Below are 72,089 nucleotides of genomic sequence, written 5' to 3' on the forward strand. Positions count from 1 at the left end.
CCAATACGAAGACCACAATATCTGTCACAGGTGGGGCAGATAGTCATTGAGGGAAGGTGGGTGGGACTGGTTTGCTGCACGCTCTTTCTGCTGCCTGCGCTTGATGTCTGCATGCTCTCGACGATGAAACTCGGTGCTCAGCGCCATCCTGGATGCGCTTCCTCCACTTAGGGCGGTCTTTGGCCAGGGTCTCCCAGGTGTCAGTGGGGATGTTGCACTTTGTCAGGGAGGCTTTGAGGATATCCTTGTAATGTTTCCGCTGCCCACCTTTGGCTTGTTTGCCATGAAGCGGAGCAGGCTCGAGGGGCTAGATGGCCTACTCCTGTTCCTAATCCTTATGAAGGAGTTCCGAGTAGAGCGCTTGCTTTCGGAGTCTTATGTCAGGCTTGCGAACTATGTGGCCTGCCCAGCGGAGCTGATTAAGTGTGGTCAGTGCTTCGATGCTGGGGATATTGGCCTGATTGAAGATGCTAATGTTGGTGCATCTGTCCTCCCAGGGAATTTGTGGGATTTGTAGGATCTTGCGGAAACATCATTGGTGGTATTTATCCAGTGAATTGAGGTGTCTGCTGTACATGGTCCATGTTTCTGAGCCATACAGGAGGGCGGGTATTACTACAGCCCTGTAGATTATGAGCTTGGTGGCAGTTTTGAGGGCTTGGTCTTCCAACACTCTTTTCCTCAGGCGGCCGAAAGCTGAACTGGCGCATTGGAGGTGGTGTTGGGTCTCGTCGTCAATGCATGCTCTTGTTGATAGGAGGCTCACGAGATATGGAAAGTGGTCCTCGTTGTCCAGGGCCGCGCCGTGGATCTTGATGACTGGGGGACAGTGCTGTGCGGTAAGAACAGTCTGGTGGAGGATCTTTGTCTTGCTGATGTTTAGCGTAAGGCCCATGCTTTCGTACGCATAAACAGGATGCACTCCTGGCCCATTTCCTATCTTCCACCCTCCATAAATTTAAGTTCATCAAAAACTCTGCTGTCCATGTCCTAACACGCAACAGGTTCTGTTCACCCATGAACCCTGTGCAATCTTGGTGTTGTATTTGACCTCAAGATTATCTCCCGGTTGAGCAACGCCTCAACTTAAAAATTCTTATCCTTGTTTACAAATCCCTCCATGCCCTCACCCCTACCTATCCCTGTAACCTCCTTCAGCCCTTCAACCTCCAAGATATCTGCGCTTCTCCAAATCTAGCCTCTTGTACATCCCCAATTTTAATCGCTCCACCATTTGCGGCCGTGCCTTCAACTGCCCAGGCCTTAAGCGCTGGAATTCTCTCCTTATACGTCTCCATCTCTCTACCTCTCCTTTCTCCTTTAAGACACTCCTTAAAACTATCTCTTTGACCAAACTTCTGTTCATCTGCCCTAATATCTCTTCGTGGCTCGGTGTCGAATTTTGTTTGATAAAGCTTTGTGAATTGCCTCGGGACATTTTACTATGCTAAAGGCGCTATATAAATGCAAGTTGATGTTCTCACCCGATATCAACGGCTGTGCTAATTGCTGACCCATTTGTCCCAATGATTGCTCTGACTCCAGTGAGCAAGTTACTCACATGCAGCCAAATGCGTCTCTTTTAAACTCAGAAGTGGGCACATTGGATCTGGGTTGTGGTCGCACTTAAATTTTCACTACCCTGCGACCTATCCCACCCGTTCTTGGAGATTAAAATTTCCCACTTTGAATCAGCTTCCCAGTGTAGAATATGTCTCATTTTCATTGCATTGATATGGAATGATGATTGGATGGGTTCTATAATGAGCTGGCAATCTGCTTAACCAGATAATTGCCCAGACTGTGAAGATGAAAAGTTGCCCCAATGTGCCTGCCAGAATTTATTTTTCCTTGCATTTTGTGTCTGAAGTTTTCAAAGCTCTTCTTCAATATTTGCTGTAAGTGCAATCTTAGGTGTCTAAAATTACAATAAAAATAAAACAATATCTCATTGGACACCCGAAGCCTTATTGGAGGGCCCTTGAAAATGAGTGGGAGGTGTCTTAAATTATTTAAGTCAAGGGTCTGCACCATTTGTAAGACACAATGCTATATTCAGGTACCAAAGGGTAGAGCGGCCATGCATATTCAAAAAATGGCCACAGTAAAGTGGTGCCACTGATTTTTGTGGGGCCAGAAAGAGCACAAATATTCCTCTAGGCCCCAAAGAAATAATCCAGTCACTCAATGCTTCCCATGATTTCTTTAAGGCCATACTTCCACTCACCAGATTTCCCATTTTCAAAGTACCAATACAGGGTACTGATGAAAATCAGCCCCAATGTTTCCGCTCCTCAGTTGCCGTTCATATGGTTATAATGGTTTTTACAAAATGTTATCAACATGAAATGTTAACTCTGTTGTTTACTAATGCTGTTAGGGGTGTTTGCTAGTGCTGTTCGGGAGGAGTTAAACTAATATGGCAGGGGGATGAAAACCTATGCAGGGAGACAGAGGGAAATAAAATGGAGTCAGAAGCAAAAGATAGAAAGGAGAATAGTAAAAGTGGAAGGCAGAGAAACCCAAGGCAAAAAACAAAAAGGGCCACATTACAGCAAAATTATAAAGGGGCAAAGTGTGTTTAAAATCAAGCCTGAAGGCTCTGTGCCTCAATGCGAGGAGTAATCGGAATAAGGTGGATGAATTAACTGGGCAGATAGCAGTTAACGGATACGATGGCATCACGGAGACATGGCTCCAGGGGGACCAAGGCTGGGAACTCAACATCCAAGGGTATTCAGCATTTAGGAAGGACAGACAGAAAGGAAAAGGAGGCGGGGTGGCGTTGCTGGTTAACGATGAAATCAATGCAATTGTAAGGAAGGACATTAGCCTGGATGATGTGGAATCGGTATGGGTGGAGCTGCGGAATTCCACAGGGCAGAAAACGCTAGTGGGAGATGTGTATAGACCACCAAATGGTAGTAGTGAGGTTGGGGACAGCATCAAACAAGAAATAAGGGATGTGTGCAATAAAGGTACAGCAGTAATCATGGGCGTCTTTAATCTACACATTGATTGGGCTAACCTAACTGGTAGCAATGCGGTGGAGGAGGATTTCCTGGAATGTATTAGAGATGGTTTTCTGGACCAATATGTCGAGAAACCAACCAGGGAGCTGGCCATCCTAGACTGGGTGATGTGTAATGAGAAGGGACTAATTAGCAATCTTGTTGTGCGAGGCCCCTTGGGGGAAAAGTGACCATAATATGGTAGAATTCCTTATTAAGCTGGAGAGTGACAAAGTTAATTCGGAAACTAGGGTCCTGAACTTAAGGAAAGGTAACTTCGACAGTATGAGGCGTGAATTGGCTAGAATAGACTGGCAAACGATACTCAAAGGGTTGACTGTGGATAAGCAATGGCAAACATTTAAAGATCACATGGATGAACTTCAGCAAATGTACATCTCTGTCTGGAGTAAAAATAAAATTGGGAAGGTGGCTCAACCATGGCTAACAAAGGAACTTAAGGATAGTGTTAAAGCCAAGGAAGAGGCATATAAATTGGCTAGAAAAAGCAACAAACTTGAGGACGGGGAGAAATTTAGAATTCAACAGAGGAGAACAAAGGGTTTAATTAAGAGGGGGAAAATAGAGTACGTGAGGAAGCTTGCAGGGAATATAAAAACTGACTGCAAAAGCTTCTATAAATATGTGAAGAGAAAAATTAGTAAAGACAAACATAGGTACCTTGCAGTCGGATTCAGGTGAAATTATAATGGGGAACAAAGAAATGGCAGACCAATTGAACCAATACTTTGGTTCTGTCTTCACGAAGGAAGATACGAATAACCTTCCGAAAGTACTAGGGGACAGTGGGTCTAGTGAGAAGGAGGAACTGAAGGATATCCTTATTAGGCGGGAAATTGTGTTAGGGAAATTGATGGGATTGAAGGCTGATAAATCCCCGGGGCCTGATAGTCTGCATCCCAGAGTACTTAAGGAGGTGGCCCTAGAAATAGTGGATGCATTGGTGATTATTTTCCAACAGTCTATCGACTCTGGATCAGTTCCTATGGACTGGAGGGTAGCTAATGTAACACCACTTTTTAAAAAAGGAGGGAGAGAGAAAACGGGTAATTATAGACCGGTTAGCCTGACATCAGTAGTGGGGAAAATGTTGGAATCAATCATGAAGGATGAAATAGCAGCGCATTTGGAAAGCAGTGACAGGATCGGACCAAGTCAGCATGGATTTATGAAAGGGAAATCATGCTTGACGAATCTTCTGGAATTTTTTGAGAAGGTAACTAGCAGAGTGGACAAGGGAGAACCAGTGGATGTGGTGTATTTGGACTTTCAAAAGGCTTTTGACAAGGTCCCGCACAAGAGATTGTTTTGCAAAAGCAAAGCACATGGTATTGGGGGTAATATACTGACATGGATAGAGAACTGGTTGGCAGACAGGAAGCAGAGAGTCGGGATAAACGGGTCCTTTTCAGAATGGCAGGCAGTGACTAGTGCAGTGCCGCAGGGCTCAGTGCTGGGACCCCAGCTCTTTACAATATACATTAACGATTTAGATGAAGGAATTGAGTGTAATATCTCCAAGTTTGCAGATGACACTAAACTGTGTGGCAGTGTGAGCTGTGAGGAGGATGCTAAGAGGCTGCAGGATTACTTGGATAGGTTAGGTGAGTGGGCAAATGCATGGCAGATGCAGTATAATGTGGATAAATGTGAGGTTATCCACTTTGGGGGCAAAAACGCGAAGACAGAATATTATCTGAATGGCGGCAGATTAGGAAAAGGGGAGGTGCAACGAGACCTGGGTGTCATGGTCTATCAGTCACTGAAAATGGGCATGCAGGTACAGCAGGCGGTAAAAAAGGCAAATGGTATGTTGGCCTTCATCGCTCGGGGATTTGAGTATAGGAGCAGGAAGGTCTTACTGCAGTTGTACAGGGCCTTGGTGAGGCCACACCTGGAATATTGTGTTCAGGTTTGGTCTCCTAATCTGAGGAAGGATGTTCTTGCTATTGAGGGAGTGCAGTGAAGGTTCACCAGACTGATTCCAGGAATGGCTGGACTGTCATATGAGGAGAGACTGGATCAACTGGGCCTTTATTCACTGGAGTTTAGAAGGATGAGCGGGGATCTCATAGAAACATATAAGATTCTGACAGGACTGCACAGGTTAGATGCGGGAAGAATGTTCCCGATGTTGGGGAAGTCCAGAACCAGGTGATATAGCCTTAGGATAAGGAGTAGTCCATTTAGCACTGAGATGAGGAGAAACTTCTTCACTCAGAGTTGTTAACCTATGGAATTCCCTGCCACAGAGAGTTGTTGATGCCAGTTCATTGGCTATATTTAAGAGGGAGTTAGATTTGGCCCTTACGGCTAAAGGGATCAAGGGGTATGGAGAGAAAGCAGGAAAGGGGTACTGAAGGCATGATCAGCCATGATCTTATTGAATGGCGGTGCATGCTCGAAGGGCCGAATGGCCTACTCCTGCACCTATTTTTTATGTTTCTATGTTTTCTATGTAACACTCTCCCATAGATGCTGCCTGACCTGCTGAGTATTTCCAGCATTTTCTGTATTTATTTCAGATTTCCGGCATTCGCAGTCTTTTGCTTTTGTACTGGTTATAACAAATGCTCCAGCGTACTCGATTGTGGAATAGGGGATGTAGAGCTGATAAAAGCAAAAGGAATAGTCAAGTGTTCTGACAACTCAAGGTCACCTTGCCAAGTATAATGAATAAAGAAAAGTTTATTATATGGTTTACATGAAGACAGGATAAAAATAAACACTGTCAACTGATGACAATTTAAAAGCCTAAATACTACAGCTTTTGACCTGCTAAAATTGTTGGAAGAATGCAGCCCTTGATTACTCAGAGGTAGTAATTTGTCTGCTGGCTGTCATTTGAAAAGTAAGGGGAGAATTTTAACTCTTTGCGCCTGGCAGAAATGAGGCAGTAGCGCCAGTCAAATTGAAGTGGTTGACTGACCACCCGTTGCTGCTCCAGCGCCATTTTAACTCGGCTTTCTGCCGGGCAGCCCAACCATCTGCCTGAATCAGATGGGAGCCTCATTAATTTAGGCAAATCATGGTCCTATAATGCGTGTAGGACTCCGATGCAGTTTTGAGGGCTTATTTGGTGGCGTGTGCGCTCAGTAATATCTCGTGGTCAAGAAGAGGAAGAGGCCCTAAAAAGGTACTGTTATGTATTTAAACATTACCAATGTGTAAGACTTGCGACCAGGGGCCGCACCTGTGGGAGACCCAAGGGTTGCCTGCACACCCTGGCCAAGCAGGTATAAAAGGCAGTCGACCATGCTGCCTCCTCTCTCTGGAATTATAATAAAGAGACCAAGGTCACAACAGTTTGAGCTTAAGATATACAGTCTTGTGGAGTTATTCTGTATGTAACAATTGGCGACGAGTAAAAGATCACAAACTTTCACGCAGTTATGGCTGCCGTTGGTATTCTTGAGAGATTTGTTGATGGTGATGATTGGGAAGCCTTCATTGAGCATCTTGACCAGTAATTTGTGGCCAACGAGCTGGAAAAGGAAGAAACCGCGATCAAGCGCAGGGCGATTCTCCTCACCGTTTGCGGGTCCATGATATATGGCCTCATCAAAAATCTGCTTGCACCGATGAAACCAACGGACAAGGCATCTGAAGAGTTGTGCACGTTGGTTCGGGAACATCTCAAGCTGAAGGAGAGCATCTTGATGGCCAAGTGTCGCTTTTATATGCACCACCGCTCCGAGGGCCAGGACGTGGGGAGCTATGTCGCCGACCTAAGACGCCTTGCGGGACCGTGCATATTTGCTGGATTTTTGGGGGATGTGTTGCGGGACTTTTTTGTGCTTGGAATCGGCCACGAGGTCATTCTTCGCAAACTGCTATCTATCGAATCCGTAGATCTGCACAAGGCCATCATGCTAGCCCAGGCTCTTATATCCACGAAGGATAACACTAAACAGATATCATTGCATCATCGGAACTCACCGGCAAGTACTGTGCATAAAATAACGCCTTCAGCAGGCAGAACTGTACATGGCAGGGCCTACATGCCCACAGAGGCCAGACCTAGGATGACTCAGAGTCTGCCGTGGAGTGTGAATGCGAATCCATTAACACTATGTTGGCGCTGCGGGGGTAATCATCGAGCCCATCAATGTCGATTCAAGTATGACGTGTGCAAGAGCTGTGTAACAATGGGGCACTTCCAGCAAATGTGCAGACGTGCTGCGACTCACCACGTGGCAAAGTCGGTAGAAGATGACCGATCCGGTGTGGATCATGCTGAACGAGTAAGCGAGGTAACTCAACCCGAGGCTGAAGAAGAAGTGTATAGGGTACACACCTTCACCACCAAAAGCCCTCCGATAATGTTAAAAGTCAAATTAAATGGCATTCCAGTTTCCATGGAATTGAACATGGGGGTGAGTCAGTCAATTATGAGTCAGAAGGCTTTTGAGAAACTGTGGGGCAACAAGGCACAAAGGCCAAAACTAAGTTCGATCCACACTAAGCTGCGCACTTACACCAAGGAGATCATACCAGGCATTGGCAGTGTGGCATTGAAAGTATCGTACGATAGAGCTGTGCATGATTTACCACTATGGATTGTACCAAGTGATGGCCCAACGTTGTTCGGCAGAAGCTGGCTAGGAAAGATCCGATGGAACTGGGCGACATCAAAGCACTGTCTTCGGAGGATGAAGCGTCGTGCGCCCAAATTCTAAACAAATTCCCATCATTATTCGAGCCAGGCGTCGGCAACTTCACAGGTGCCAAATTGCAGATCCATCTAGTCCCTGATGCACGACCCATTCATCAAGACTCGAGCGGTTCCAATTATGAGGCGAGAGAAAGTCAAGATCGAGCTGGACAGACTTCAAAGAGAGGGAATCATATTGGCAGTCAAGTTCAACCAGTGGGCCAGTCCAATTGTACCGGTGTTGAAGAGCGATAGGACGTTCAGAATCTGCAGGGACTTTCAGATAATGATCAACCGAGTCTCGTTACAGGACCAGTACCCACTACCCAAAGTGGATGACCTGTTTGATACGCTAGCGGGGGGAGGTCGTTCACCAAGCTGGATCTAACATCTGCTTACATGAACGAGTAAGCGAGGTAACTCAACCCGAGGCTGAAGAAGAAGTGTATAGGGTACACACCTTCACCACCAAAAGCCCTCCGATAATGTTAAAAGTCAAATTAAATGGCATTCCAGTTTCCATGGAATTGAACATGGGGGTGAGTCAGTCAATTATGAGTCAGAAGGCTTTTGAGAAACTGTGGGGCAACAAGGCACAAAGGCCAAAACTAAGTTCGATCCACACTAAGCTGCGCACTTACACCAAGGAGATCATACCAGGCATTGGCAGTGTGGCATTGAAAGTATCGTACGATAGAGCTGTGCATGATTTACCACTATGGATTGTACCAAGTGATGGCCCAACGTTGTTCGGCAGAAGCTGGCTAGGAAAGATCCGATGGAACTGGGCGACATCAAAGCACTGTCTTCGGAGGATGAAGCGTCGTGCGCCCAAATTCTAAACAAATTCAGGAGCTGGCTGAACCTTTGGAAAAATTGACGTGCATCAACATGCACAGAGGACTGTTCATATACCACAGATGCCCCTTTTGGATTCTTTTGGCGGTGGCTATCTTTCAGAGGAACAGGGAGAGTCTGCTGGAATCGGTTCTGTGCACCGTGATGTTCCAAGACGACATCTTGATCACAGGCCGCAACACCACCGAACACTTGCACAACCTGGAAGAGGTTCTCAAGTGACTGGACAGAGTGAGACTCAGGTTGAAATGCTCCAAGTGTGTTTTCCTAGCGCCAGAATTCGAATTTCTAGGAAGAAAGATTGCGGCGGACGGCATCTGACCCATCGACTCCAAGACGGAGGCCATCAAGAATGCACCCAGAACACAGAATGTGATGGAGCTGCGTTCATTCGTGGGACTCCTCAACCATTTTGGTAACTTTCTACCGGGGTTGAGTACTTTGCTGGAACCAGTGCATTTATTGCTACACAAGGGTTTGGAGTAAAGCTCCAGAGACAGCCTTTAACAAGGCCAGAACCCTGCTATGCTCTAACAAGTTACTTATATTGTATGACACGTGTAAACGTTTAGTACTAGCTTGTGATGCATCTTCGTATGGGGTCGGTTGCGTGTTACAGCAAGCCAATGGGTCAGGCAAACTGTGACATAGAAACATAGAAACAAAGGAAATAGGTGCAGGGGTAGGCCATTCAGTCCTTCGAGCCTGCACCACCATTCAATATGATCGTGGCTGATCATACAACTTCAGTGCCCCATTCCTGCTTTCTCTCCATACCCCTTGATCCCTTTAGTCGTAAGGGCCACATCTAACTCCCTTTTGAATATATCAAACAAATTGGCCTCAACAACTTTCTGTGGTAGATAATTGCACAGGTTCACAATTCTGAGTGAAGCAGTTTCGCCTCATCTTAGTCCTAAATGGCTTACCCCTTATTCTTAGACTGTGACCCCTGGTTCTGGAACTCCCCAGCAATGGGGACATTCTTCCTGCCTCTAACCTGTCCAATCTCATCAGAATTTTATAAGTTTCTATGAGATCCCCTCTCATTCTTCTAAACTCTAGTGGATACAAGCCCAGTTGATCCAGCCTCTCCTCATATGTCAGTCCTGCCATCCCGGAAATCAATCTGGTGAACCTTCGCTGTACTCCCTCAATAGCAAGAATGTCCTTCCTCAGATTAGGAGACCAAAACTGAACACAATATTCCAGGTGTGGCCTCACCAAGGCTCTGTACAGTTGCAGTAAGACCTCCCTGCTCCGACACTCAAATCCTCTCGCTATGAAGGCCAACATGCCATTTGCCGTCTTCACCGCCTGCTGTACCTGCATGCCAAACTTCAATGACTGATGTACCATGACACCCAGGTCTCGTTGCACCTCCCCTTTTCCTAATCTGTCACCATTCAGATAATATTCTGTCTGCCTGTTTTTGCCACCAAAGTGGATAACCTCACATTTATCCACATTATACTGCATCTGCCATACATTTGCCCACTCACCTAACCTGTCCAAGTCACCCTGCAGCCTCTTAGCATCCTCCTCACATCTCACACCGCCACCCAGCTTAGTGTCATCTGCAAACTTGGAGATATTACACTCAATTCCTTCATCTAAATCATTAATGTATATTGTAAATAGCTGGGGTCCCAGCACTGAGCCCTGCGGCACCCCACTGGTCACTGCTTGCAATTCTGAAAAGGACCAGTTTATTCCGACTCTCTACTTCTTGTTGCCAACCAGTTCTCTATCCACGTCAGTATATTATCCCCAATACCATGTGCTTTGATTTTGCACACTAACCTCTTGTGTGGGACCTTGTCAAAAGCCTTTTGAAAGTCCAAATACACCACATCCACTGGTTCTCCCTTGTCCACTCTACTAGTTACATCCTCAACAAATTCTAGGAGATTTGTCAAGCATGATTTCTCTTTCATAAATCCATGCTGACTAGGACTAATCCTGTCACTGATTTCTAAATGTGCTGCTATTTCATTTTCAATAATTGATTCCAACATTTTCCCCACCACCGATGGCAGGCTAAGTGGTCTATAATTTCCTGTTTTCTCTCTCCCTCCTTTTTTAAAAAGTGGTGTTACATTAGCTACCCTCCAGTCCATATAACTGGTCCAGAGTCAATAGAATATTGGAAAATGATCACCAATGCATCCACTATTTCTAGGACCACTTCCTTAAGTACTCTGGCATGCAGCCTATCAGGCCCTGGGGATTTATCGGCCTTCAATTCCATCAATTTCCGTAACACAATTTCCTGACTGACAAGGATTTCCTTCAGTTCCTCCTTTTCACTAGCCCCTCGAACCCCTAGTATTTCCGGAAGGTTATTTGTGTCTTTCTTTGTGAGGACAGAACCAAAGTATTTGTTCATTTGGTCTGTCATTTCTTTGTTCCCCATTATAAATTCACCTGATTCTGACTGCAGAGGACCTATGTTGGTCTTCACTAATCTTTTTCTCTTCACATATCAAAAGAAGCTTTTGTAGTCAGTTTTTAAGTTCCCTGCAAGCTTCCTCTCATACTCTAGTTTCCTAATTAAACCCTTTGTCCTCCTCTGCTGAATTCTAAATTTCTCCCAGTCCTCGGATTTGCTGCTTTTAACATTATCCCTAATTTCCCTTGTTAGCTGCAGTTGAGCTACCTTCCCCATTTTATTTTTACTCCAGACAGAGATGTACAATTGTTGAAGTTCATCCATGTAATCTATAAATGTCTGCCATTGCCTATCCACTGTCAACCCTTTTAAGTGTCATTTTCCAGTCTATCCTAGCCAATTCACGTCTCATACCATCGAAGTTACCTTTCCTTAAATTCAGGACCCTAGTCTCTGAAATAACACTGTCACTCTCCATCTTAATAAAGAATTCTACCATAGTATGGTCACTCTTCCTCAGTGGGGCCTCGCACAACAAGATTGCTAATTAGTCCTCTCTCATTACACAACACCCAGACTAGGATGGCCTGCTCTCTAGTTGGTTCCTCGACATATTGGTCTAGAAAGCCATCCATAATACACTCCAGGAAATCCTCCTCCACTGCATTGCTACCAGCTTGATTAGCCCAATCTATATGTAGATTAAAGTCTCCCATAATAACTGCTATACCTTTTTATTGCTCGCATCCCTAATTTCCTGTTTGATGCCATTCCCAACCTCACATCCCAAACCTCATACTGTTTGGTGGTCTGTCCACAACTCCCACTAGTGTTTTCTGCCCTTTGGTATTCTGCAGCTCTACTCATACAGATTCCACATCATCCAAGCTAATGTCCTTTCTTACTACAGGTTGCATATGCATCCAGAAACTTATCTAAGGCTGAAAGAGCCTACAGTATAGTTGAAAAAGAAGCATTAGTATGTGCATGGTTTAAGAAAATGCTCCTATACTTATTTGGGCTCCGGTTTGAGCTTAAAACCGACCACAAGCCGCTCATTTAGTTGTTCTCAGAAAGCAAAGGTATCAACACCAATGCTTCATCCCGCATCCAAAGATGGGCACTAACATTAAATGCGTATGATTATGTAAACCACCACAGACCAGGCACGGAGAACTGTGCGGATGCCTTCAGTCGGCTACCATTGCCCACCACCGAGGTGGAAATGGCACAACCTGCAGACTTGCTCCTTGTAATGGATGCTTTTGAGAACGAGGGGTCACCCATCATGGCTCACCAGATCAGGACCTGGACTAGCCAGGACCCCATGCTATCACTAGTAAAAAGCTGTGTCCTCTTTGGGAGCTAGTCGGCAGTCCCAGGGGAAATGCAAGACAAAATTAAGCCGTTCCACCGACGCAAAGACGAAATGTCCATCCATTCGGACTGCCTTCTATGGCGGAATCGTGTAATTTGGCCAAAAAAAGGCAGGGAAACGTTTATATGCAACCTTCACAGTACCCATCCAGGCATAGTCATGATGAAGGCTATTGCCAGGTTGCACGTTGAGTGACCCGGCATTGACGCAGAATTGGAGTCATGCATACACCAATGCAACACTTGCTCACAGTTGAGCAATGCACCAAGGGAGGCCCCACTGCGTCTGTGGTCATGGCCCTCCAAACCGTGGTCAAGGGTCCATATAGATTTCACGGGGAGAGGGGAGAGGATGAGGGGGGAGGGAGGGGGGAGAGGAGAGAGGGGAGGAAGGGGAAGGGCTGAACAGGAGAGAGGCGGGGAGGCTGAATGGGCCCCGCCGACGATGTGGAAGCCGGTTTGCCGCTGAGGACTTCGGGCGGGGCCCGCCCCCAACAAGATGCCTCTTGCTGGGGGCGGGCCCGCCGCCGATGAGGTAAGAGGTGTCAGGCCACTCAGCCCGGGATAGCAGCAATGTCCCTTCGGCCTGGGATAGGGTCGTCGCCGGGAGGGCCAGGAGCTACTGCGCACGTGCGCAGCTGCCGGCACTGTTTTTGGCGCAGGGGTGTAGCTCCGCCCCCAGCAGCTCCTGCTGTGCCACGCCGAGCTGGAAACGGGCCTACCGCTATCGGAGAATCGCGAGGTAAGTATTCGCCGCGATTTCTGTTCTACAAATTAAGCGGGCCTCTCCGATGTGCGCCGTTCTAGCGAGGGTCTGAAACTTGAGCCCTTACAGTTGTGTGGAGTTATTCTGAATGTAACAGGTACGGCTAAAATGATTGCCAAATGGCACAAACAAAAGCAGCTGTGACAAAGATAAAGTGCTTTGATTTTTTTTTTAAACAAATCCATAACCACTCCCCTGTTGAAATTTGTATTTGGAATGAATTTTGTATTTTGTTTAAAATCATAAGATTTTATCATGATATTATATTAACGGCTCATGAGAGAAATATAGGAAAGATATATTTCCAACAAAGCCACGCTAAAGCTTCAGCAACATATGAGTGTAATTCAAAACAATTCCCAACTAAATTGGAAATCAATCTCGAATAATATAGAAATATTAATCAAAGGGCAACTTTTGCATCATATAATTCAGTTTCTATTTGGTTAAAGGCTACTGCATCATTCATTAGCTAAAATCAATGGATTTTTAGACTGGGTCCTACTTCTTGCTTTTGATATGAAATTAAATCATTTTAATCATTCATTGTCATTGGCTGACAATCGATAGTTTTGGTCTTTTCAGACCCATATAGCTTGTAACATTGTGAAAAATTATACTCTGACATTAACAGAAAAAAATATCATACAAATAATGAGATGAATTCTGTTGTGTCGGAAGTGTGGGAAAATAATTTTACTCTATCTTATATGGAGCAACTGCATTTTGCCTTAATACAAAAAAGTTTGCCCTGTATTTGGCCCTTTCATTTGCTGTTCTGCATATCTTATTTGGTGCATAGCAAAGGTATAAACAGAGACAATATTAATATAATTTGGTTTGTGCATTAACAGTATTCATGTGCTAATTTACAATTTAATTTTCTTAATGTTAATGTATGCCACCTTGACCACGTTGCTGTATAAAATATTTCAACAAAATATATAAACCAACTTTTGATATCGCAAAAATATTCAGCCTTTAATTTCCCATTGGTTTGAGAATGGCTGCTGTGCCTTGCAAACAAGGCTACTTTCTTTGCAGCCCTTCTTCACAAATACAATACCCTTGTGTGAAAGCATAGTGGAGATGAAGGTAAATTAACAGTTATTCAACATTAGTTAATTGCTATTATTTAATAGAGCTTGCAAAACAATTCCTCAAGACATATCAAGGCATCAGTAACTACATGAACACATGTATCAGAAATAAAATTCAGTTTGGTAATATTTTTTTAAATTACTCTTAGAAATTCAGCACTAAATCCATCTTAGATATTTTGTTCCAAAATCATTGATAAAAGCTTGATAATTACCAGTTGGAGAAGCTAAGGTAAAGCTGTTGTGTATTCTTTTATCTCTTGCCATTTGAATTTCACCGCCCCCTCCCCTCCCACCTTTCCCGGCCACATGAAAACACACGGGTATTGGTAATCCAATAGCTGAAGTCCTAAAAATTACCACCCAGGTTGTGAAGAAAGAAAATTGCCCCATTGTTTGATTGAAATACCTCCCTTTACCTGAAGTATTACCCGGGTCTGTACCTAGTCGTAGGGATGCCAACAAGTAAGTTAAAAAAAATAATGTATTTATTTAATTATTTTTGTGGGGCCAGGACAATTGAATACAGATTGACAAAACCTCAAATTGTCCCTGAAAAAATTGCTACAAGAACAATGTGACTTGAAACACAAGTTATCAACAGGTCAACAATCTACATTATAATAAGAATTATTGATAATGACTGAGCTTTCCTTGCACAACAGGATCCTTCAATTATCTATCTTACATGTTACATTAGAAGAACAGTATATAGTATATATATTTTTTTAAGATTTGTTTTTTATTTCAATGCAGGGGAGTGGGACTAACTGAGAGTCGGCATAGGCTCGACGGGCCAAAGGGCCTTTGTCCGTGCTGTAATCATTTTATGATTCTATGAATTAGTTTGGACCAAAACATGTTTTTCAGAAAATTATCATTGTTTCCAAATTCAGGTTGTTAAATTAATGTTTGAATCTGTTAATTATCCCACCTGTTCTCCTTTATTTCCATACCTATATGTGCAGATGTTCTTTCCATTCACTGGATCTCTCGGGGGTTCTACACATATGTTCTCAAATCTGCCACCTCCACCTACAGCAACGGGGCCGTTCATAGGCAATTCTGTTTACTATGTCTTAGCCATCCAAAAATTCAACATCTTGGCCTCACCATAGGCTATTTAAAACAATTAAGCATATTTTTAACTGGACATCGGGTGGAATTGGTTGGTAGGTAGTTTTGTCTGTATTCAGCTCGAAGCAGCTGGGGATTCACTGCTTTCGGAAAGTACTTAGTGGCTATAGATATAGAGTAATTACTCGCCTCAGCTGAGAGGTTTATACAGGTACTCCCTATAAGCTGGCAAATGAAAGATGTAATTTGTTCAGTTACTCTAAAGAATACTGAAGTTTTCAAACATTGACAAAAACAATATTTTAATGATTTATGTAAACTAAATTTGCTCGTGCAGATCTGAATTGGTCTCAGACTATAAGTTGGATGTCCTTGTTTAATCAATGCAAAGATGCATTGTTTTTTAGTTCATCTATTTTTATTGTGATAACAGAAAATAATTTTACCAATAAAAGGTGAGATTTTCCTTCTAAAGTTATGCTGGCCAATTCGGCATGTAATTTTCACCTCAACATAAAAATACTTTTTATTTTTGTTCACAATTTGACGTGAAGATGTCTTCAAAGAGACAGAAAATATATACTTTGGAGTGTCATATCTAACCATAGATTCAAGTGGATGGCTCAAATTCCAAATGGCCACCACAGAAAGAATGAAAAGCGTCCAAATACAGAGCCTATTGCTTATAGCTGGGGTAATCATTTGTCACAGTACGTTATTTATTATCACTCTGCTTTACTAAAAACAGCACTTACATTGCATTTAATGCAAAAATAGAGTACTTGGCCAGGAAATTGTGCTATATGCAATAAGTATCGACCTTTGTGGGGATCTGTTGTATCAGGCTGCACTTATGGCACACTAATCCTTGCTAGAAAGAAAGTATTTGCATTTATGTACCACCTTATCATATCCTCAGAACACACATGCAATGAATTGAAATGTAGTCACTTTTTTTATTTAGGCAGATGCAGCAGCCAACACAGCAAGATCCCACAAACAGTAAATAACATGAAAAACCAATTACTCATTTTGGTGGTAGTAATTGAGGATTGAAGGTTGTCCAGGGCAGTTCCCTGCTCTTTTTCAAATTGTGCAATGGGATTTTAATGTCCAGCTGAAAAGGAAGATAGGCCATCAGTTTAATGTCTCATCTGAAAGACAGCAGCCTAGAAATTTGGTAGCCACTGAAAACAGGTGCGGGGATCGTGATGCGATAGGAACCCGCGCCCATTGGGAGGACTGTAGGCAGCACGTATATTTTGTGCTGCCTGTTGCTTTGCATGATTGTAGCATTCAGCCAAGCTTAAAGGGAAGGTGCCTTCTTCCTGCAACAGGTGGTGGAAGTTACTGTCAGAAAAGGAAGAGTGAGTAATGGCTCACAGGACAGAGAGTGGCTTCCAAGATTCTCTGATGCAGCACTGGAGGTGTTGGTCCAGGAGGTCAATTCCAGGAAGAGGTGGTCTTTCCGCAGGGGGACGGGAGGCCTTATTCGCAAAAGATATGAGTGCAGTGGGAGTAGAAAGCCACTGTGGTAAATGCCAGCAGTATAGTCGCACAGACCTGGACTCAGTGCAGGAAGAAGTTTAGTGACCTCACACGAATGATCAAGGTCAGTGAATTCAACTTCAAATACCATAGCTCACCATCTGCACCACCCACCACACTGTTCAATGCACCATACCCCCATCACTCACTTACCAACAATCTCTACCAAACATGACTCATATCTCACATTCATAGCTTCACCTCACCTGCACACATTTATGACTGTTGCAAGACTCACGCCTACATCTCACAGCTTGAACACACTGCTAGCTATTCAATCATGACCGGCCCATCACCCAAACACATTGCACCACACTCACTGACACTCGTTCCTTTCATTTGCAGGAAAAAGTGGCGAATAACATACGACAGCAGATGCTAACTGGTGGGGAACAGGCTCCTTGAAGGTGATGGTGCTGGCCATTCATGGCAGGGGCATGGCTGAGTCTACGGCCAGTGGCGGGACTGAAGGAATACAAGATTCTGGTCCCCTCATACGTTATCCTCCTTCTCCTTCATTCCACTTTATCCCACAATCACCTGATTTACAATCTGCGTATGGTGTAAGCATGCCACTCTTGCTTTACCACCGCCCCCCGCCCCCCCCCGCACCACAACATTACCCTTGTGCCTTTCTCATTTCAGACACCCAAGAAATGGAGCCTGTCCAGCCAATGGTTGACTAAGAAGAGGAAGAGCAGAGTCAAGAAGAAGAAGAACAAACACTGTCACTTGATTTCACACACCCACTTCACAGGATAGATTAAAGGCGGGATTTGTACATGGAGAGACAACGGGCATGAGTGGCCTGCAGCAGGGCAGAGGGAAAGGTTAGCTCAGGTTCCAGCTCCTCGGAGGACACAGAAGTTCTGCTGCACAGAATGCAGACAAAGACCTCTGAGGGGTGGCCGACAGAACAACACTGATGGCTATGCACATCGAAATGCTTTATGCATTGACAGGCCTGCCAGAACATCTGAATGCAATGACAAGAAGCATGAAGGAGTCCATGTGCATCATAATGCACATGATGAACATTCACTGGCTGCTGACATCAGTCACCATATGAGTGACTGTGGTATGCCATGTGGCTGTATGAGATGTGATTCTGTCACCATGTTGCTGGGAGATCTCCCTTTCTCCATCTCCCACCATCAGCAGCTCTGCAACTGCAGAGATCTCTAAGGTCTCCTCCTCTGCTGGATTCAATGGAAAGAAGACTGGAGGGCCACCTCCGATTCTCTGCCTCCCCCTGTTGTTCTGGGCTCTCTTCTGCAAGGAGGGAAAGAAGTGAAATTTAAATGCGAGTGATGGAATGAGTGTAAGGAATGGATGGGCTACATTTTTGAGGATGTTTCCAGTAGAGTGGACAAGGGAGAACCAGTTGATGTCGTGTATTTGGACTTTCAGAAGGCTTTCAACAAGGTCCCACACAAGAGATTAATGTGCAAAGTTAAAGCACATGGGATTGGGGTTAGTTTGCTGACATGGATTGAGAACTGGTTGGCAGACAGGAAGCAAAGAGAAGGAGTAAATGGGGACTTTTCAGAATGGCAGGCAGTGACTAGTGGGGTACCGCAAGTTTCTGTGCTGGGGCCCCAGCTGTTTACACTGTACATTAATGATTTAGGCGAGGGGATTAAATGTAGTATTTCCAAATTTGCGGATGACACTAAGTTGGGTGGCAGTGTGAGCTGGGAGGAGGATGCTATGAGGCTGCAGAGTGACTTGGATAGGTTAGGTGAGTGGGCAAATGCATGGCAGATGAAGTATAATGTGGATAAATGTGAGGTTATCCACTTTGATGGTTAAAAACAGAGAGACAGACCCTATTATCTGAATGGTGACAGATTAGGAAAAGGGAGGTGCAACGAGACCTGGGTTCCATGGTACATCAGTCATTGAAGGTTGGCATGCAGGTACAGCAGGCAGTTAAGAAAGCAAATGGCATGTTGGCCTTCATAGCAAGGGGATTTGAGTACAGGGGCGGAGAGGTGTTATTACAGTTGTACAGGGCCTTGGTGAGGCCACACCTGGAGTATTGTGTACAGTTTTGGTCTCCTAACTTAAGGAAGGACATTCTTGCTATTGAGGGAGTGCAGCGAAGGTTCAACAGACTGATTCCCGGGATGGCGGGGCTGACCTATCAAGAAAGACTCGATCAACTGGGCTTGTATTCACTGGAGTTTAGAAGAATGAAAGGGGATCTCATAGAAATGTTTAAAATTCTGACGGGTTTAGACAGGTTAAATGCAGGAAGAATGTTCCCAATGTTGGGGAAGTCCAGAACCAGGGGTCACAGTCTAAGGATAAGGGGTAAGCCATTTAGGACCGAGATGAGGAGAAACTTCTTCACCCAGAGAGTGGTGAACCTGTGGAATTCTCTACCACAGAAAGTTGTTGAGACCAATTCACTAAATATATTCAAAAAGGAGTTAGAAGCAGTCCTTACTACCAGGGGGATCAAGGGGTATGGCGAGAAAGCAGGAATGGGGTACTGAAGTCGCATATTGAGCCATAAACTCATTGAATGGTGGTGCAGGCTCAAAGGGCCGAATGGCCTACTCCTGCACCTATTTTCTATGTTTCTATTTGTAGAGAGTGACTATGAGGGAGTGACGTGACATTGCCAAATGGCAGCTTCTGTGGCATTACTTGCTGAGATTGCATTAGGATGAGGATGATGGTGAGTGTCAGTGGTGGCTAGTTAGATGGGACTATGAGTATGTACATTGACAGAGAGGGATGGGTGCACCAGCAAGATAGGTTGGTGTGAGGAATGATGTGCAGGAGTATGCTTGGGAAGGCAGAATGATAGGGTTGTGGTAATACGTATATTAGGATGTAGGTGAGTGTGGAATTGCACTCACCTTTCCTGACCTCATGAGATCATTGAATTGGCACTGGATCATGTCCTTCTGACCACATCCCTGCTGCTGACCTCCTCTGTTATCCCCAACCATGCCTTTTTTGTGTCTTTGGGAGGTCTTTTGCGTCTATTGCCAGGGAAGAGAACCTCCCTGTGTGGTCCAACTGCCTGCACCAGAACACCAAGCCAGGCATCGTTGAATGTTGGTGTGGCCCTCTGCCTTTGTGTCTCCATGATCCACATTTTTATCAGTTTTATGACACTACTCAGACCTTTGGATGCCAACTTATTCACTCCTACATCAACCTTTAAATGACATATGTGCAAGACTGCTTTAAATAGCCACACTGGAAATGAGTCATCGATGATTTCATCAGACCTGCTCCATTTAATTGGGCCAGGAAACACGCATGACTGGTTCAATTCAGGCCATTAAGTAAAAATTGCAGCGCAGATCGCGCTGGTCACATCTTCGGTTTCCCGACCTGTTCTGCGGCCTGCATGCACCCAACCCAACGCCAAGATAAAGGGGTCAAGTTTCGGCCTGAGTTGCTCCTGTTTTTTTGGAGCAACTGGTTTAGAATGGAGTATCTTAGAAATTGCAATTCTCGGCATTTAGTTTGCTCCAGTTCTAGTCAGTTAGAATAGTTTCACTTTGGAACAGGATTTTTTTTTCAAAAGTGGGCGTGTCCAGCCATTTACGCCTGTTTTGAAAGATTAGGCAGTGAAAACTTACTCCAAACTAACTTAGAATGGAGTAAGTGCAGATTTTTGTACGCTCAGAAAAACCTTGCCTACACTTTACAAATCAAGCGTAGGTTACAAATCAGGTGTAGGGAACGAGGGCGGGGGAAGGGCGGGGGGGGTGGGGAAAGAAGTAATTAAATTCTATAAGCATTCAACAGTCTTACTTATACAAATAAAGAGCTATCCTGAATAAAAAATTATAAACAAAGCAAAGACAAAATATTCAACGTTCCTACCTGTGTGAAGCAGCAGCAGCCTTCGAGCTGTGGTGCTTCAGGCAGGCCTTCTATGTAGGAGATAGGGGTGATGTCAGTGACTCGACGGCAGCCCAACAGCGGTAGCAAGCAGCCTTCGAGCTGCGAAGGGGACTGAGGCCATTCGGCCATGCGATAGGGGCGGCGGCAGTGGCTCGATGACAGGAAGAAGCAGCAAACAAACAGCCTTCGAGCTGCGAAGGGGACTTAGGCCTTTCGGCCACGGGATAGGGGTATCGTCAGTAGCTGGACGGCAGCCGAAGACACAGCAAGCAAGCAGCTTCAAATCAACACTTTTCTTCAAGTCCCTTTAAAAATGGCCGAGTGAAAATGTTTCTGCGCTACTGCACGTGCGCGCGCGCTCCAACGTGCACGCGCAAGGCTGCCGGCACGACGTTGTCTCATTTAAATTAACCCCGCCCCTCACCACTTCTAGAATCGGCGTGACTCTCTTGCTCCGCCCCCCGCTGTTCTGTGTGCGCCGCACCAAGCTCCAAAGGACCTGCAGGGAGCCGGAGAATCTGAAGGTATTTTTTTGACGCACTTTCGGGCGCGAAAAATGGGTGTCCAGGTCGGGGCTGTGCCGTTCTAGGTGCGGCCCGAAACTTCACCCCAATGATTCTGGCCATTGTTTTTATGAATTAAATTATGTTTTTGATATCTCGATATTTTCCAAATGCTGTTTTGTGTTGCAAATTGATTGGTACTAAAAGATTTTACAATGTATTACAACATTGTGGCTATGATGACATTAGTTCTTTAATGTATTTTGGAGGGTTTTGTTACACTGCGTACTAATTCTTCTATTTACGTTTGCTCGTGCTATCTTAAGTTACACTTCTTTGCATTGCATCCTTATATCAACCGATCTTATTCAAAATTCTTGTAAGATCATATAAGATAGTTGTAGTATGTTACAGGATTCTGTAGGAGAAGCTGTGAACTCTATAGAGGTAGTTGTATCATCAAGGGTCTTTTGGAAGAACGTCAAAATTCTGTAAGATTTTGATTCAGTGGCTCTGTGAATTGATTCAAAAAAGAAATTGAGTACAATTGCACCTCCTGTTAGTGCACCCAGGGACGCTAATGGAGCGTAAATAACTTTGTGACCGGGCGCGATGCCGTGAACAACTCCCGCTAAATTTGGAGGGAGGTTAAAGGTGGCGCTATGGCATTGCGCTCTGCTCTGTGCACCTGGTGATGCTGACGTCATCACCATGCATAGCGCCTTGTTAACCCCCCGGCCCGTAATTGGGTTGTTCCCTCTGAAGCAGCGCGAGGCGATAACAGTGACTGATTCAGGGAACACGTACCAGGCAGCTGGGCGATACTGGAGCTAAAATTAAAAAGGTGTCCGGCTGCTTTTAAAAAAAAAAAGTGCAGTTTTCGTTGCCATTCCAGTCATGGTTTGTTGGCTGGGTCGCTGCCACGATCGCTCAGCTTGGCACTCTGTTTGAGCACCAGGCTGATCGCACAGCACCCCTGCTCCCCAGTGGTCCAGGTAGGTGGGTTCCTCTTATGCATAGTGTAAAGTCCTGTCCCCTCAGTACAGATTCACACGAGGCATGTAGTGAAGTCAAGGTCACTCTGGACCTGCACATTTATTTCACAGCTCTGGAATGCTGCACTTGCCCGAGACCTGTCCTTATATACCTGTCTCTTGCAAGTGCACCCCTGGTGGTAAGGTATGCTGGTGGTTACAGGTCATATCTTATTACAGTCATGTATAGCATGTTAGGATACAGTTATATATAATAATGTAAAATACATGACATCACCCTCCCCCAAGGTCTTATTGTCTTTATAGGTTCAGTCTCTCAGGTGGTCTACGCTCTCGAGTGGAGCGTTTGAGTTGTGGTTCAGTTGTTTGCCTTCGTATCTGTTTTTCTTTAGGTGTGGTTGCTGGTATCTCGCCTGTGCTGTCTGTTTCGATTGGTGTAATTGTTGTTGACTCGCTTGAGCTGTCTGTTGGGATTGCCCTTTCCTCAGATTGTTCCCTCTGTCTGTCCACCAGGTGTGGTGCGAGTTCCACATTGTAGTCTGCCTCTGGTTCCGCAGTGATGTTGCTAAATCTGCTTTTGACTTGGTCTACATGCCTCCAGTAGGTTTGATCATTGTCCATTTCTACTACCAGTAGCCTGTTTCTTTCCTTGCCTATTACAGTCTCTACAAGCCATTTGGGACCCCTGCCATAGTTTAGTACAAACACTTTGTCCCCTATCTCATTCCATCTCCCACTCGAATTTCTGTCATGGTACTCAGTCAGCTTACGGCACTTTGCCTCAACGATTTCGTGCATGTCTGGGAGGATTAATGAGAGCCTTGTTTTTAAAGTCCTTTTCATCAACAGTTGCGCGGGGGTGATCCCAGTCAGTGAGTGCGGACGAGATTTGTATGACAGCAGCAGTCGCGGCAGGCGACCCTGCAGCATGGGACCTTGGATTTTAAGCATGCCTTGTTTAATGATTTGCACTGCTCTCTCCGCCTGGTCGTTGGAAGCCAGCTTGAACGGTGCCGTCTTGACATGATTTATGCCGTGGTCAATAATAAAGTCTTGGAATTCTGCGCTGGTGAAGCACGGACCATTGTCACTGACCAATATGTCAGGGATTCCGTGCGTTGCAAACATGGTTGCGAGGCTCTCCACAGTGGTGGAGGTTGTGCTCGAGTTTAAAATGGTGCATTCGATCCACTTTGAAAATGCATCTACAACTACGAGGAACATTTTGCCCATGAATGGGCCCGCGTAGTCTACGTGCACCTGTGACCACGGTTTGGTAGACCAGGGCCAGGGGCTCAGTGGAGCCTCCCTGGGGGCATTGCTGAGTTGGGCACAAATGGTGCACCTTCGGACGCAGAGCTCCAAGTCCGCGTCAATACCAGGCCACCAGACGTGGGATCTGGCTATGGCCTTCATGAGAACAATCCCCGGGTACTCGCGGTGGAACTCCCGGACAAATGCCTCTGTGCCTCGCAGAGGCATGACTTCTCGGCTGCCCCACATCAGGCAGTCTGCTTGTATTGATAGCTCATGCATGCGCCTGTGAAAGAGTTTTAATTCCTCGGGGCAGGTATCGCAAGCCTCTGCCCAGTCACCGGTTAGGACACATCTTTTTACTAAGGATAACGTGGGGTCGCTGGCTGTCCAGGCTCTGATTTGGCGAGCCGTCATGGGCGAACCTGTGGACTCAAAGGCATTGATTGCCATGACTATCTCACAGTCCTGTTTGTCAGACTCTTCCGTGGTGGCCAGGGGTAGCCTGCTGAGCGCATCGGCACAGTTGTCTGTGTCTGGTCTGTGCCTTATGGTATAGTCATAGGGCGCCAGCATGAGTGCCCACCGTTAAATTCGCGCCGAGGCATTGGTGTTTATTGCCTTGCTCTCGGATAGGAGGGACATGAGGGGCTTGTGGTCGGTTTCTAACGCGAACTTGGCCCCGAAAAGGTATTGGTGCATCTTTTTGACACCGTACATGCATGCAAGCGCCTCCTTCTCTATCATTCTGTACCCGCGCTCCGCCCGCGAAAGTGACCTGGAGGCATAAGCTATGAGTTGTAATTTGCCCGCACTATTGACATGTTGCAAAATGCACCCGACCCCATACGCTGACGCATCGCATGTGAGAACTAGCTTTTTACCTGGGTCAAAGAAAGTCAAAACACTGTTGGAACATAGAAGGTTGCGTGCCTTATTGAAGGCGCGTTCCTAGGAGTCCCTCCAAAACCAATCGCACCCCTTCCTGAGTAGCACGTGGAGAGGCTCCAGCAGCGTGCTTAAGTTCTGCATAAAGTTCCCAAAGTAATTGAGTAGCCCGAGAAAGGCGCGCAGTTCTGAGACATTCCGGGGCCTGGGTGCCAGGCGAATTGCTTCTGTTTCGGACTCGATTGGGCGGATCCCATCAGCGGCAATCCTTCTGCCCAAAAATTCAAGCTCAGGTGCGAGAAACAGGCACTTGGATTTCTTGACTCGTAGGCCTACCCGATCCAACCGCTTTAATACTTCCTCCAAATTACGGAGATGGGAGTCGGTGGCCCTGCCCGTGATAAGTATGTCGTCTTGAAATACAACCGTCCCCGGGATGGACTTGAGCAGACTCTCCATGTTGCGCTGGAATATGGCAGCTGCCGACCTGATGCCGAATGGGCATCGATTGTACATGAAAAGGCCTCGATGTGTGTTGATGGTGGTGAGTAGCTTGGATTCCACGGTCATATATGCAGATGTGAGGTCTAGTTTTGAGAAAAGTTTACCTTCAGCCAATGTGGCAAATAAGTCCTCCGCTCTGGTCCTGTAGGGAGACTCTGTTTATGGTAGAGTTGTAGTCCCCATAGATTCGTACGGATCCATCACGCTTCATGACTGGGATGATGGGACTTGCCCAGTTGCTAAATTCCACAGGTGATATAATGCCTTCCCGCAGAAGCCTGTCGAGTTCGTGTTCAATCTTTTCCCTCATCACATAGGGTACAGCTGTGGCCTTGTGATGGACTGGTCTAGCATCCTGTGTGATGTAGATTTTGACTTTGGCCCCTTTGAAAGTGCTCACACCTGGCTGAAATAAATGTTCAAATCGCTTTATAACTGTTGAGCAGGAGATCCGTTCCTCGAATGACATGGCATGGACATCATCCCATTTCCAGTTTAGTTTTGCCAGCCAGCTTCTCCCCAGCAGTGCTGGGGGGTCTCTGGGGACAATCCACAGGGGAAGTCGGTTCACTGTCCCTATGTGTGTGACAGAGAGCATGGCACTGCCGAGGACTGGTACAATTTCTTTGGTATAGGTCCTTAGTTTGGTGTCGACCCTTGTGAGTTTTGGTCTGTCTCTTTTATGCGGCCACAGTTGTTCAAATTGTTGAGTGCCCATGAGAGATTGACTCGCTCCCGTATCCAGCTCCATGTTGACAGGTATCCCGTTGTGTCGGACCCTCATCATTATAGGAGGCGTCCTGTTGTAGGAGCAGCGGCCATTGATCGTGTTGACCCGCTGTACATCGGTGTCCCGGGTACTGTCCCCACCGTCTTCTGGTCCGCTTTCCGACCCATCCGATTCGTATACCAGCCGAGCTGCCATTTTTTTGCACATGCGGGCCAAATGCCCTGTATATTCACAGTTCATGCAAACAGCCTGCTGAAATCGACATCCCCTTGACGAGTGCCCACCCCCACACCTTCAGCACAGACCTGTTCCATTGTTCAAAGTGTTTCCAAAGAATGAGCTGCGTCTGGCTGATCTCTCTTGAGCTTCTCTCAAGTTTGTAGTTGATTGCTCGCATTATGGGTTGATGAGGTGTGAACGGCCGTTCCTGTGGCCCTTGATGGCTTCTGACACCACTGCCTGCTGTTAAGAGCCTGTTCTCCCAGTTTTGTCTGTGTGTGGGGGTAGCAGCTTGTTTAGTGCTGTGAACTTCTTGTTCCGATATTTCGTTCGTTGTCGTACCTGCATTGTAAATCAACCTCATTTCTTCTTCCCCTACCAAGAATGTCTGGCAACCAGTGCTGCTGCCTCTAAGGTCAGGTTCTTGGTCTCTATGAGCTTTTGGAATATGCCTGCGTGGCCTATTCCTTCAATGAAAAAGTCTCTCAGCATTTCGCTCCTCAGTTCATCGGAGAACTCACATAAACTAGCCAACCTCCGAAGTTCCGCCACGAAGTCGGGTATGCTCTGGCCCACACAGCGTCTGTAGTTGTAGAACCTGTGTCTGGCCATGTGTAGGCTGCTCGCTGGCTTCAGGTGGTCTCTTACCAGTGTGCTCAATTCTTCAAACGACTTGCTTGCTGGTTTCTCGGGTGCCAACAGATCCTTCATTAAAGCGTATGTTTTCGAGCCATAGCTGGTCAAGAAATGGGCTCTTCTCTTATCTGCCTTATCGTTGCCTAACCAGTCTTTGGTTACAAAGCTTTGCTGGAGCCTTTCTATAAAGTCCTCCCAATTGTCTCCCGCATTGTACTTTTCATCTGATCCGTTGTTCGCCATTCTGTGGATTCTGTAATCCTGTAACTCGTCACCACTGTAAAATCCTGTCCCCTCAGTACAGATTCACACGAGGCATGTAGTGAAGTCAGGGTCGCTCTGGACCTGCACCTTTATTTCACAGCTCTGGAATGCTGCACTTGTCTGAGACCTGCCCTTATATACCTGTCTCTTGCAAGTGCACCCCTGGTGGTCAGCTATGCTGATGGTTACAGGTCATATCTTATTACAGTCATGTATAGCATGTTAGGATACAGTTATATATAATAATGTAAGTTACATGACACATAGTATGCAGCTTGGGCCCTTCCCTTTAATTGAGGGAAGAACCCCTCGTACGTAGCAGGCCACATGGCCCAGTATGTAGCGCTGCTGAGGCATGTGCCGCATTTCTGCCCCAGGAAGGAAGTTGAATACTTCACTCCACTTCCTACCGGGGGCAGTAAGGCAAATTTCACCAGCAGGGTGGGAGTTCCGCACCTAGATCAAAATGTCCCACCTTCCAGATGTTATCGCCCACAAACGTGACGATACCCAATTTCTAGGTCAAAGACTTCGGGTGGAGTTCCCAAATACAGTGACCACCTGATAATTCAGGAGATGGTACCAACCCAAGGTAGGGGAGTAAATTTCCTCCAATTCCTCCGTCTCTACCATTACAGTACAACTTTGGAGGAAGCTCAGTGGAAACCCGATTTACGTGCATAAACCTGCATAAAGGTTGACAGTTCAAACCCCACTCCAGTGAATTGAGCAAACAATCTAGGCTGACACTGATGGGGTACTGCACTGTTGGAGGTGCCATCTTTCAGATGAGACAATAAACCTAGTCTACAATTTCATGTAGACGTAAAAGATCCCATGACACTATTCGAAAAAGAGCAGGGGAGCTCTCCCCAGTGTCCTGGCCAATATCTATCCATCAACCAACATCACTAAAAAACAGATTATTTGGTTACTATCACATTGCTATTTGTGAATCTTTGCTGTATGTAAATTGGCTGATGCATTTCCCACATTACAACAGTGACTGCATTTCAAAAAGTACTTAATTGGCTGTAAAGCAATTTGGGACATCTTGAGGTCATGAAAGGTGCTATATAAATGCAGGCCCTTCTTCATCAACAGAGTTTTCACTGAAGTTACAGTGGCAGAATGGGAGAAGCCACAAGGAAATTCCCCCCCGCCCAAGATCGTTGCCTAAGGAAGGGAAAGGAAAATTGAAGGCAGTCCACCCACATCACTCTTGTGCATCACCTAGTGATTATTCAAAAGCAGCATTGGCAGAATACCAAGAAAACATAATCTGCCGATTTGCTTGGCTGGGCAATGGTGCATTGCACAAGGGTGAAAAACAATGTTGTAATATAGGATAACATTTTAAAATAAATTAAATCATACAAGATTTTGTTTGATAATGATGGTCTTCAATGTATACAACTATTTTTTATGGAAAAAGGTAGACCTCAGGCTCTACAATATTCCTGCTAACTCTAATATTAATTGGAAAGTATACATTCCACAACAGAGAGATAAAATAAGAGCCGTTAATTGGAAAAGGTTGCTTACCTAATTTACTTTTCCATATCAGTTCTTTCCAGACAAAGCTTGAGCAACTCCACCCGGTCTTTGTGAAAACAGGTAAGGAATATGCAGTGATGCTGTATTAAAATATAACAGGAAAAAATTAATTCAGATCACTATTGAATAACCATCAATTTTGAGGTGAAACCTTATTAAACACATAAACATGAATCATTAATTGAAATTGGTAACGGTAAAATTCACCATTGAATTTATGAATTAATATCAGATGGTTTTATACTAATGGCACTTTCCTCACCTTGGATTTTATTACAATTGCTTTATAATATTTACAGGTATGTTATTTTCCTATAACATAAATCATGAGGTATAATATCACTTTAATGCAAATTATGTGAGTCAATCAAGTGAATCTGCTGTTCACCACTGTTAATCACATAAACAACCTTCAGCAGTACATACAATTAAGAGGCCATGAATGAAGCTCAAAATAGAGAAGATGAGTAAACAATTTAACTACTGCACCCAAAGGGTGGCAGGTAAATTGAATATCCTACCCAGTGAGGCTGTAGGGATAGAGAGCATTGGCAAATTTCAAGGGAACATCAACTGATATTTAGCAAAGAAAGCAACTTAAGTGTATGAGAGATATAATGAGTAATTTTAACCCACCCAAAATGGATGGGTTTTGGTCAGATGGCTCCCAGGAGGCAGGTTGGTCATTGAAACCTTTTAATGAGGCTGCGTGGCTCCAATTTAACAGGATTTCTATTTTTAACCACAGTTGGCTGGGTTTCCGGTGCCTCTGGAAACCGGCAGGTAAAACGAGGCAAGAAGAGCAGGATCCGGCAGCCTTTACAGCACTGCCAGGAGGAGCAAATATGCTTTCCCCTGGCCTAACAAGCTAACTTATAAACATCCTCCCCCACCTCCATGATTTCCCCCCACCCCCCAACACAACCATGTTCATCATCAAACCCCCCTGGAATCACTGGCTCCTCGAGCCTGCTCCGCCATTTAATAACATCACAGCTGATCTGATCCTGGGCTCAGCTCCACCTCCCTGCCTGCTCCCTGTAACCCTTCATTCCCTTATTGCTCAAAAATCTATCTCCCCTTAAATATATTCAATGATCCAGCCTCCACAGCTCTCTAGGACAGAGAATTCCATAGATTTACAACCCTCTGAGAGAAGAAATTCCTCCTCATCTCAGTTTTAAATGGGCGGCCCCTTATTCTGAGACTATGTCCCCTAGTTTTAGTTTCCCCTATGAGTGGAAATATCCTCTCATTATCTTAGATCACCTCTCATTCTTCTGAACACTAATCTACTCAACCTATCTTCATAAGTCAACCCACTCATCTCCGGAATCAACCTAGTGAACCTTTGCTGAACAGCCTCCAATGCAAGTATATCTTTCCTTAACTAGGGAGACCAAAACTGTACGCAGTACTCCAGATGTGGCCTCACCAATACCCTGTACAGTTGTAGCAGGACTTCTCTGCTTATATACTGTATCACCGTTGCAATAAAGGCCAACAGTTCCATTTGCCTTCCTGATTACTTGCTGTACCTGCATACTAACTTTTTGTGTTTCATACACAAGGATCCCCAGGTCCCTCTGTACTGCAGCACTTTGCAATTTTTCTCCATTTAAATTATAATTTGTGCTTCTATTTTTTCTGCCAAAGTGGATAACCTCACATTTTCCCACATTATACTCCATCTGCCAAATCTTTGCCCACTCACTTAGCCTGTCTATATTCTTTGCAGATTTTTTGTGTCCTCTTCACAATTTGCTTTCCCACACATCTTTGTATCATCAGCAAACTTGGCTACATTACACTCAGTCTCCGCAAGATCCTGCAAATCCCCTGGGAGGACAGATGCACCAACATCAGTCCAGGCTAACATCCCCAGCATTGAAGCACTGACCACACTCAATCAGCTTCGCTGGGCCGGCTACATAGTTCGCATGCCAGACACGAGACTCCCTAAGCAAATGCTCTATGCGGAGATCCTTCACGGCAATCGAGCCAAAGGTGGGCAGCGGAAACATTCCAAGGACACCCTCAAAGCCTCCCTGATAAAATGCGACATCACCACTGACACCTGGGAGTCCTTGGCCGAAGACTGCACTAGGTGGAGAAAGTGCATCCGGGAGGGCGTTAAGCTCTTCAAATCTCAACGCCGAGAGTGTGAAGAGATCAAGCGCAGGCAGCGGAAGGAGCATGTGGCAAACCAGTCCCCACCCACCCCTTCCCTCGATGAATGTCTGTCCCACCTGTGACAGAGTCTGTGGCTCTTGTATTGGACTGTTCAGCCACCAAAGAACTCACTTTAGGAGTGGAAGCAAGTCTTCCTCGATTCCGAGGGACTGCCTATGATGATCATCATCCAAGTTATTAATATAGATTGTAAATAGTTGAGGACCCAGCACCGATCCCTGCGGCACCCCTCTAGTCACTGTTTGCCAACTGGAAAATGACCCATTTATCCCGACTCTCTGTTTTCTGTTAGTTAGACAATCCTCTATCCATGCTATTCTTTCAGATGTCATAGTAAAACATAGGATTTAAGAGAAAGCATCAGGTTACTCGATATATTTGACAACATGGCTGCTCGTTGAATTAGTCAATGGAAAGCAACAACATTTGAGCCTGAAATTCCAACTTTGTAACTGGAATCTCACAATATGGCTTGTGAAAACAAATAAAATATATCATATGTGCTCTATGATGGAAGGTTGGAGCACTGACCTTCACCAATAATTAAATGTGACAGTCCTGAAAATATCAAGCAAGTGCCCTGTTTACAAGGCTACTTAGAACATAAGAACATAAGAACATAAGAAATAGGAGCAGGAGTAAGCCATTTGGCTCCTCAAGCCTACTCCGCCATTTAATAAGATCATGGCTGATTTGATCTTGGCTCAGCTTCTCTTCCCTGGCCTCTCCCATAACCCTTCATTCCCTTATCGTTCAAAAATCTGTCTAGCTCCACCTTAAATATATTCAATGACCCAGCCTCCACAACTCTCTAGGGCAGAGAATTCCACAGATTTATGACCCTCTGAGAGAAGAAATTCCTCCTCATCTCAGTTCTAAATGGGTGACCCCTTATTCTTAAACTATGCCCCCTAGTTCTAGATTCCCCCACGAGTTGAAACATCCTCTCTGCATCTACCTTGTCGAGCTCCCTCAGTATCTTATATCTTTCAATAAGATCACCTCTCATTCTTCTAAACTCCAATAAGTATATGCTCACTTACTGGCTTACAAAAGACAAGGCCAATTTGTAAATGTTCCAACTCCACTATGTGATTTTATTGAAAATAATACGTATGGCTTTGAAAGAGATGCACATGTTTAATTTGGGTTATATCAAAACATCCAATACATATCTATTAAAGTGTTATTTGACAAAAACAAATGTCAAACCTCTGCTGGTATAGATACAGCATGACTATCACTATAAAATGGGATTATAGAATCATAAAATCATAGAAATTTACAGCACGGAATGAGGTCATTTCGGCCCATTATGTCCACACCGGCCGACCAAGAGTTATCCAGCTTAATCCCACTTTCCAGCTCTTGGTCCGTAGCACTTTAAGTGCACATCCAAGTATTTTTAAAACATGGTGAAGGTTTCTGCCTCTACCACCCTTTCAGATAGTGAGTTCCAGACCCCTACTACCCTCTGGCTGAAGACATTTCCCCTCATATCTCCTCTAAACCTCCCCCAATTACTTTAAATCTATGTTCCCTGGTTGTTGACTCATCTGCCAAGAGAAACAGGTCCTTCCTATCCACTCTATCCAGGCCCCTCAATGTTATGCACCTCAATCAGGTTTTCCCTCAGCCCCCTGTGTTCCAATGAAAACAGACTCAGCATCTCCAATCGTTCCTCATAGCCAAAATTCTCCAGTCCAGGCAACATTCTTGTAAATCTCCTCTGCACCTTTTCCAGTGCAATCACATCTTTCCTGTAATGTCCTGATAGGACAACCCTATCATCCCAGAAATCCATCTAGTGAACCTTCATTGCACCTCCTCTCAGGCAAGTATATTCCTCCTTAGATAAGGAGACCAAAACACTACACAAATACAGATCATTCTGCCTATTGCTACCTTCACAGCAATTATATTATTAATAGTTACCATAGCTTAGGGCATCAGTAAAGGAATTTTATTATGTATATTTGTTCTGGGGATGTGGATGAAGCTGGCAAAGCCCATCCTTAGTTGGCCTGAGAAGGTGATGATCTTCTCCATGAACCACTGCAGTCCTTACATAGAAACATAGAAATATAGAAAATACATGCAGAAGTAGGCAATTCGGCCCTTCGAGCCTGCACCACCATTCAATAAGATCATGGCTGATCATTCCCTCAGTACCCCTTTCCTGCTTTTTCTCCATACCCCTTGATCCCTTTAGCCGTAAGGTTCATAACTAACTCCCTCTTGAATATGTCCAATGAACTGGCATCAACAACTATCTGCGGCACGGAATTCCACATGTTAATAACTCTCTGAGTGAAGAAGTTTCTCCTCATGTCAGTCCTAAATGGCCTATCACTTATCCTAAGACTGTGTCCCCTGGTTCTGGACTTCCCCAACATCAGGAACATTCTTCCCGCATCTAACCTGTCCAGTCCCGTCAGAATGTTATACATTTATATGAGATCCCCTCTCATCCTTCTAAACTCCTGTGTATTAAGGCCCAGTTGATCCAGTCTCTCATCATATGTCAGTCCAGCCATTCCTGGAATCAGTCTGGTGAACCTTCTCTGCACTGCCTCAATAGCAAGAACGTCCTTCCTCAGATTAGGAGACCAAAACTGAACACAATATTCCAGATCCTGTACAACTGCAGTAAGACCTTCCTACTCCTATACTCAAATGCCCTAGCTATGAAGGCCAACATACCATTTGCCTTCTTCACCGCCTGCTGTACCTGCATACCAACTTTCAATGACTGATGAACCATGACACCCGGGTCTCGTGGTACCTCCCCTTTTCTGCCGCCATTCAGATAATATTCTGCCTTTGTGTTTTTGCCCCCAAAGTGGATAACCACATTTTATCCACATTATACTGCATCTGCCATGCATTTGCCCACTCACCTAACCTGTCCAAGTCACCCTGCAGCTTCTTAGCATCCTCCTCATGGCTCACATCGCCACCCAGTTTAGTGTCATCTGCAAACTTGGAGATATTACACTCAATTCCTTCATCTAAATCATTAATGTATGTTGTAAAGAGCTGGGGTCCCAGCACGGAGCCCTGTAGCACTCCATTAGGCACGGCCTGCCATTCCGAAAAGGACACATATATCCCGACTCTCTGCTTCCTGTCTGCCAATCAGTTCTCTATCCACGTCAGTACATTACCCCCAATACCATGTGCTTTGATTTTGCACACTAATCTCTTGTGTGGGACCTTGTCAAAAGCCTTTTGAAAGTCCAAATACACCACATCCACTGGTTCTCTCTTGTCCACTCTGCTAGTTACATCCTCAAAAAATTCCAGAAGATTCATCAAGCATGATTTCTCTTTCATAAATCCATGCTGAGTTGGACCGATCCTGTCACTGCTTTCCAAATGCGCTGCTATTTCATCCTTAATGATTGATTCCAACATTTTCCCCACTAACCTGTCCGGCTAACCTGTCTATAATTACCCGTTTTCTCTCTCCCTCCTTTTTTACAAAGTGGTGTTACATTAGCTATCCTCCAGTCCATAGGAACTGATCCAGAGTTGATAGACTGTTGGAAAATGGTCACCAATGCATCCACTATTTCGAGGGCCACTTCCTTAAGTACTCTTGGATGCAGACTATCAGGCCCCAGGAATTTATCGGCCTTCAATTCCATCAATTTCCCTATCACAATTTCCCGCCTAATAAGGATATCCTTCAGTTCCTCCTTCTCACTAGACCCTCGGTCCCCTAGTACATCCGGAATGTTATTTGTGTCTTCCTTCGTGAAGACAGAACCAAAGTATTTGTTCAATTGGTCTGCCATTTCTTTGTTCCCCATTATAAATTCACCTGAATCTGACTGCAAGGGACCTATGTTTGTCTTCACTAATCTTTTCTCTTCACATATCTAAAGAAGCTTTTGCAGTCACTTTTTATGTTCCCGGCAAGCTTCTTCTTGTACTCTATTTTCCCACTCTTAATCAAACCCTTAATCCTCCTCTATTGAATTCTAAATTTCTCACAGTCCTCAGGCTTGCTGCTTTTTCTGGCTAATTTATATGCCTCTTCCTTGGATTTAACACTATCCTTAATTTCGCTTGTTAGCCACGGTTGAGCCACCTTCCCCGTTTTATTTTTACTCCAGATAGGGATGTACAATTTTTGAAGTGCATCCATGTGCTCTTTAAATGTTTGCCATTGCCTATCCACCGTCAACCCTTTAAGTATCATTTGCCAGTCTATTCTAGCCAATTCACGCCTCATACCGACGAAGATACCTTTCCTTAAGTTCAGGACCCTAGTTTCTGAATTAACTGTGTCACTCTCCATCTTAATAAAGAATTCTACCATATTTTGGTCACTCTTCCCCAAGGGGCCTCGCACAACAAGATTGCCAATTAGTCCCTTCTCATTACACATCACCCAGTCTAGGATGATCAGCCCTCTAGTTGGTTCCTTGACATATTGGTCTGGAAAACCATCCATAATACACTCCAGGAAATCCTCCTCCACCGCATTGCTACCAGTTTGGTTAGCCCAATCAATATGTAGCTGAAAGTCGCCCATGATAACCTTTCTTGCACACATCCCTTATTCCTTGTTTGATGCTGTCTCCAACCTCACTACTACTGTTTGGTGGTCTGTACACAACTCCCACTAGCGTTTTCTGCCCTTTGGTATTCCGCAGCTCCACCCATACCGATTCCACATTATCCAAGCTAATGTCCCTCCTTACTATTGAATTAATTTACTTTTCAACCAGCAATCCCGGCTCCTTTTCCTTTCTGCCTATCCTTCCTAAATGTTGAATACCACTGGATGTTGAGTTCCCAGCCTTGGTCCCTCTGGAGTTATGTCTCCGTGATGCCAATTACATCATATCCGTTAACTGCTATCTGCATAGTTAATTCGTCCACCTTATTCCGAATACTCCTCGCATTGAGGCACAGAACCTTTTTAACACACTTTAGAATTTTGCTGTAATATGGCCCTTTTTGTTTTTTGCCTTGGGTTTCTCTGCCCTCCACTTTTACTATTCCCTTTTCTATCTTTTGCTTCTGCCTCCATTTTATTTCCCTCTGTCTCCCTGCATAGGTTCCCATCCCCCTGCCATATTAGTTTAACTCCTCCCCAACAGCACCAGCAAACACTTCCCCTGGGACATTGGTTCCGGTTCTGCCCAGGTGCAGACCGTCCGCTTTGTACTGGTCCCACCTCCCTCAGAACCGGTTCCAATGTCCCAGGAATTTGAATCCCTCCCTTCTGCATCACTCAAGCCACTTATTCATCTGAGCTATCCTGCGATTTCTACTCTGACTAGCACGTGGCACTGGTAGCAATCCTGAGATTACTACTTTTGAGGTCCTACTTTTTAATTTAGCTCCTAGCTCCCTAAAGTCTTCTTGTAGGACCTCATCCTGTTTTTTACCTATATCATTGGTACCTATATGCACCACAACAACTGGCTGTCCACCCTTTTTTTCAGAATGTCCTGCACCCGCTCCGAGACATCCTTGACCCTTGCACTAGGGAGACAACATACCATCCTGGAGTCTCGGTTGCGGCCGCAGAAATGCTTATCTATTCCCCTGACAAAAGAATCCCCTATCACTATAGCTCTCCTACTCTTTTTCCTGCCCTCCTGTGCAGCAGAGCCACCGATGGTGCCATGAACTTGGCTGCTGCTGCTCTCCCCTGATGAGTCATCCCCCTCAACAGTACCCAAAGTGGTACTGCTGTTACAGTAACCTGCTGGAAATGTCCCTCACTGTTAAGCTGGTTGAAAGAGGCAGAACATTAGCATTTTAAAATATACTGCTCATTAAAGTTGAAGTTTCATGGTATATGGCTCCTATCATTATTAAACGAATGTATCCTTTGACTTCCCATGAGCAATGCCACAGGGGGATGACCGCAGGGGACCCCTGCACTACCTTCCTTGCACTGCTCTTCCTGTTGGTCACCCATTCCCTATCTGGCTGTGTACCCTTTACCTGCGGTAAGACCAACACGCTAAACGTGCTATTCACATCATTCTCAGCATCATGGATGCTCCAGAGTGAATCCACCCGCAGCTCCAGTGCCACAATGCAGTCCATCAGGAGCTGTAGGCTTGTGTGAATAGTGTTTCCATATTGATGATGGGGAGGGATTCCAGGATTCTGACCGAGCACTGAGTAAGGAACATCAATATACATCTGTCAGGATGGGATAGGACTCTTGTCCTTCTTGGTGGTAGAGATTGCAAATGCTGTTCAAGTAACTTGGTGAATGGCTACAGTGCATTCTGTAGATGGCAAATTCGACAACCACAGCATGGTGGAGGAAGGTGTTCATATTGAATGTTGGAACTGCTGTCAGCAGATGTTGGCCTTGCTGGGCCTATGAAGGATGCTTTCAGCAGAATTGCCAGGAAAAGAAAGACTTGCAATTATATATGGTGCCTTTCACCACCTCAGGACGTCCTAAAGTGCATAACAGTTAATAAAGTACTTTAGAAGTGTAGTCACTGTCGGAATGTAGGAAACATTGCAGCCAATTTGCAAACAGCAAGCTCCCACAAACAGTAATATGATATTGGCCAGATAATCTGTTTTTAGTGATGTTAATTGAGGGATAAATATTGGCCAGGACACCAGGGATAATTCCCCGGCTGTTCTTTAAAATAGTGCTATGGGATATTTAACGTCCACCTGAGAGAGCAGACAGGATCTCCGTTTCAACATCTCACACAAAAGACAGCACCTCCAACAGTGCAGCATTCCCTTGGTACCATATTGGAGTGCCAGGCTAGATTTTTGTGCTCAAGTTTCTGGAGCAGGACTTGAATCCACAACCTTTTGACTCAGAGGTGAGAGTGCTACCAACTGAGTCACGACTGACAATACCTGTATAGTGTGCTCAGACACACCCTCACAGAGCTGGACGGACATGTGGGAAAGACAGATAAAGCACCCATGCCACACTGGATCAGGAATTCTTGGACAGTTTAAATGGGGCAGAAATCCACCAGAATTTTGTCTCCCCCTCTCCAAATGATGCAGAATTTCTAGGTTCTCATGCTTAGTGCTTCAATTGAAGATTCTGCTAATGGAGTCATGAACTTTTAGCCAAATGAATTGCCACTGGTAGCTAATATAACCTTTCAATGCAGACATCTATCACATATAATAAGTGTTATTTACAGTGCTTTGGTGAAAGAAGCAGTAGCTCTTGTTTCCATAGTTTTAAAGTAAATGATTTTCTTTTGTAAATTTAGTATAAATTGATCCAAAGTTATTTTCCACTCTACTGTCATATCAGCTCAACCATAATGACATACAACCTATTGTCTTTTGTACTCTCCTCTTTGCAGAACACTTGCTTTACTTGTACCCATCTGATGAGTCACTCCACTTGACAAGTTTAGATTAAGTGGTTACCTTTTCTATATTTTATGTATAAAATAGCAATTGACTTTACAATCCAATTCATTCTTATCTCATCCTGGAATATTTCCTGCAACCCTTGCTTCTTTCTCTCACATTGTCCTTCAAGCTTGGAAATAGGCTAATTTTATCAGATCTTTGTTGAATGTGATGTTGGCCGCTGTTAAGTCATTTATTTCTCGTCCAATTCCAAGTGCAAAATCACAAATTACTGCTTCTTTTCCCGCAGCACTATAATTAATGCCTATTATATGTGATAGATGTCTGCATTGAAAGGCTATAATAGCGTAGATTCGAATATACTCATCGACTGAGCTTCCTCAGCGCTCTGGGGTAGAGAATTCCAAAGATTCTGAAATTCCTCCTCATCTCAGTCCTAAATGGCCAACTCCTTATCTTGAGACTATGACCCCTAGTTCTGGACTATCCAGCCAAGGGAAACAGCCACCTTGCATCTAACCTGTCAAGCCATCTAAGAATTTTATATGTTTCAATAAGATCATCTCTCCTTCTTTTAAACTCCAGAAAATATAAGCCCATTCTGCTCAATTTCTGCTCAAAGGACAACCCTCTCATCCCAGAAATCCATCTAGTGAACCTTCGTTGCACCCCCTCTAAAGCAAGTATATCCTTCCTTAGGTAAGGAGACAAAAACAGTGCACAATTATGGAGGACACTTCCGGCTTTTGGTGTCAAATGACCACAATATCAGTAGTGCACCTACTGGTACCTATTAATGCAGCGGTTGTTTCTTTGGCGAGCTTTGGACGCTGTAGCTTGCCAGCCTCTGAAGAGATGAATCAGCCATCGACTGCATCATGCAGCATGCTAGCAGGTAAGGACAGTTGTGGCTGGGGGGGTGGGGGGGGGAGGGGGTAGAAGCGGCAGGGGATAGTTGTTAGTCAGAATTTGGTAGGCTGGAGATTTTTTGTGAGGCCCGGAGGAACACTCCTGTTCCTTGTGGCCCAACAACAGTCTTTAAAAAGAAACTTGCCTTTTGGGAGAGACCTCCAGTGGTCCTTTTAAGGACCGTCAGTTATGCCTCTCGATGCTTGGGCAGCAAATTAAAGGCATGCCTAGAAGTGGATTCAGGCAAGGAAATGGTTGTGCAAGGTTATTAGCCCATTTATTAGCCAAGAAGTGTCTCCCACCCCCTGCCCAAGACTTTACATTGTTTATTTTTCAATTTGTGACTTAAGTTTAATATCAGTTGTAGGCAAAGGGTGAATTTTCTGGACTGTTGCGCTCCGTTTTTCACTTCGGAGGGGCAGCAATGGCGGTGGTGAGGGCTTCTGAGCGGGCGGTCAGCCTCCAGCACCCCGTGGGGGTTTTTGGGGCCAGTTTTGCAGTGGGGCGGAGCAGTACCACCCGGAAGAGCTGCAACGCCCTGGTTGCAACACCGGCCTGCTTTTTGAGTCCCGCCCGACCCGTATGCCTCGCAATGCGCTTTGCTATGACCACTTGTAAATACGGGCGGTTCCTCAGGTAAGTGTGCGGGATTTTTCTTTAAATTTTTTTAGCGATTTATGTTGTGATGGTGTGTGCTATGTATTGGGAATGTTTTTGTGCGTTTTTTTCAGGTTTTATTTTCTCCCCAGGCCTCTCTTGGAGCGCTCGCTCCTGGGCCGGCTCTTTAGCTGGGGATTTTCCCATGCTAACGCCCTAAGAGAGGTATACAATACCTCCCTTCGTGCTGAGCCCCAGGCTCAGGGCCCAGCTGCCCAATTTTGACGACTGAGGCGCAAAATGTTCCAGGGCGCAAACTTTACCGCCCCGTCACGATTAACGCCCCAAAATCATCAAAGCCGGAAATACAGCCCAAATTACTTGGATTTTTAAGCAGCTTAGTCAAAGTTCCACATTGGCAATTTAAGAACTATGGTTAGGAATTACAGAATATGAGGTAAAATGACTTTGTAAATGATTTTGCAAGAAATTCTTGAAAATTTCAGGTGATACCAAAATAGGGGGCAGTCAAATAATGAGAAACAATGTAACCAAATTCACAAGGATGTAGATTTGTTTAGATAATTGGGTCAGATCCAGGTCAATGTGGATAAGTGTAAGTTAATTAGCATGAACCAAGAGAATGATAGCACAGGTGTCAACCAACATCCCTCCCTCAGCCAACACCACCAAAAGCATTTTGGGGTTGAAATTGCCCCTTTCTATAAGGCCTTCGGCTGCCTGAAAGCGGCGGTCATGGGTCAGTGCGGAATGGCCGCTGAGTCTTCACGGAGGGGCAGCCATTTTTGAAATTGCCCTTCCTCAGTTATGGAGCAGTGTAGGCGAACGCTCCGCCCATTTTCCCACTGCGGCGTGCACGTGCAGACCCCTTACCGACTGGCAGCAACCCCGTCCCGAAATTGTCCCTTTCCTGGAATTGCCCTGTGGGAGCTGCCCCACTGCTGGTCAGTGCCACTGAAAGCTTTTGCTGTCGGTACACTCACTGTGGCACGGCCACCCTTAAAGGGGACATGGCACTGCCAGCGACGCCATGTTTCCATATTTAAGAAAAGATATACTTGCTTTGGAGGCAGTTCAGAGAAGGTTCACTAGGTTGATTTCGGTGATGAGGGGATTGACTTATGAGGAAAGGTTGAGTAGGTTGGGCCTATAAAGATAGAAATAGACAGTTTCTTAAACAATAAGAGGATAAGGGCTTATGGAGAGTGGGCAGGGAAGTGGAGCTGAGTCCATGATCAGATCAGTCATGATCTTATTGAATGGCAGAGCAGGCTCAAGGGGCCATAAAGCCTACGCCCGCTCCTATTTCTTATGTTCTTATACTCATTGGAATTCAGAAGAATGAGAGGTGATCTTATCGAAATGTATAAGATTATGAGGGGGCTTGACAAGGTGAATGCAGAGAGGATGTTTCCACTGATAGGGGAGACTAGAACTGGGGGGCATAATCTTAGAATAAGAGGCCGCTCATTTAAAACGGATGAGGAAGAATTTCTTCTCTCAGTAGGTTGTAAATCTGTAAAATTTGCTGCCTCAGACAGCTGTAGAAGCTGGGTCATTGAATAAATTTAAGACAAAGATAGACAGTTTCTTAACCGAAAATGGAATAAGGGGTTATGGGGAGCGGGCAGGGAAGTGGACCTGAGTCCATGATCGGATCAGCCATGATCGTATTAAATGTTGCAGCAGGCTCGAGGGGCCGCATGGCCTACTCCTGCTCCTATTTCTTATGTTCTTATGTTCTTTATGTTATTTTTTTTTTGTCGGCTGCTAGGCCGCTGGCTCGGCTGAAACCTTCCCTGGTGACCCAGTGTTTGCCACTAAAATGGCTGCAGAGTTCGTAGCGGCCCTCCCCTTTAACTGATGGGGAGGGACGGTGTGACGCGCCAGCGCAATGACATTATCAGTGCGGCGTTGATGCCTCGCAGCGTCGGTCACTCTGCCCCGTCCCCACTTCTGCCCCCATGATGAGACCACTTCTGCCCCGCTCCCAAAAATAGCACAAAGTGCTGAATTTCTCCAGTTTGGACATCGGAAACGTTAAGTGCGACTCATTTCGGGCAATGGGCAATTTCAGACCTTTTATCTGTTCGTTCATTTGCTAATTGTAAGATCATGCTGTGTACAGATTAGTTCCCGTGTTTGCCTAAATAACAGCAGTGACTATACTTTAGAAATAACTCATTGGCTGTAGAGAGCTGTGGGACCTCACCCACTGCGAGTGCATATTTGGATACCATGAACACATTCCCTACCATTTTCTGCCAATTAAAATTAGTGGCTGGAAAATCAGGGCAAGCGGGCCTGCAATTCCCTTGCATACACTGCCTCGTGAGCAAGGATCCATACCAGGAGTAAAGATGAAAAATTCCCTTTTGCGACAATTTTTTTGTAGTGTCGGCATATTGAGCTCAAGTTTCGGCCTGAAATTCCTCCTAGTTTTTTGGAGCAACTAGTTTAGAATAGAGCATCTTAGAAATTGCAGTTCTCGGCATTTAGTTTGCTCCAGTTCTAGTCAGTTAGAATAGTTTCATTTTAGAACAGATTTTTTTTTTCAAAAGTGGGCGTATCCAGCAACTTACGCCTGTTTTGCAAGTTTAGGCAGCGAAAACTTACTCCAAACTAACTTAGAATGGAGTAGTGTAGATTTTTGTGCGCTCAGAAAAACCTTGCCTGCACTTATAAATCAGGTGTAAGGAACAAGATATTTTTTTTGGGGGGAGGGAAGTTTACAAACATTAAACACTTCATTTTTACAAAGAGCCATCATCAATAATAAATGATAAATAAATCAATAAATTAATAAATCAACCAATAAATCAATCAAAAAAAACCTAAAAAATAAAATATTAAAAAAAATAAAAAGTCAATCAATAAATAAAACATTATTTCTACTGCAGTACCGGGAGCCCTCCAACAGTGTGCTGGGATGGGCCCCCCCCCCCCCACCCCCAGTTTGTCTCTGTCTCTGTCTCTGTCAGTGTCTCTGTGTTTCTGACAGTGAGGGGTGGGGGTGAGGGGGGGAGAGGGAGGGAGGGGGGAGAGGAGGGGGGAGAAGGGGAGGGAGGGAGAGGAGGGGGAGGGAGGGAGGGAGAGAGAGGAGGGAGGGAGGGAGGGGGAGAGAGGATGGAAGGAGGGAGGGGAAGAGAGGAGGGGGGAAGAGGCTGAATGGGCCAGGTTGGGCCGCCGCCGACACCTTGGGCGGGGCCCGCCCCTAGCGAGATACCAGGCGGGCCCCGCCGATGACATGGAGGGAGGGGAGGGGGGAAGAAGAGGGGGGGGGGAGGATGAGGGGGGGAGAGAAGGTGGGGAGAGAAGGGGTGGAGAAGAGGGAGGAGGGGAAGGCTGAACAGGAGGGAGGAGGGAAGAGGCTGAACGGGAGGGAGGAGGGGAGAGGCTGAACGGGCTGGGCCGGGCCGCTGCCGATGATGACACTTTGGGCGGGGCCCGCCCCCAGCGAGATGCCGGGCGGGCGGGCCCCGCCGATGACGGGGAGGGGGGGGGAGAAGAAGTGGGGAGAGATGGGGAGGGAGGGAAGGGGGGGGAAGAAGAGGGGGGGAGAAGAAGGGGGGAGAGAAGAGGGGGGAGGGAGAAGGGGGGGAAGGCTGAACAGGAGGGTGGAGGGGGGGGAAGGCAGCTGAACGGAAGGGAGGTCCAGTTCGATCTTTGTCCGGTGAGCCCATTTGGCCAGGGCTAGGGTCGGGCCCCTCCCACGCAGCCTCGGGGGCGAGGAGCTACTGCATATACGCACACACTCTAGCGCGCATGTGCAGAGGTCCCGGCACTGTTTTCAGCGCCGGGACCTGGCTCCGCCCCCAACCCCTTGTGCTGTGCCACGCCGAGCACGAAGACGTCCTGAGGAGACCGGAGAATCACAAGGTAAGTTTTCGGCGCCCTTTTTATTCCAGAAAGTCAGTGCACCTTATGGAGATGCGCCGTTTTTCCAGAGGGCGGAAACTTGGGCCCATCATCACAGAAGCTACTCTTGCCATTTGTTTAAGTTTATTACTGTATATAATTGTTTGTTTGAGCCATGGTCTAGCTGAACAAAATGGCTAACACGGATAATTTACCAGAACTGAATTGCACTGGGTATCTTTCAATTTTTATAACATACTAGTTGATGTCTAGTAGCATTGCTCATGAATTTTTAAAGTCTCTCTTCCTGTGACTATCGCTTCTGTTCTTTCCTAAGCTCTAATTATTTTTGAGACAATCTTCACGTCTGTTTCATTCATCCTTTCTCTCTCTTCAGGCTCTGGCTCTGACTCGGAAATTTCTACATCACTATTTGTCACCAACTATTTTCCTTGTGTAAGTCTCTCTCTTCCTCGATCTTCTCTCTTTTCTGTATGTCCCTTAATCTCTCTATATGGTCTCATTACAGATCTTTGACTTCGGTATGTACTAGATCAAAAGCATAGACCTGGAGTAAATGGGGAGAGTATGTTCTGGAACGGCTGTGAACATAAGAGGAGCAGGCCTTACGGCCCCTCGAGCCTGCTCCTATGGGCATGAAAAAAAATGAGGCGGGCATTCAAAGGTGGAGTAGACACGTGGGTTGCAGTGTCAGAGGCAGTGTGTGTAAGAAGCCTGGGACTGAGGTGCAACTGGGGCTTGAAATCATACAGGGGAGAAGTTGGAGTGTTGTGTTTGAGTGCCTGGCGTGAGGGCGGGATGGAGGGCTCGGTGTAGCTTGGGACCTCTGGGGTCATAGAGCATTTGAGGGTGAATGTGGTACACTCAAGTGGTCTGGAAGCACTCTTAAAGATCTGGGGAATGGGAGTACTCAGGAGTGCTGACCATCTGGGAGCACTCGGGGAGTCTGAATCCTGGGGATGGGAACACTTTGTAGTCTATGTGCTGGGGTCTATGAACACTCAAAGCTAGGGTTTGAGGTTTGAGAGCACTTTGGGGGCGCTGGACCACACTGGGAGCAGTCAAAAAGGTAGGAGTATAGGAGTGCGTCAGGGAGGCTGGAATCTAAGATGGCGCCTAGAACCATTCTGAGAGTGGGGTTACTTAGGATGGCTGTCGCCTGGGGTGAAGCATTTTGGTGAAGCTGTGTTTTGAGCACTTGAGGTTGCTATGGTTTGGGAGTTCCTGGGGGAGGATGGTTAGGGCACAAATTACAGCTGTGGCCGTCAGAAGCAGTGAGCAGGTGTGGCAACTGGAAGGGTGTGGCCACCTGGAGCAAAGAGGGGGCTGCCAAATGCAAAGAGTCCAGTAGCCAAGAGTAGAGAGCATGAAATGCCGTAAGGAGGACATGGGCTGAGCCAAGATTGGAAGTGCCAGAGACAGATGGTGTATGTCGAGGACTCTGAAATAGTCATGCATGAGAGGCCACGGCTCAGCAAAGGACTGCTGTGCATGTGCAGAGAGCTGCAAAATATTAAGACCCAAGGCCTATCTGTATGATCCAAACTCCAAGGATGGAGCAGATAATAAGCTCGTGGCCCTGAGAGAAAAACCCAGGTGGGCTAAAGGTATTGGAAGATAGGATGGGCAAGATTATTAATGAATGTTGTATTTTTTTCCAGAATTATTCATGCAATAGACTGTAGAGCCAAAAATCAGCAGCTCTTATGGTACATTCCATTCATAAGTCTGGTTGAAGGGACTGAAATTTGTCCAGTTGTACTCCCAGCTTTCCTTGTCACTTTAGGGTAGAGGACAAGGACAGTGGTGTCAGAGGGGGCATGACTTTGAATATAGAAGATTAAAGGGTGATCTAATTGAGGTGTTTAAGATGATTAAAGGAATGTGATAGGGTAGATAGAGAGAAGCTATTTTATCTGGTGGGGGAGTCCAGAATAATGAGGCATATTCTTAAAATTAGAACTCGGCTGTTCACGGTTTGATGTCAGAAAGCACTTTTTCACATAAAGGGGAGTGGAAATCTGGAATTCTCTCCCTCAAAAACTGTTGAGGTTAGGTCAATTGAAAAATTCACAACTGAGAAAGATAGATTTTGGTTAGGTCAGGGTATTAAGGGATATGAAAAAAAGGCAGGTAAATGGAGTTGCAGTTCAGATTAGCCATGATTTAATTGAATGGTGGAACAGGCTCGAGGGCTGAATGGTCTACTCCTGTTCCTATGTTCCTATGACATGGGGAGGGAGCTCCCAGGCTGGCGTAGTGACAGCAAATGTAGCGGCTTGCTGTCAGGTGAAAGTAAGGCCTGGGTTATGGTCTAGACCTCTGAAGATTTTTTTAAATTGCTGAATATTTTTTGATTTCCTTATACATGGGGCCACTGGACATATTTCCACCAGTCTTCTGATGGGCCTCTTGGCCCATATCACTCTTGCCCTATGGAGCAGGCAGCCCGACTGCATTTTGCAACATTCTCCCTCTGGTGGGGGCTCAAGTGGCACAGGCACCTAACTAGATTATTTACATTGGTGACCTCAACTTGACCCTGCAAATTTGGCAGTCCGAGTCAGAGGTCAATGGCAGATGGATCCTGCCACATGCCAAGATCAACATCCTCCAGATTTCCAGGGTCTGCAATTTTAGTGGTTTACACTGAGGTGGGTGGAAACACATTTTTAGGGATTTGTTTGTTTTCTTGTGAATGGGAATTTTTGGGGTGGGTTTTGAGCATATGCTTTTTTATAAATATGAAATTGCAGCCAATCAGCATAATTCCTGCAAAACTTAGCCAATCAACATGCTTCATGCCTAACAAGCACACAGCCAAATCCAACACTTTCCTAACCCCAGCACCCCTCCCCATAATCCACCATGATAAACTGACAGACGTCAGGAAACCTGTATAATTATCATCAGAAACTAGATCACAAGGAATCAGAATTATTACAACAACGACTACACTTCAAAAGTACTTATTTGGCTGTCGAGCACTTTAAGGACATGAAAGGCACTAAATAAATGCAAGTTCATTCTTTCTTTCTAGATCCACAAACAATCGCAGCCCTGAAATACTTTAACAAGGTAAGCATTTTTCATGTGTAACCCTGTTAGCAGATTATTCAATTACGAAGACCATCATGATCAATTAGATTTTCAGTTGGAGACCCATGGACCTGCACTTTCTGGCAGAGGTCACAGTATGGCCATCATCAGCTGTAACCCTGGTCAATGATTTCCCCCTTAACCCAGTAACACTGCGGTCAGTTGCAGCATTCCCAATACCGACCTGCTAGAGATCACCTAACCAGCATCAAACCTAGGACCTCCTTGGTCTATATGGGCCAGAACATGTTGCATTTACTGTCTTCAACATATATTTATGTAAAGAAATTCTGTTTTGTTAACATAGACTAATGACCTTGCTTTTGGTGGATATACTAAAGGATTTTCAGAAACATGCTGGGGAGATTGTAATGTTGTTTACCATTAATACAGTTTTTTAGGGTCTTTAAGACTTGCCATCTAAACTATAAACAGTTGCTTTCTAATGTGGTCTCCGGATCTGAATATAGCCAATTGATTGAATACAAACTCCCAAACTGATACTAGGCGCTGTAGGAAGATTTTTTTAATTTCACACTTGGCTGAAACAGCTAACACAGACTCACTGAAGAAATTGTATCTGCATTACCTGCTGCAACATACATAAGATTTTGATTTGAATAAATAAAAGACTACAGCAGATAGTCATTATTAGGCCTTGTACCTTACTGGAGGAAGAAACATAACCAACATTTGTTTTTCTTTTTAGACTTAAATTTCACTTCTCTCAAAACTTTACTAACCTTGTTATGTTAGACAGAAGTGAAAGACAATCCCATTGTGATGGCAGGAAGAGCTATTTCAAGCTTAAGCAATTTTCTTATTGTGCCCACTGCAATGAGTAAAATTTAGCTACAGACGTTAATGAAAATCGGCTCAATTACTGTGAATCTTCACCTAGAGGGAATACAGCTTTCTGTGCCTAAATGATCCTCCATGTAACCTGTTGTGTATCTGTAAAGCATGCACTCCCATGTTCCCCCACTAGGGAACGTATCCCCTGAAGTCCCAAGGGATCCCAGCATCCCTTGGGAGCACTGTATATAAGCCGGCCCCTAAGGCCTGTTCCTCACTCTGGAGTGTCTTCATAAAGACTGAGGTCACTGTTACTTTAATCTCCCTGTGTACAGTCTCATCTGTGTTAGGAACACAATAACTGGCGATGAGTATACGAATCCAACGCAAAGATGCAGAAAACTGTGGGCATCCTGGAGAAGTTCTCGGAGGGTGAGGACTGGGAAGCCTATGTCGAATGGCTAGACCAGTACTTTGTAGCCAATGAGCTGGACAGAGAAGGAAGCACTGCAAAAGGGAGAGCGGTCCTCCTTACAGTCTGCGGGGCACCAACCTACAGCCTGATGAAGAATCTTCTGGCTCCGGTGAAACCCACAGATAAGTCGTATGAGGAGCTGTGTACACTTGTTCGGGAGCATCTTAACCCGAGTGAGAGCGTGCTGATGGCGAGGTATCGGTTCTACATGTGCCATAGATCTGAAAGTCAGGAAGTGGCGAGCTATGTCGCTGAGCTAAGGCGACTTGCAGGACAATGTGAGTTTGATGGCTACCTGGAGCAAATGCTCAGAGACTTTTTTGTACTGGGCATTGGCCATGCGACCATCCTACGAAAACTTTTGAAACCAACCCTCAGTAAGGCCATTGCGATAGCATAGGCATTTCTGTCCGCCAATGATAACACCAAACAAATCTCTCAGCACACAAGTGCTAGCAATGTTCATAAATTAACTGGAACTGTGTTTGCGAACAGAAATGTACAGGGCAGAAACCACGAGTCTGCAACTGCCAGCAGGCCTCAGGTGACCCAGGTGACTCAGAGTCCGCAACAAAGGATGAATGCAAGGCAATTCACAGTTTGTTGGCGATGTGGAGGCTTCCATTCAGCCTATTCATGCCGCTTCAAAGGCTACATTTGCAAGAGCTGTGGAACAATGGGGCATCTCCAACAACTAACCACCACGTGGTAGAGGAATATCGGTCCATGGTGGATCAAAGCAATTTCAAGCCTCAGAGAGAGGAGGCAGATGCTGAAGTACACGGGGTGCACACATTTTCGATGAAATGTCAACCTATAATGCTAAATGTAAAATTAAATGGCTTACCCGTAGCCATGGAACTGGACACTGGCGCTAGCCAATCCATCATGAGTAAAAAGATGTTTGAGAGACTGTGGTGCAACAAGGCACTCTGACCTGCCCTGAGCCCCATCCACACGAAACTGAGAACCTACACCAAAGAGCTTATCACTGTCCTGGGCAGTGCCATGGTCAAGGTCACCTACGAGGGCACGGTGCACGAACTGCCACTCTGAATTGTCCCGGTGGCGATGGCCCCACACTGCTTGGAAGGAGCTGGCTGGGCAAAATCTGCTGGAACTGGGATCACATCCGAGCGCTATCACATGTCGATGAGGCCTCATGTACCCAGGTTGTAAACAAATTTCCTTCCTTTTTGAGCCAGGCATTGGAAACTTTTCCGGGGCGAAGGTGCAGATCCACTTGGTCCCAGAGGCACCACCCATTCACCACAAGGTGCGAGCGGTACCTCACATGATGAGGGAGAGAGTGGAAATCGAGCTGGACAGGCTGCAACGCGAGGGCATCATCTCCCCAGTGGAATTCAGCGAGTGGGCCAGCCCGATTGTTCCAGTACTCAAAAGTGATGGCACGGTCAGGATTTGCGGCGATTATAAAGTAACTATTAATCGTTTCTCGCTACAGGACCAATACCCGCTACCTAAGGCAGATGACCTATTTGCGACACTGGCAGGAGGCAAGATGTTCACCAAGCTCGACCTGACTTCAGCCTTCATGATGCAGGAGCTGGAGGAGTCTTCGAAGGGCCTCACCTGCATCAACACGCACAAGGGACTGTTCATCTACAACAGATGCCCGTTTGGAATTCGGTCGGCTGCAGTGATCTTCCAGAGAAACATGGAGAGCCTACTCAAGCTGGCACCATGCACGGTGGTTTTTCAGGATGACATATTGGTCACGGGTCGGGACACCGTCGAGCACCTACAAAACCTGAAGGAGGTCCTCCAGCGACTGAATCGTGTAGGGCTGCGGCTGAAGAGGTCGAAATGCGTCTTCATGGCAACAGAAGTGGAGTTTTTGGGAAGAAAGATCGCGGCGGATGGCATTCAGCCCACAGATGCCAAGGCAGAGGCTATCAGGAACGCGCCCAGGCCACAGAACGTTACGGGTTCCTGAGACTCCTCAACTATTTTGGTAACTTCCTACCGGGGTTAAGCACCCTTTTAGAGCCCCTACATGTGTTATTGCATAAAGGTGAGAACTGGATATGGGGAAAAAAAGCAAGTAATTGCTTTTGAGAAAGCCAGAAACATTTTATGCTCCAATAAGAAGCATGTATTAGACTTGTGCTAGCATGTGATGTGTCGTCGAACGGAGTCGGGTGTGTATTACAACAAGCTACCATTGCGGGGAAGTTGCAACCTGTCACCTATGCCTCCAGGAGCTTGTCTAAGGCCGAGAGGGCCTGCAGCATGATTGAGAAAGAGGCATTAGCGTGCGTGTTTGGGGTAAAGTAAATGCTTCAGTACATGTTTGGCCTCAAATTTGAGCTGGAAACCGATCACAAGCCCCTCATATCCCTGTCCGCTGAAAACAAGGGAATAAATATTAATGCCTCAGCCCGCATACAAAGGTGGGCACTTGCGCTATCAGCATATAACTATACCATCCGCCACAGGCCAGGCACCGAGAACTGTGTGGATGCTCTCAGTCGGCTACCATTGGCCACCACGGGGGTGGAAATGGCGCAGCCAGCAAACTTGTTGATGGTGGCGCAGCCCGCAGACTTGTTGATGGTCCTGGAAGCATTTGAAAATGATAAATCACCTGTCACGGCCCGCCAGATTAGAACTTGGACCAGCCAAGAGCCTCTGCTCTACCTCGTAAAAAACTGTGTACTGCATGGGAGCTGGGCCAGCATCCCCGTTGAAATGCAAGAGCTAATCAAGCAGTTCCAGCGGTGAAAGGACGAGCTGTCCATTCAGGCAGACTGCCTGTTGTGGGGTAACTGCGTAGTGCTACCCAAAAAGGGCAGGGAGACATTCATCTCGGATCTCCACAGCACACACCCGGGTATAGTAATGATGAAAGCAATAGCCAGATCCCACGTGTGGTGGCCCGGTAGCGACTCTGAATTAGAGTCCTGTGTACGGCAATGCAGCGTGCGTGCTCAGTTGAGCAATGTGCCCAGAGAGGCACCACTAAGTTTGTGGTCCTGGCCCTCCAGACCATGCTCGAGGATCCATGTCGACTATGCGGGCCCGTTTCCCGGTAAAATGTTCCTGGTGGTGGTGGTGGGTGCTTTTTCAAAATGGATTGAAGGTGAAATAATTTCAGGAAGCACCGCCACCACCATCATTGAAAGCCTGAGGGCCATGTTTGCCACCCATGGCCTGCCTGGCATACTGGTCAGTGATAACCAGTGCTGAATTTAAAGAATTCTTGACCCGCAATGGGATCAAACATGTCATCTTGGCCCCGTTTCAACCAGCCTCCAATGGGCAAGCAGAGCAGGGAGTGCAAACAATCAAACAGAATCTTAAACGAGTCACAGAAGGCTAACTTCAAACCCGCCTGACCCGAGTACTGCTCAGCTACCAGACGAGACTCCACTCGCTCACAGGGGTGCCCCCGGTTGAGCTACTCATGAAAAGGACACTTAAAACCAGACTCTCATTGGTTCACCCCAACCTGCATGATCAGGTAGAGAGTAGGTGGCAGCAACAAAATGTCAACGATGGTCGTGCCACTGTGTCACGGGAAATTGATCTGAATGACCCTGTGTATGTGCTAAACTACGGACATGGTCCCAAGTGGATCGCAGACACGGTGATAGCTAAAGAAGGGAATAGGGTGTTTGTAGTCAAACTAGACAATGGACAAATTTGCAGAAAGCACCTGGACCAAATGAGGCTGCGGTTCATATACTGCCCTGAACAACCCACAGCAGACACCACCTTTTTCGAGCCCACAACATACACCCAAAGGATCAACGACACCACCCCGGACCAGGAAATCGAACCCATCACACCCAACAGCCCAGCAAGGCCAGGCTTACCCAGCAGCCCTGCAGTGCCAACAACACGCCAGCCCAGTGAGGGCACAGCCAACACACCAGAACAGACATTTGTACCGAGGTGGTCCACCAGGGAAAGAAAGGCTCCCGACCGCCTCACCTTGTAAATAGTTTTCACTTTGACTTTGGCGGGTCAGTGACGTTGTGTATCTGTAAAGCATGCACTCCCATGTTCCGCTACCAGGGAGCACATCCACTGAAGTCCCAATGGATCCCAGCATCCCTTGGGAGCACTGTATATAGGCCAGTTCCTCACTCTGGAGTGTCTTAATAAAGACTGAGGTCACTGTTACTTTAACCTTCATGTGTGCAGTGTCATATGTGTTAGGAATACAATATACCCAAAAATTTCTCATCTTTTAAACTGAGCAGTTACCTACCAATGTATAATATTTATTATGGTAACTTCATAAATGTCTCGTTTACTTAGGAGAACAAGTACTTTTTATTGTTGAAAAATCTAAGTGAAGGTCTAAATTGGGGGTGGAGAAAATATTACATCTGTGACATTCTCTAAAACTTATTTTCATTGCAATACACCTTTTTCAGCCTTTATTTATTTTTCGATAAATATATCCAACATTTTCTAATTTTGGTGATTCAGAAGAAAACATTGTTTTTGTCTCTTTCTCTTTCATCGCCATCATTGATTTTGTGAAAGGATAATTTAAATAAACGCTTTGTGATGAGCATGGGATCCATGTTTTGCAAAATGAATTCACTGTGCAATCATCATGGGCCTGTAAATAATAATGGTAGCTGATTTTTGTGATAACTCCGTCACTACAATGTACCATGTCTAACATAACTCACATTGTGTATGGCTGCTTAACATTCTACTGTTGAATGTTTGCAACAGCTTTCAAAATTTCCAATTATGTTCTACCTGGAGTATAATATTAAGAAGAGTTTCTATATACTGGAATTATGAATATTAGAACTAGAGAAATGCACAGAATCACTGAAGTATAAATTTACATTATAACAAAAATAAATTGCAAATTTGTAGCATTTTTGTTTTGCTACAAAAATTGTTACTACTGTCCTCAGAGGATTAATAGAAAAATCATATAAAAAGATATGGGGCTAGACTTTCCACTTAGATCACTATTGCCCCCAAAATGGGCGATGTTCCAGCCTTAGCGATGTTTCAGTTTTCAGGATTGCTGGAAGATCGGCCATTTTTCTGATCGCTACTTTTGGCTTTTTTGGAGGGCGATAGCTCAGCGATGTGGATTGGGCCTTAGCGATGTGAAATGGGCTTCAGCGATGTAGAAGGCAAGGCATCCCTAGCAGCAGCCTTTCTGCGCATGTGGGTTTTTTTGCAAAGAAGGTTTCCCGGGATTAAGGTTAAGGGTCATCCGGGCATGCGCCGAAGCTAAGGGGAGAGAGAGAGAGAGAGAGAGGAGAGATTGGAGGGATAGAGAGAGAGTCGACAGAGCCTAGAGAGAGTAAAGAGAGAGTAGAAGTTATAGAGATTGAGATTAAAATAAAAAATATTAATGTCCAATGTCAAGGAGTTGGAGAGTGGCCAGGATGTGGAGGGGAGGAGGAGGGCCAAACCCTTCTCCAATGAGGCCCTCGTCGGGGAGCTGCATTCGTGCTGGGCCCAATTATCCCAGGGTGGGGGTGGGAAACCTCCATCCCGGGCCTACTGGAAACTTTGCGGCGAGATCTCTGCCATGGTCTCGTCAGCGTCAAACATGGACAGGGGGGGTTGGACCAGTGCCACAAGCACTGGAACAGCCTGGTTGCTTCGGCAAGAGTAAGTATGAAATAGATTTTAAATTGTAATGATCCACATAATATGTAAATCTCCCAGATTTAATTTAAGCTGGTTATTCTTGCATAGATTCCCTGCTAAGATTTGGTTGGGCTCAGAACCTGCACCTTTTAAGTCTAATTTTGTCATTGTCTCCTTTTGGGTTACATTGGTGGATGTGGCACGACTGAGCAATGAGGGGTCCGGTCACCTTTACCCAGACTGTGCCAGTCTCTCCGGCTGCTGTCACTTACACAATGACCCAGCTTGGACTGGGGGCGAGCTGCTCTGGCTCAGTGTCTGCCCTGAGACACTTTGGGAATTAGCTGCTGTCATTGCCAAGCTCACCAGCTCTCCTGATTCTGCCCCCGCCCCCCACCCTGCCCCTCCCGGGGCCCTTCACGGAGATTATAGTTGAGATGTTTGTGTCCAGCATTAGATCCTAAACACAATCTTTGTTATAACCATGCATGAATTGTGGATACAAACCGTATTAGCATATAACATTGGAAACTGTTGTCTTTCCATGATCGCATCTAGTCAATTAACTTATGCCGTGCTCTTGTCATGTTTGCAGAGGAAGATATCTAAGAATCGGGCGGAGCGCAGGTGCATCAGAGGAGGCCCTGCTCAGCCACTTGTCCTAACGGACTTGGAGGAACGTGCTGCGGCACTGGTGGGGACCCACAATCGCTTGGTCACCCATGCTAGTGCAGATCCTCTGGTTGCATCATGTGAGTAATGTGTAAAGCAGTGGTAATTCAAAGTAATGTAATGGCAGTTCATTATAATATATGAATGATGTCATGCTTTGCATGCAACTTGTGTACTACTCTCAGGTTAACCACATAAGAACATAAGAAATAGGAGCAGGAGCAGGCCATCTGGCCCCTCGAGCCTGCGCCGCCATTTGATAAGATCATGGCTGATCTGATGTAGGGCTCAGCTCCACTTCTCTGCCTGCTCCTCATAACCCTTCACTCCCTTATCATTCAGAAGTCTGTCTATCTCTGCCTCAAATATAGTCACTGATCCAGCCTCCGCAGCTCTCTGGGGCCGTGAATTCCACATAGATGTACTACCAAATGATGCATTAATGTGTAACATCTCTTGGTCATATTTATTGTAGTAGTGCTGCTCTTTCTACGTATGCCAGCGCAGCGCAAGAATCATGTGTACCCTTCAGTTCTAATCAGCTTAATAAGCTCGATTGTGTTTTGCAGGTCACCCAACGCAACAGGCGGAAAGGGAGGCTGCTCCTATCCCTGTCCCCTTGCAGGTGATCATAACCACGGGTGGTGAGGAGGACACTATCAAACCAGAGAAGGAGGAAATGGAAACACACATAGAGGAGGATGCCCCTTGTATCCGGTCAATGTTGTACCTGCGGCCACTTCGTTGTCTTCGACAGAAGAAGTAGTGGGCCCAAGCGGCTTGCAGCAGGTGACCCCAAGGCGTCCAGCAGTGTCCATGCCGACACCACGGAGGTTGAGTCAGTGAGGTCGGCATGCGCTGCGATGTGCAGGTCCTAACGAGGACATGGTTGTGCTGTGTAGGGAGAGCATCGACCTAAGTCGAGAGCTCCTCCAGGCATTTGGTGGGTTGACCGGGAACATTGCCACAATGTCCACTCACATATCGGAGGGTATGGAGTGCATGATTGTGGCAATGGGCCAGCAGACTTCCACCGTCCATGCCTTGCGGCATGCAATAGTGTCGGGAGACGGCACTGCACCCCAAGGTGCAGTCCCACCAACAATCCCACCAACCGCCAGCATAGATGCGAGTCAAGAGGAAGAACCTTCTTCTGCCTCGAAAGACGCTACTTCCGAAATGTCTTCTCCTTCTCCACCTCAAGAGGTTGCTGCCACCGTTACCCCACCGCCCCCCACCCCCCACAACAACAGGCCTTGAGGTTGCCTGCTGCAAGTCATCCTGGTGCCATTACTTGGGGATTAAAATGGGGGTCTAGGACACGAGGGGGTTAAAGGATCTGGAGGGAAACATGGCCGCAGGTAGGGATGGTGGATTATTATTGTTATTGTTCGTATTGTTATTATTGTTGTTATTAAAAAAATTGTTGAACTTTGGGGGTGGTGGGAGGGTGTTTTTGTATTTAAAATGTATTGTTGGGTGACTGTTGGGGGTGGGGGAGGGAGATGGGTGTTATAATTATTTTTACATAAATCGTTAAATTATTAAAAAATGTTATTGAATTTTACAATTGCTGTGCGGTGTCTTGTTACAATGTAAGGTAAAGCACCAATACAATGGTTGGAAAACAATAGCCAGGTCAGGCCAGAAAGTTTATAAAGTCCATCCTGTGAGCATGAAGGGCTTTAGTCACCTGTCGAATGGAGCAATATGTGGCACGCTGAGAGATACCGCAAAAGTCGCCAGCTGAGGCCTGAAAAGAGCCCGATGTATTGAAGGAAAGTGCCGCAGTAACCTTCACCTCAATGGGCTGTGTGGTCCTGATGGTGCTGGAAGATTGCAGATCTCCCTTGATGAGCTGGCATATCTCAACGATGACCTCCTTTCGGAAGCGCAGCCTCCAAAGCCACGTGTTATGGGAAAAGTTCAGGTATGTTTGCTTTTCCCTGTGAGTACGTCGGGTGTAAAGTCTCCTCCACAACAGCAGCCTGCCATCTCTTTGATTGGGCACATAATGCTCTTCAATATACCTTCTCCCATCTTCAGTCTGCAGCGTGTGATTAGTGACAAATACTGGTAGAGAAATTACAGACCCCATCACTATAAAAGCCTAAATTTCTCCTCAACACACAGAAATGTGATTAGATGATCGGCAAGAGTCAATAAGGCATTTAAAATCACTCACAAATTAATTCTCCTCATAAGCCCCTTGGTGAAGCAGCCTCTCAGTTACTCCGATGTTCAAAATGGTGTCCTGAAATTCAAAACTGCTATGCTGCTGTGTCACCAGCTTTTGAAACAAGCTTGGCAGGGGGATGGGAACCTGAGAATAGATTCAGTAGGGAGGGGAGTAAAGCTGGAATTAGAAAGCAAAAATGAAGAAAGTGAGTCTGAAGGAGAGAGGAAACAAGTAGGAAAAAAGGGTTAAAAAACAAACTTAAAAGCACTTTGTCTAAATGCACATAGCATTTGTAACAAAATAGATGAGTTGACGGCACAAACAGATACAAATGGGTCTGATCTGATAGCCATTACAGAGACGTGATTGCAAGGTGACCAAGACTGGGAAATAAATATTCAGGGTTGTTTGACAATCCGGAAGGACAGACAGAAAGGAAAAGGAGATGGGGTAGCTCTGTTGATAAAGGATGGAATCAATGCAATAGTGAAAAATGATATTGGCTCAAATGATCAGGATGTTGAAACAGTTTGGGTGGAGATAAGGAATAATAAGGGGAAAAGTCACTGGTGGGCGTAGTTTACAAGCCCCCTAACAGTAACAATTCTGTTGGTCAGAGTATAAACCAAGAAATAGTGGGGGCTTGTAAAAAGGGAACAGCAATAATCATGGGTGATTTTAACCTCCATATTGATTGGACAAATCAAATTGGTCAGGGTAGCCTTGAGGAAGAGTTCATAGAGTGCATAAGGGATGGGTTCCTTGAGCAGTATGTAACGGAACCAATCATGGGGCAGGCTATCTTAGATCTGGTCCTGTGTAATGAGACAGGATTAATAAACAATCTCCCAGTAAAGGATCCCCTTAGAATGAGTGATCATAGCATGGTTGAATTTCAAATTCAGATGGAGGGCGAGAAAGTTGGATCTCAAACCAGCATACTAAGCTTAAATAAAGGAGACTACGAAGGTATGAGGGCAGAGTTGGCTAACGTGTATTGGGAAAATAGATTAAAGTGTAGCACGGTTGATGAACAGTGGTGTACATTTAAGGAACTATTTCATAACTCTCAAGAAAATATATTCTAGTAAGAAGGAAAGGGTGTAAAAGAAAAGATAGCCATCCGTGGCTAACGAAAGAAATAAAGGATGGTATCCAATTAAAAACAAGGGCATACAAAGTGACCAAAGCAAGTGGGAGGACAGAAGATTGGGAAGCTTATAAAGCCAGCAAAGAAAGACTAAAAAAAGATTAAGGGAAGATAGACTATGAAAGTAATCTAGCATGAAATATAAAAACAAATAGCAAAAGTTTCTACAGGTATATAAAAAGGAAAAGAATGGCTAAAGTAAATGTTGGTACCTTAAAGGATGAGACCGGGAAATTAGTAATGGGGAACATGGAGATGGCAGAAACTCTGAACAAATATTTTGTATCAGTCTTTAGGGTAGAGGACACTAACAATATCCCAACAGTGGATAGTCAAGGGGCTATAGGGGGGAGGAACTTCTCACAATCACAATCACTAAGGAGGTGGTACTCAGTAGGATAATGGGACTAATGGCGGATAAATCCCCTGGCTCTGATGGCTTGCATCCTAGGGTCTTAAGAGAAATTGCGGCAGGGATAGTGGATGCATTGGTTGTAATTTACCAAAATTCCTTGGATTCTGGGGAGGTCCCAGCAGATTGGAAAACTGCAAATGTAATGCCCCTATTTTAAAAAGGTGGCAGACAAAAAGCAGGAAACTATAGACCAGTTAGCCTAACATCTGTGCTTGGGAAGATGTTGAAGTCCATTATTAAAGAAGCAGTAGTAGGACATTTGGAAAAGCATAATTCAGTCAGGCAGAGTCAGCATGGATTTATGAAGGGCAAGTCATGTTTGACAAATTTGCTGGAATTCTTTGAGGCTGTAACAGACAGGGTGGATAAAGAGAAACCAGTGGATTTGGTGTATTTGGACTTCCAGAAAAGGTTACTGCACAAGATCAAAGTTCATGAGGTTGGGGGTAATATATTAGCATGGATAGAGGATTGGCTATCTAACAGAAAATAGAGAGTCGGGATATATGGTTCATTCTCGGGTTAGCAAGCAGTAACTAGTGGGGTGCCGCAGGGATCAGTGCTGGGACCCCAACAATTTACAATCTATATTAACGACTTGGAAGAAGGGACCGAGTGTAACGTAGCGAAGTTTGCTGACAATACAAAGATAGGAGGAAAAGTAATGTGTGAGGAGGGCACAAAAAACCTGCAAAAGGACATAGGCTAAGTAAGTGGGCAAAAATTTGGCAGATGGAGTATAATGTTGGAAAGTGTGAGGTATGCACTTTGGCAGAAAAAATCGAAGAGCAAGTTAGTATTTAAATGAAAAAAAATTGCATAGTGCTGCAGTACAGCGGGACCTGGGAGTATTTGTGCATGAAACGCAAAAGGATAGTATGCAGGTGCAGCAAGTGATCAGGAAGACCAATGGAATCTTGGCCTTTATTGCAAAGGGACTGGAGTATAAAAGCAGGGAAGTCTTGTTGCAGCTGTACAGGGTATTGGTGAGGCCACACCTGGAATACTGCATGCAGTTTTGGTTTCCATATTTAAGAAAAGATATTCTTGCTTTGGAGGCAGTTCAGAGAAGGTTCACCAGGCTGATTCCGGAGATGAGTGGGTTGACTTATGAGGAAAGGTTGAGTAGGTTGGACCTCTACACATTGGAGTTCAGAAAAATGAGAGGTGATCTTATCGAAACGTATAAGATTATGAGGGGGCTTGACAAGGTGGATGCAGAGAGAATGTTTCCACTGATAGGGGAGACTAGAACTAGAGGGCATAATCTTAGAATAAGGGGCCACCCATTTAAAACTGAGATAAGGAGGAATTTCTTCTCTCAGAGAGTTGTAAATCTGTGGAATTCATTGCCTCAGAGAGCTGTGGAAACTGGGTCATTGAATAAATTTAAGACTGAGACAGACAGTTTCTTAACCGATAAGGGAATAAGGGGTTAGGGGACGGACAGGGAAGTGGACCTGAGTCCATGATCGGATCAGCCATGACCGTATTGAATGGAGAGCAGGCCCAAGGTGCCGTATGGCCTACTCCTGTTCCTATTTCTTATGTTCTTATGTTTAATTCTTTCAAACCCCACTTGCTCACTCAGTGAGTAGGATCCCATCTGGTGTTAATGAAAGAATTCTCACCATTTTCATAGTTGCATCAATGGACTTCTTAGCGATGTTACCCCTTGTCATGCCCCAGATGGAACTTGAATAGAACATCTTAGCAATCACAACTCCTGTGTGCACAATGCAAAACTGGAACAATTTTTTAACCTGAATTGTGACTTGCACTGATTTCTGTCCAATCGTTTAGTGGAGCTTTGCTTTCTCATAGTGCCCACTGGGAGCAGTTTTTCTCCAGCAATCTCCAGCGATCTTCTTGGTGAGTGATCAGCCCGGTGATGTGACGAATGTTACGGTGGGCGATCAACTCGGCGATGTCAAAATCATGTGCACCGAAAGTTGGGCCGGCGATCATTGGGTGATGTTCTGACCCAATTTTCCACTTTTAAGGTAAAATGGCCGATAGCCTGCCTATTTGGACGATAGATGGGCAATAGACCAGCGATCATCAGTGGAAAGTCTAGCCCAGGTGCTGCTCTCTCTAATACAATGCCTTTGGTATGGCAACATTGAAAGAGCATTTTTTCTCTTGTTACACTGTCTGCAAGCTGTCAGCTTCTTATGTCGAATGTATTCACAATACTTTGATAAAGACTGAGACAAGTGAAAGCAACATGGTGCATAAGTGTACTTGTTGCTACTTATAAAATTCAGTTCACATAGACCAACTAAAGGAATATTAAAATCCTGGAGGCCTGAAAGCATGAAACTTGAAAAAGCCATTTACTCCATCAGAATCATGTTTGTACACATAGGAACAGGAGTGGGCCAATCAGCTCCTCGGATTAGATCATGGCAGATCTGTAGCTCAACTACATTTTCCCACCGTTCATCCATATCCCTCGATAACTTTAACAATAAAAATCTAGCGATCTCAGTCTTAAAAATGTCAAAATTACTTTGTGCAACTTCAGTGCTCTCTCATCAAAATTACCTTCAACTCCCATTTTAAATGGGTACAGGAGAAGCCCTAACCGTGATGGAGCTCTGAAAGGGGAACAGGTTTTAACTTTTTAATAATGTGCTTCTCTTACAGATATTTTCAATATTTCTGAAATTGTTATGACTGTAAATTTTTTGGAGTGTCAGTTTCTTTTTTATCATATGGAATAGTTCATTTAAAATATCCCCAACCAAAAATAATCCCTTTATTGCTCACTTCATCACCACAAAGTGTACTGTCAGTAAAGCATTTACAGGACTTCAGCAAAATAAGAACAGATGGAAAAAAAGAAGCAACACAAAGGAATTCTTCTAATACCAACTTTCAGGAGTACAGGCAGCTAGATGTAAGTTGCAGAGTTAAATGGCAAGTGGCAAGTGAAGTTAAGCTTTACGATGAGGATTGCTTTAGGATGTGCCTCAAGTATATATTTCATGTTTGAAGTGGTAGAAGATGAAAGGAGGCATGCCAAGGCGATCAGTGTACACATGCGCCACATTTGCCACACCTGCCATTATGACAAATATGATACCTACTGGCCTTGGCGCATCTACCTGCCAATGACAAAGGACAACTGTCACCATAGGTGTCAGGTCAGCATGCAGCCAGTTGCAAAGCTTTGCCATCTGCTGCAAGGGCACTTACAGCCAACTTACTATGTAAGTATGTCACTATCAAGATTTCAAACCTTGGCCTTCATATCTGAGCCTTATTTTAGGCACACTGAACCACTGCCTTATGGGAAGGATACCCTGTAGTGCCAACAGGGCAACCCTTCTCACACCCACCTAATATGCAACATAATGCCCACTTTGCCAGCCATGAAACAGGGATTTAGGTGTTCTATCACTCTGGGTCTTGCCACCAGATTCCATATTGTGACCGCATTGGGTTATCTTTCACTTCATTTTCCCCGAATGTATCTTCCCCCTCAGCCTTAACAAAGGCTGCCAATGAGTCGAAATGCCTTTTGAGTCTTTGTAAAAGCCGTAAGAAATTTTGTTTCCCATCTTTAAGTGGCCACAACCCCTTAAATTTCAGGTACTTTGCAATTTTTCAATTCCCGTCCCTCTCGCATTAGGCTAGCTCCCATTCTAACTGGGTGCTGTGTATGATTATGGGAATTAACTGACCGAACAAAGATGCATACAGTCAGCATAATATTTCTCACATCTGCATTCACCAGCCCACAATTTCATTTTAATGGATGGAAAATTGAGGGCTGCTGAGTGCTGAAATGGAAAACTTTGGCCTACACTTCTGACTATACCAGCACAGAATTTAACCATTCTCGACTGAACTTCACCAAGACCTGAAGGTCTAATCACATTTTTAAAACAACTCTTCAAGATCTCCAAGTGAAGTATGGTCAGAAGGTGTTCAAATGTTCCTTTGTAAGGTCATATTAATGAGGAGCACTTCCATTTTCATTATCCTGTTTGGCAACTGAGTCTGTACACCAGACAAGTTCATGGTTTTTTTGCATTACCTGAGCTGAAAGTAACTGGAACCGAAGAGCTGGGTGCTGAATCCTAGCTTTTGCAAGCCAATAACAGAAAGTCATAGAATTCAATACCCAAATCATCACTAAAAGTACAGAATGGAAAGGAACATTTGGTTTATTCAATCACTGTAAAACAGTCGTAAAAACAGAAAATGCATTTTCTGTTTATATTTCAGATTGCCAGCATCTGCAGTATTTTGCTACTGTAAAACAGGAGTCCTGATGTTATCCCCTATTGGCATAAATATCCTTATTGTTTTAGAACATAGCTTCTGACTCACCATTAGCAATAGCATGGGAGACCTTCTAGTATCTATAATAGATTAAAAATTTAACGTCAGCACAAGCAGACATCACTGTTAAGAGATGCAAAACAATCTTAAAATGGTGGATGTGTCTGATCACCAGCCTGAAATTGACAGACATGTTCTGTTTTGCTAACTTCCTTGACCAAAGAACTCTGAAACTCTGAATAACCCAAGCCTTGATTTACTTAAAAACATTTAGACTATCTGGTCTTAAAGGCACACAGTGCCCGCTTAACACATTAGTACATTGTGCATTATATGATATACAACTCTTATCGTAACAAAACAGTATAATATTTAACTTACGGTGAGCAATGCCACGTGACCCATCTTATATATGGGAAAGGAACTTTGTGTTTAGCACATCACAGACATTGTACTTTATTACATATCGAAAATAATCTTAATTAAAAAAGAAAGCTAGTTATTGACCTGTTGCCTGAAATTTACAAATAGTTATAGTTGCCCTTTGATTAATCTCAGCAGTTGTAACTGGTTATAATTAACACAGAGAGTATTTGGCTATACAGAGCAGTAACCTTAAATACATGGATCAGATAAGCAGCTAAACACGACAGCCGTGCTCCGGACTCAACATGACATCAATAGTATGGGAGATGGCTGGTGGAACGCTGATTGACTTTTTACATAATTTGTCTTGTAAAACTTTAGCTTCTTTCAGTTACAATAAAATATAAGTAATCCACAATCCCTTGGGTATTCTGTCGCATTTCTGATTTACTGGATGGTGAACACTTTCACAGAAATCTCTAAAACATGCTTGAAATGATTCCTTCATATTGAATGCTTTCTCCAAGCTCCTCACTTTTAAGGAGCACAGTGTTATTTGCCAAAAACATTCCAGATCATTGCACACAATACTGCAATAAAATAGACTAGTACATTCAAGCAAAGCCACTTCTTGAAGCTATGTGAAATTTTTATAAGATCCTTATTTTTGTAAATTGAATTCCTGCAAACTGACTATCTTTTTTTTGGTACTGTTGCAGTGTATCATTTTGTATCAAGGTTATCTTGCCTAACATCTACATTTTAAATTGAAATCCCATTTTGAATATTTGTACTACATTTGGTCCACTTTATTTTCCCAACTTCTCCAATAATTTTTATTTTATCAACTGTTTACTTTTGAGGCTCTCAGTCTCTTTCTAAATAAGAGGAGCTACTGGCTGCCTGGGCGTAAAATTGATATTGTGAATTGGCACCCGTTGCAAACATCGCCTAGTTTTCATTTCCATTGATCCAATTGGACAGTTTCTATAACTGGTAGCTGATCTACAAAGTCAGTTTTATACCAGGGAGGTAATGTACCTCACTATTTCTAAATTGTGGAAGATTTTGGTTAATTGTGCAGTTCTATGTGCACTACATTTTACACAGTGTACAGTGTCAGTATGCTATGGACAAATTCGCAAGCTGCTCCAAGATTAATACGCTCACCTACACCGCAATCTCTGAAAACCAGGGAGCGAGGACCTGAGGAAGGGAGGGGATCAGTAGGAATATGTGTGTGTGATAGGCTCATGCAGCAGAGCCTGGTCTCCAATCGTCTTGGGTCCCCTTGCCATTGGACCAAGACCTTGCTCTGTCAAATCCGTGTGGTAGCTGATGTGCAATGGCCACCCCACGTTAAAAGAATTCACACGCAGGCATCTTCCACCTTTTAAAATGAAGTTCGGGACCTGGCCTGCATTGGTCTCATTCGTCACCTTAAAACTAATTTTAGTGTGGAAGCATGTCATCCTCGACTCCGGGGGGCTGCCTAAGAAGAAGAAGAAGGAAGACATTTTACAGGAGGTTTAGTTGCAGGTGAGCCAACACTGCATTATATTCTCCTCTCCCTGGAATTAAATCAGTGCCCCAGGTTAGGGTGGAGAAAAATCAGTCAGGTATCTGTATGAGAATTTTGTTTGTCACATACAGGCTCTTACCGGCTCTGTGAGTGCGAGTTTGGAGGCGGGTCTGCTGTCAAAATGCTAGTGATTAACAGCGGGGCGGAAGTCCGCTCTGAACCCACCTCCTTGTTAATTTCCCAAGTGCCGGCTCTGCCTGCAGTTTACAGACCCAGACCCAGTGGGTCAGGCAATTGAGATACTTAAGAAGTTGCTTAAAGCTATTTATGCAGCATTTTACCAGGTCCTAATGATTTTTTACAAGGTTCCTGGTACTCGGGGATCATGTCAGGTCAGTGTGTTGGGTTCTCAATGACTCTCCATTGTTGTGAATAGTTGGACAGCTGCAAAAGTGGTATAAAAGCTACCATTTCACAGCTGTTCAATTGCCAATCTTAGAAGCTGGAGCATTTGGGATTTGGAATATATTTTTCAGCTTTATGGAGGTTTGAAGTGTTTGCAGTGAACTTTCTATCCAGTGTCACCTGCTTGGAGCAATCTCTCACATCATTGATGGATCGCTTCTGTCAACTCAACTTCAGCTGCCATCTATTCTATCACCCTTGAAAAAATCTCACCTTGGTCCTCAGAATTCCACCAAGATCAGCTCCAACACCAACATCGCCAGGCACATCAGCACCACCAACAACAACACCAACCGTCTCCACAATCAACTGATGCTGTACAGGGCATCAGCACTTGACCACATTGCTGCTCGGGATGCCAACGTCTCACCATGGCCAGATTGACTACACTTGACGCTGTACAACTTGGCTGCCGTATGATGCGGCAGGTTAGCACTACGCCACACCAACACCATAAAGCATCCTTACAATGCCCATGCCATTTCTTTCACACACATCACCATTGCGGGGGGGGGGGGGGGGGGCTACCGTTATGTCTCACCATTCACTGCAACTCACTAAGCTACTTCCAAAGAGGTGTATACAGGTCCAAGAAGGCAAAGTGTTGAAAATAATGATTTCAATGTTTGACAACACATTAACAAAAAATTTACAAAAAACACCCGAGTGCCTACCCAGTGTGTTGTTAGTGTTATGTTCAGAATAACTCCACAAGATTGTGTGCTGTAAGCTCAAAATGTTGTGACCTTGGACTCTTTATTGTAACTCCGGAATGAGGAAGCAGCATGGTAAACTGCATTTTATACCTGCTTGCCTGGGGTGTGCAGGTTACCCTTGGGTCTCCCACAGGTGCGCCCCCTGGTGGCAAGACTTACACACTGGTAAAGTTTACATATATGACATCATTCCTCCCACAGCCCCTCCTCTCCCCCCCTCAAAGTCTTAGATACAAGTTATTTACAAGTTGAGGTGATCTGGGGCTCTACGTTCCTGGGTTGATCGCCTGAGTTGAAGTCCTGGCATGGGTGAGTTGGTTGGATCATTGCTGTGCTGCAGTGTGGCTGGTCTGATTGGAATGTCGGGCGTGGTGGGTTCATCCTTGTGATTGACTACAAGGTTGATTGCAGGTTGGGTGTGTGTAGGTGGATCAATGATGGTAATGTCCTCTTCAAACTGTTCTTGGTCGTCAGTGAGTCGCAATTTTGTCTGATCCAAGTGCTTTCTGCACATTTGTCCATTCAAAAGTTTGACAACAAACACTCTATTCCCCTCCTTGACTAAAACGGTGCCAGCAACCCATTTGGGACCATGACCGTAATTAAGAACAAACACAGGGTCATTAACCTCAATGTCACACGATACAGCCGCGCGATCGTGGCACACGTTATTCCGGTGATTCCGGGTTTCTTCATGATCATTGAGATCTGGGTGGATTAAGGACAGCCTGGTTTTGAGTGCTCTTTTCATTAACGATTCTGCAGGGGGAACACCGGTAAGCGAATGGGGCCGCGTCCGGTAGCTAAGCAGAATCCGAGATAACCAGGTCTGCAGGGAACTGTCCATCACGCATTTCAAGCTCTGCTTGATAGTTTGGACTGCCTGTTCCGCTTGACCATTGGATGCGGGCTTAAATGGGGCAGACCAGACATGCTTGATGCCATTGCGGATCATTAACTCGTTGAATTCCGAGCTGGTGAAACATGGTCCATTGTCACTAACAAGGACATCGGACAAACCATGGGTGGCGAACATGCGGAGGCTTTCAATGGTGGCAGTGGACATTCATGATGACATTATTACACATTCAATCCATTTAGAGTAAGCGTTCACTGATATGAGGAACATCTTTCCTAGAAAGGGGCCAGCGAAATCTATATGGACCCTGGACCACGGTTTGGAGGGCCATGACCACAGACTCAGTGGGGCCTCCCTTGGTGCATTGCTCAACTGTGAGCAAGTGTTACATTGGTGTACGCATGACTCCAATTCCGAGTCAATGCCAGGCCACCAAACGTGTGACCTGGTGATAGCTTTCATCATGACTATGCCTGGGCGGGTACTGTGTAGGTCACGTATAAACGTTTCCCTGCCTTTTTTTGGCAAAACTACATGATTCTCCCATAGGAGACAATCCGAACGGTTGGATATTTCATCCTTGCGTCGGTGAAACGGCTTAATTTTGTCTTGCATTTCCCTGGGAACCATCGACACAGCTTTTTACTAGTGATAGCACAGGGTCCTGGCTAGTCCAGGTCCTGATCTGGCGAGCCGTGACGGGTGACCCCTCGCTCTCAAAAACATCCATTACAAGTCTGTGGGTTGCGTCATTTTCACCCTGGTGGTGGGCACTGGTAGCCGACTGAGGGCACCAGCACAGTTTTCAGTGCCTGGTCTGTGATGGATTACATAGTCATACGCAGATAACATTAGTGCCCATCTTTGCTTTCTGAGAACAGCGAAATGAGCGGTTTGTGGTCAGTTTCGAGCTCGAACCAGAGTCCAAATAGGTATTGGTGCATTTTCTTAACCCCGTATACGCATGCTAATGCTTCTTTCTCAACCATATGTAGGCTCTTTCAGCCTTAGATAAACTTCTGGACGCATATGCAACCGGTTGCAGTTTGCTTGACACATTGGTTTGCTGTAACACACAACCAAAGATGCATCACAAGCTAGTACTAAATGTTTACACGGGTCATACAGTACAAGTAACTTGTTAGAAAATAGCAGGTTTCTGGCCTTGTTAAAGGCTGTCTCTTGAAATTTACCCCAAACCCAGTCGTCACCCTTGCGTAGCAATAAATGCAAAGGTTCCAGCAAAGTGCTCAACCCCGGTAGAAAGTTACCAAAATAGTTGAGGAGTCCCAGGAACGAATGCAGCTCCGTCACATTCTGTGGTCTGGGTGCATTCTTGATGGCCTCCGTCTTTGAGTCTGTGGGTCTGATACCGTCCGCCACAATCTTTCTCCCCAAAAACCTCTGGAAAACACACTTGGAGCATTTCAGCCTGAGTCCCATTCTGTCTAGTCGCTTTACAACCTCTTCCAGGTTCTGCAAGTGTTCGGTGGTGTTGCAACCAGTGATCAGGATGTCATCTTGAAACACCACGGTGCGCGGAACTGATTTCAGCAGACTCTCCAAGTTCCTCTGGAAGATGGCCGCAGCCGAGCGAATCCCAAAAGAGCATCTGTGGTATATGAACAGTCCTTTGTGCATGTTGATGCACGTCAATTCTTTCGAAGGTTCAGCCAGCTCCTGTATCATGTAAGCAGAGGTTAGATCCAGCTTGGTGAACGACTTCCCTCCTGCTAGCGTTGCGAACAGTGGGCAGTGGGTACTGGTCCTGTAACGAGACTCGGTTGATCGTTCCCCGCAGATTCTGACCGTCCCATCGCTTTTCAACACCGGACCAATTGGACTGATCCACTCATTGAACTCGACTGGCGATATGATCCCCTCTCGTTGAAGTATGTCCAGCTCGATCTCGACTTTCTCTTGCATCATGTATGGAACCGCTTAGAACTTGTGATGAACGGGTCATGCATCAGGATCTGCAATTTGGCACCTGTGAAGTTGCCGTTGTCTGGCTCGAATAATGAGGGGAATTTGTTTAACACTTAGGTGCACGAGGCGTCATCCACTGAAGACAGTGCTTTGATGTCGTCCCAGTTCCATCGGATCTTTCCTAGTCAGCTTCTGCCGAACAGCATTGGGCCATCGCCTGGTACAATCCATAGAGATAAATCATGCACAGTTCCATCGTATGATACCTTCACTGCCGCACTGCCAATGACTGGTATGTGCTCTTTGGTGTAAGTGCTTGGTGTGAATCGGGCTTAGTTTGGGCCTTTGTGCCTTGTTGCCCCACAGTTTCTCAAAAGCCTTCTGGCTCATAATTGACTGACTCGCCCCCGTGTCCAATTCCATGGAAACTGTAATGCCATTTAATTTGACTTTCAAAATTATCGGAGGTTCTTTTGGTGGTGAAGGTGTGTACCCTATATACGTCCTCTTCAGCCTCGGATTGAGTTGCCTCTCTTACTCGTTCAGCGTGATCCGCGCCGGATCGGTCATCTTCTGCCGACTCTGCCACGTGGTGAGTCGCAGCACATCTGCACATTTGCTGGAGGTGCCCCATTGTTCCAACACCCTTGCACACGTAGTGCTTGAATCGAATTTGATGGGCTCAATGATTACATGGTGTTAATGGATTTGCATTCACACCCCACAGCGGACTCTAAGTCATCCTAGGTCTGGCCTCTGCAGGTGTGTAGGCCCTGTCATGTACAGTTCTGCCTGCTGAAGGCATTATTTTATGCACGGTACTTGCTGGTGAGCTTCGATGCTGCAAAGATATCTGTTTAGTGTTATCGTTCGTGGACATGAAAGCCTGGGCTATCGTGATGGCCTTGCTCAGACGTAGGGATTCGGTAGATAGCAGTTTGCGAAAAATGACCTCGTGGCCGATTCCAAGCACGAAAAAGTCCCGCAACATTTCCCCAAAAAATCCAACAAATACGCATGGTCCCACAAAGTGTCTTAGGTCGGTGACATAGCTCGCCACCTTCTGGCCCTCGGAGCGATGGTGTGTATAAAGCGATACCTGGTCATTAAGATGCTCTCCTTCGGCTTCCCGAACCAGCATGCACAACTCTGCATATGTTTTCTCCGTTGGTTTCGGCGGTGCTAGTAGATTTTTGATGAGGCCATATATCGTGGACCCACAAACGGTGAGGGGAATCACCCTGCGCTTGACCATATCCAGCTCGTTGGCCATGAAATACTGGTCAAGACCCTCAACTAAGGCTTCCCAATCATCACCCTCAACAAATCTCTCAAGAATAACAATGGCAGCCATAACCGTGTGAAAGTTCGTGATCTGTTACTCGTCGCCAATTGTTATGTTCAGAATAACTCCACAAGACTGTGAGCTGTAAGCTCAAACTGTGGTGACCTTGGTCTCTTTAATGTAACTCCAGATTGAGAAAGCAGCATGGTAGACTACCTTTTATACCTGATTTCCCAGGGTGTACGGGTGACCCTTGGGTCTCCCACCGGTGCGCCCCCTGGTGGCAAGTCTTACACACAGGTAAAGTTTACATAAATAACAGTTAGTTGGTATGACTGGATGAGGGTGAATCTGAGGGATGGCTAATGAGATGGCAAAGTGATAATGCAGATAGAGAGAGATGGGTGGACGTGCAAGATAAGTTGGTGTAAGGATGTGCAGGAGTAGGGTAGGGAAGGCAGAGTGATGGGGATGTGATGAGTGAGGATGAGGTTGAGTGTGTCATTGCAGTAACGTTTCATGATCTACTGAGATCATTGAAAGGTTTGCGCCACTGCAACCAGGTCCTTCTGATGACATCCCTGCTTGTGTCCTTCTGTACAACATTCAACCAGGCTGTGTTGGTCTACTGGGGAGGTATCTTCCACCCATTGGAAAGCAAAAGAACCTCCCTGCATGTTTTGACTCCCTCCAGAAGCATATGGAGGGAGTAATGGGAGAGCCAGGGTGCAGCCGTGCACCTGTGTGCTGTGCTTGTCAGTGTTTGTAGCACCTCAATCCTGCAGAACACTGACAGCACAACTGTCAAAATGAATGTGGACATGATCCTTTAAGGAAGCCGGCTGATGACACGTCATCAGATGATGTCATCAGACCCGCTTCTTTTTAATTGGGCGGGAACCCCGCAGTGGGCTTAACAAGCCCCATCATCATAAAATCACGTCGGAGGCCCGGATCGACACAGCTGCGGGGTCAGGACTCGCCAAGCACATTGCCCGCCTCAGTACGCCGAGGTTGGTAAAATCCAGCCCACAATGTTTTGGCTTCTTACATAAAAACATAGAAACATAGAAACATAGAAAATAGGTGCAGGAGTAGGCCATTCAGCCCTTCGAGCCTGCACCACCATTCAATAAGATCATGGCTGATCATTCCCTCAGTACCCCTTTCATGCTTTCTCTCCATACCCCTTGATCCCTTTAGCCGTAAGGGCCATATCTAAGTTCCTCTTGAATATATCCAACGAACTGGCCTCAACAACTCTCTGTGGTAGGGAATTCCACAGGTTAACAACTCTCTGAGTGAAGATGTTTCTCTCATCTCAGTCCTAAATGGCTTACCCCTTATCCTAAGACTGTGCCCCTGGTTCGGGACTTTCCCAACATCGGGAACATTCTTCCCGCATCTAACCTGTCCAGTCCCATCAGAAACTTATACATTTCTATGAGATCCCCTCTCATCCTTCTAAACTCCAGTGAGTACAGGCCCAATTGATCCAGTCTCTCCTCATATGTCTGTCCAGCCATTCCTGGAATCAGTCCGGTGAACCTTCGCTGCACTCCCTCAATAGCAAGAACATCCTTCCTCAGATTGGGAGAACAAATCTGAACACAATATTCCAGGTGAGGCCTCACCAAGGCCCTGTACAACTGCAGTAAGACCTCCCTGCTCCTATATTCAAATGCCCTAGCTATGAAGGCCAACATACCATTTGCCTTCTTCACCGCCTGCTGTACCTGCATGCCAACTTTCAATGACTGATGAACCATGACACCCAGGTTAAGTTGCACCTCCCCTTTCCTAATCTGCCGCCATTCAGATAATATTCTGACTTCGTGTTTTTGCCCCCAAAGTGGATAACCTCACATTTATCCACATTATACTGCATCTGCCATGCATTTGCCCACTCACCTAACCTATCCAAGTCACCCTGCAGCCTTTCAGCATCCTCCTCACAGCTCACACCGCCACCCAGTTTAGTGTCATCTGCAAACTTGGAGATATTACACTCAATTCCTTCATCCAAATCATTGATGTATATTGTAAAGAGCTGGGATCCCAGCACTGAGCCCTGCGGCACTCCACTAGTCACTGCCTGCCATTCTGAAAAGGACCTGTTCATCCCGACTCTCTGCTTCCTGTCTGCCAACCAGTTCTCTATCCACGTCAATACATTACACCCAATACTATGTGCTTTGATTTTGCACACCAATCTCTTGTGTGGGACCTTGTCAAAAGCCTTTTGAAAAGCCACATCCACTGGTACTCCCTTGTCCACTCTACGAGTTACATCCTCAAAAAATTCCAGAAGATTTGTCAAGCATGATTTCCTTTTCATAAATCCATGCTGACTTGGACCGATCATGTCACTGCTTTCCAAATGCGCTACTGTTTCATCATTAATAATTCATTCCAACATTTTCCCCACTACTGATGTCAGGCTAACCAGTCTATAATTACCCGTTTTCTTTCTCCCTCCTTTTTTGAACAGTGGTGTTACATTAGTTACTCTCCAATCCATAGGAACTGATCCACTGTCGATAGACTGTTGGAAAATGATCACCAATGCATCCACTATTTCTATGGCCACTTCCTTAAGTACTCTGGGATGCAGACTATCAGGCCCCGGGGATTTATCGGCCTTCAATCCCATCAATTTCCCTAACATTTTCCCGCATTATAAGGCTATCCTTCAGTTCCTCCTTCTCACTAGACCCTCGGTCCCCTAGTATTTCCGGAAAGTTATTTGTGTCTTCCTTCGTGAAAACAGAACCAAAGTATTTGTTTAACTGGTCTGCCATTTCTTTGTTCCCCATTATAAATTCACCTGAATCTGACTGCAAGGGACCTACTAACCTTTTTCACAAATCTTTTTCTCTTCACATATCTATAGAAGCTTTTGCAGTCAGTTTTTATGTTCCCAGCAAGTTTCCTCCCTTAGTCTATTTTCCCCCTCTTAATTAAATCCTTTGTCCTCTTCTGTTGTATTACAAAATTCTCCCAGTCCTCAGGTTTGCTGCTTTTTCTGGCCAATTTATATGCCTCTTCCTTGGATTTAACACTATCCTTAATTTCCCTTGTTAGCCACGGTTGAGCCA

The sequence above is a fragment of the Pristiophorus japonicus genome, chromosome 1 (genome assembly GCF_044704955.1).
Source record: "Pristiophorus japonicus isolate sPriJap1 chromosome 1, sPriJap1.hap1, whole genome shotgun sequence".
NCBI lineage: Eukaryota > Metazoa > Chordata > Chondrichthyes > Pristiophoridae > Pristiophorus > Pristiophorus japonicus.